Source organism: Zeugodacus cucurbitae, chromosome 4 (assembly GCF_028554725.1).
Source record: "Zeugodacus cucurbitae isolate PBARC_wt_2022May chromosome 4, idZeuCucr1.2, whole genome shotgun sequence".
Classification (NCBI taxonomy): Eukaryota; Metazoa; Arthropoda; class Insecta; order Diptera; family Tephritidae; genus Zeugodacus; species Zeugodacus cucurbitae.
Genome location: NC_071669.1, coordinates 30007742 through 30065529, shown reverse-complemented (window position 1 = coordinate 30065529; position 57788 = coordinate 30007742). Strand labels below are relative to the sequence as shown.

The 57788-nt window shown below is 40.1% G+C and overlaps 1 protein-coding gene, 2 long non-coding RNA genes and 1 other non-coding gene across 4 annotated transcripts; 2 read left to right on the top strand and 2 right to left on the bottom strand.

Moving 5' to 3' along the window:
• Positions 1-20786: 20786 nt before the first annotated feature.
• LOC105219961 (uncharacterized) lies at positions 20787-21787 on the bottom strand. The gene is made up of 2 exons (XM_011196321.2): positions 20972-21787; positions 20787-20912 (listed from the first exon to the last, which is right to left on the bottom strand). Exons 1-2 carry the CDS (start codon positions 21785-21787, stop codon positions 20787-20789), a joined length of 942 nt encoding a protein of 313 aa, XP_011194623.2.
• A 7874-nt stretch (positions 21788-29661) lies between these two features.
• On the top strand, positions 29662-30507 carry LOC105219959 (uncharacterized). The gene is made up of 3 exons (XR_852254.3): positions 29662-29954; positions 30016-30062; positions 30128-30507. It is a non-coding gene; the product is annotated as an uncharacterized LOC105219959 (long non-coding RNA).
• Positions 30241-40568, bottom strand: LOC128921389 (uncharacterized). Its single transcript, XR_008470850.1, has 2 exons — positions 40400-40568; positions 30241-30289 (listed from the first exon to the last, which is right to left on the bottom strand). It is a non-coding gene; the product is annotated as an uncharacterized LOC128921389 (long non-coding RNA).
• A 16128-nt stretch (positions 40569-56696) lies between these two features.
• LOC128921845 (small nucleolar RNA U3) lies at positions 56697-56911 on the top strand. The gene has a single exon (XR_008471152.1). It is a non-coding gene; the product is annotated as a small nucleolar RNA U3 (small nucleolar RNA).
• The last annotated feature ends 877 nt before the right edge of the window (positions 56912-57788 follow it).

Below are 57788 nucleotides of genomic sequence, written 5' to 3'. Positions count from 1 at the left end.
TAAACAGAAATGGAAAATAACTGTTACTGAGTGAGGTCTGTTCGCTTTCAGCTGAGAGTGAAGAAATATGCTGGAACCGTTATGTTCTTTGAGTATTGTCTTATTAGTAGTTGATCAGTTGGTGAAGTGACGTGAAAGCGAATAGAACTCACTATGTGTGCTTTTCTTAAGATTAATAAACTTTAATTGTTTTGCTGTAATTGATCAGTTTGAAAGTAAAAAAAATAAAAAGAACAATGACTCCTATACCAGAGAATTCAACATATATATCTATATCTAACTCTCTTAACAACTTTGTTGCGAGGGTATAAAAAAATAAATAATTTTTTGAAACTGATCTTCTTCTTGACTGGCCTAGACACCGCATACGCGGTTACAGCCGAGTCCACAACAGTGCGTCATTCGTTTCTTCTTTCGACAGTTTGGCGCCAATTGGTAACGCCAAGTGAAGCCAGGTCCTTCTCCACCTGGTCATTCCAACGGCATCGAACACTTTCAGAGACTGGTCATTGTTCCAACGTCTGCGGTATTCGCCGTTGCCAATGATTAAGGGAGCATAAATCTTCCGCAAAACCTTTCTCTCGAAAACTCCCAGTGTCGCCTAATCGGATGTTGACATCGTCCACGCTTCTGCACCATAAAGTATGTCGGAAATGATGAGGGACTTGTAGAGTTTGGTTTTTGTTCGTCGAGAGAGGACTTTACTTTTCTATTGCCTACTCAGTCCAATGTAGCACCTGTTGGGAAGAGTGGTTTTCCAGGCTGACAATGTCAGCTGTTAATATTGGTTTCCAGATAGACGAAATTATCTACAACTTCAAAGTTATGACTGTCAACAGTGATGTGGGAGCCAAGTCGTATGTTTGTTTGCGCTGACTGTTTGTTTGATGACAGGAGATATTTCGTCTTGTTCTCGTTCACCTCCAGGCCCATAAAAATCATTTCCTTATCCAATATCATCGGCGAACGCCAGTAGCTGTACACTCTTACAAAATATTGTACCTTCTCTGTTTAGCTCTGCAGCTCGAATTATTTTTCCAGCATCAGGTTAAAGAAATCACACGATAGTGAGTCACTCTGTCTGAAACACCGTTTGGTATCAAACGGTTCGGGGAGGTCCTTCCCGATTCTGACGGAGCTTATCGTGTTGCTCCACGTCCGCTTGCATAGCCGTATTAGTTTTGCAGGGATACCAAATTCAGACATCGCTGCATAAAGGCAGCTCCTTTTCGTGTTGTCGAAAGCATCTTGAAAATCGGCAAAGAGTGTGTGTCGATGCTCTTTTCAGGGGTCTTCTCCAAGATTTGGCGAATGGTGAATATCTGGTCAGCTGTTGATTTTCCAGGTCTAAATCCACACTAATGAAGTCTAATCAGTTTGTTGACGGTGGGCTTTAGTCTTTCACTCAGTACGCTCCATAGAGCCTTATAAGCGGTGATAAGCAGGTTTATCCCACGGTAGTTGGCGCATATTGTGGGATCTCCTTTTTTTGTGGATTGGGCAGAGTACACTGAGATACCAATCGTCGGGCATGTTTTCTGCCGACCATATTCCGCAAAGAAGCTGATGCATGCACCTTATCAGTTCTTCGCCGCCGTATTTGAATAGCTCGGCCGGCAATACATCGGCCTCCGCCGCCTTGTTGTTCATCAATCGGTTAATTGCTATTCTAATTTCTTCACGGTCGGGCAATGGAACATCTGTTCCATTGTCATCGATTGGAGAATCGGGTTCGCCTTCTCCTGGTGTTGTACTCTATATAGCCTGCCCAGGCATAATATCAAAACTGATACTTACTGAAAGGTACATCATGGGTGGTGACTTTAATGCAAAACACACTCATTGGGGATCCCGTTTAACTACAACCAAAGGGCGAGAAATACTGACAGCTGTACAAGTTATTGGATGCAATGTCATTTCGAAAGGGAGACCTACTTATTGGCCTGCAGATAGTAATAAATTACCAGATCCACTTGACTTTTTTGTCACCAATAAAGTGTCGAAAATCAATTTACGTATTGAAGATAGCTCAGATTTAAGCTCTGATCATTCCCCAACTAATACTAACTTTATGTGAAAAACCAGTAATTTCGTCGGGCACGTGTTCTATATCTAATAAACATACTGATTGGTATAAATTTAAGACTATACTGAATAAAGTCGTTTTTAAGCCAAAGCGCATATCGACAGATGCTGACTTAGATTGTGAAGTTGAATCTTTCACAAAAGTATTTCGAAATGCTGTGTGGAAAAGTACACCGAATTTTCGCCTGAATCTAAGTGGAAACAAATTCCCAAAATACATCTAAGATGGTATCCATAAAACACGCAAACTCCGACGAGGATGGCAACAAACTATATCGGCTGCTCTTAAAACAGAGCTTAATAGATGTACAGCGGAACTAAGAACAAAAATTATACAGTTTTAAAACTATTCTCTCAAAACGTATTTGTCCAAACTCACTGTTGATAAAACTACCAATTATTCGCTCTGGAAAGCTGCAAGGAATATTAATAAACAAATAAAACATGTCGCACCAATAAATAAACGAAAATGAATGGGCCAAAAAGAATTCACAAAAAGCTGCAGTATTTGCAAATCATTTGAGAAACACATTTACACCTAACAATGGACATGAGCTGTGAACTGTGAAAATAGTTGGTTGGATCCACTCGTCAGCACTTCTCCAGTTACTAGTAAAGAAATTAAAAGTCTTATCAGGAACGCAAGTCTCAAGGGCTTTGATTTAATAACCAGAGAGATATTACGCAATCTACCAAAGAATTGTCTAAAAAAAATTGTAAACAGTGCATTATACTTAAGATACGTTCAATCGTTTTGGAAAGTTGTTACGATACCTAAGCCGGGTAAACCACTACACATCATCTTATAGGCAAATATCGCTGCTGCCAGCTCTATCGAATGTCTTCGAGAATGTTCTCATAAAGAGGCTCAAATCAATAATAGATCGGAAACACCTTATACCAGTACATCAGTTCGGCTTTCATTCAACAATTGACCAAGTACAGCGAATCGTTAATTTCGTTGAAAATGCTATGGATAAAAAGAGCGTTTGTTAGGCGTCTTTCTTAGACGTGTCTCAGGCTTTTGATAGAGTTTGGCTTTCGGGTCTACTGCTGAAATTGATATGTATTTTACCCAAACCTTATTGCGAAATAATTGCTTCCTACCTAAAAGATAGATACTTTCGGATAAAACATACTCAAACTTGCAACCGATAGAAGCGGGTGTTCCCCAGGGAAGCGTGTTGGGGCCAGTGCTTTACTTGCTTTTCAAGTGATATCCCCACTGACTCAAGTTACGTGACAGCGACATTTGCGGATGACACAGCCCTGTTAGCAGCATGAGAGTCAACCTCAGTATCTACCCTTCGAGAACAGACAGCGGTCAATGCAATTCCTAAATGGGCTTCCAAGTGGCGCATTAAATTAAACGATTCCAAATCAATTCACGTAGACTTAGTTTAAAAAAACCATCATACCATCCCATTTATATAAATGGTACTCGTATACCACATCACAATAATGCTAAGTACCTAGCAATCACCCTAGAAGCTAAGCTTCGCTGGAAAGAGCATGTCAAGAAAAAAGGGGTGAGCTTGATTTAAAATTTGCTAAGTTTTACCATCTAGTCAGTAGGAGATCCACGCTTTTAATTTAAAACAAGCTGTTTATTATAATCAAGTACTAAAGCCAATTTGGGCCTATGAAGCCAACTATGCGGTTGCTAAAGTCAAACTGTATTGTACAAAGGTACTAAGACTAACCAAACGTGCAAACACTCACAAAATGAGGCTTATACAGCATGTAAATGAAGAGGCATCCAGACTCATCGGTACTGCTGAACAAGAAAACCGACTGAATCGTAATACGTACGTACGTATTGTACTAGCACAAAAAATGGTGGACGATTTAAGCGAAACCAAACAACAAGAACATATCATACAAGGCACACATAGACGTGCTCACAGAAACTACAAAAATAACGCACAGGAAATCTCGCTCAGATACTACTGGCCAAACATACGTGACGCTTGTAAAAAAGAAGTACAAGACAGCGAAATCTGACTCACAAACAAGTATGACCAAATAAACAACCAATAGGTTCAGCACCAATACCAAACAAAGTAGGCGAATATATGTATACACTTCGACTTATTTTTTATGAGCAATAATATGTACATTAGTTCAAACGACAAATACTCCAAATTCTGTCATTTGAACAAATACCATCAAAGAAGGACACATACAAATATGTTGGCGAGATACTGTCACAAATATACCCAAACGCAAAGTTTGTAATGACTGATATCGAATCAACATTTACTGGCATATGTGCACAACAAATATACAAACAACTACAAATAAAGCATACCAAAGCATACATTCAGCCTCAGAGAAGCGTTTAAAAGGCATAAGAAGGACCTGAAGTCAGCTATCATCTGTAGTAAGAAAAACTGCTTAGAAAGCTCTGTGAAGAAGCAAACGTAGACCCACCCTGTTCCTAAAAATGTATAATGCCTGTATAAAAGAAGGAATATCTTCCGACCCCTGGAAAGTGCAACATTTGGTACTAATCCCAAAACCAAAAAAGCCACCAGATGAACCTTCATCGTATCGACCTCTGTGTATGCTTGACACAATGGGCAAAGTGTACGAAAGCTTAATAAGAAACCGCTTGGAATTTGCAATCCAGGAAGCCGGCGGATTATCAGAGAGACAATACGGCTTCATAAAACGGAGATCCATGCTTGCTTGTATGCTTGACACAATGAGCAAAGTGTACGAAAGCTTAATAAGAAACCGCTTGGAATTTGCAATCCAGGAAGCCGGCGGATTATCAGAGACACAATACGGCTTCATAAAACGGAGATCCACTATCGACGCACTAAAGGAAGTCGTTGACACTGCAAGGAGCGCAGTAAGTGAAAAACGATGGAAAGGTGGCACAAAAAAGTACTGCGCGCTGATAACCCTGGATGTGAAGAATGCCTTTAATTCAGCGAAACGGGCAAACATAATCAAAGCCCTTTACGATAAACGAGCCCCTCAATACCTCATAAAGATCTTAATGAGTTATTTTGAAAATAGAAAGCTGATATTCGACACGAACGAAGGCACAAAAAGCCACTCTATTTCAAGTGGAGTATCACAAGAATCGGTGTTAGGTCCCCTACTATGGAACCTTATGTATGACGGGGTACTAAAAATACCTTAACATAAAACTGTCAAATTAATAGCATATGCAGACGACCTAATAGTAGTAGCAGTGGCTAAGCACCTATACGACCTCCGAATGCAATGAATGCATAAGTGATCCGCGCCCATGGTTCTCCTCCATGAGTTTGGAACTGGCTGAGCACAAAATAGAGGTATTGCTCATAAGCACTAGAATAATTGAAGAAAAAACAAGTAAGGAAAGGCTAAGTTCGGGTGCAACCGAACATTTTATACTCTCGCAATTTATTGAAGAAATTTTATTAAGATAACATGCAAATTAACCCATAAATTCGGCATAAAGTTTAATAGAATAACGAAAATCGTCATATATAGTATATGAGGGCTGAGGTAATTCCTGAACCGATTTCATTCATTTTCATCAGCAAGGTACACTATATCCAAGACGATACGCTCACTTAATTTTGCTAAGATAGCTCACATATTAACCAATACATATATGCGGAATAAAGCTCACCGTATTTTTGAAAAACCTATAATTAGGTATATGGGAGCTAGGAGAAGATAATTTTGAAAAACCTACAATGAGGTATATGGAGATGTTATGACTCGATTTTAATAATTTTTGGAAAAGAGACACACTATCAGAAGAAACAATTTCCTCTGAATTACATTAAATTATCTGAGAGATTTACCCATATTTTCGGTTAAAATTTATGATTAGGCGCAGAGTTCAACATGTTCGATATCTGGGGCATTGAAAAGTAATGATCCGTTTTCGACAATTTTTTCGCAAGTGAAGCCAGAGATGCATTATTTGTGTAAAGTTTTATTTCGCTATCTCCATTGGTTCCTTATGTTTGCATTATAAAGTGAAGGAATAAGATGGAATTAAAAATGGAGTAATAAGGAAAGTAGTCGTGGTTGTGAACCGATTTCGCCTTCTTATGGTACCAAGGAATATTTGTGCCAAGTTTCATCAAGATATCTTATTTTTTACTCAAGTTACACTCAAACAACCGTTAGGATTCCAAACTAAAAATAAAACAGCACCTATCGTACACTTTAAGTAAAGCCTTTGTTTGCTTTGTACAACTCCTTATCGAGAATGATGGGAAATAGAGGCTGCGTTCGTTCCAGTAGGAGACTGTTAATTGCAAAGGCGATGAGCTCCATAATCATGTATGCAGTGCCAATATGGATCCAGGCGCTAGACATAAAAGCGTATGCCAGGCCCATATACACTATACATAGACTCACAGCTATAAGAGTAATAAGTGCTTTCCGAACTATATCTAGCGAAGCGGCCGAAGTACTAGCTAGTAAGCCGCCCATAGACATCCAGGGAAGTGAATTTGCGCGACTGCATGAACTACCAGCGCCTCATACAAATACAGTATAGCTAGAGCAGAGAAAAGTGAGCTCCACAATGTGGCAGCAACGGTGGAAAACCTTGACCAAAGGACGGTGGACTCACAGACTGATACCTGACATCCACACGTGAATATATAGAAAGCATGGGGACCTTGATTTCGACCTGACCCAAATATTAAGTGGTCACGGGTGCTTTAGAAGTTACCTATTTAAATTCCGTCATGACGTCAGTCCATATTGTCCGATGTGTGCAGAGTCCGTAGAAAACCCTGAGCACGTATTATTCTATTGCCCTCGCTTCTTAGATATAAGGGAAAAGTTGAAAACAATCATGTTTGACTGCAGTTATGTGTCAGTCCTCCGATAATTGGAAAGCTGTTAGCGAAGCGGCAGCTTTCATTATGACAGCACTGAGACATTTGCAATAGATTAGGCGTCAGTCAGTCCGTGCTATACAGGAGACGTAAAAGTCTAACCACTCCCACGAAGTAATACTTAATCCGGTGTTTCCGTGGGAGAGTCCTGTGTTGGGAGTAGCTTAGGTTTAGCGGATTAAAGTTCGGCTTGCGATGCTTCCCCCTACTATAAAAAAAAGCATACCAAAACTCCAGCCTATCATTCGACAACAAATTGTCAAATTGAAAGGATGCCTAGCACAATTATCGAACTCGCAAAAGTTTCTGCTCATCAACACAGTTCGGCACCTGATGAACAGATATTTGAAGCAGTCCGACAATACAACAAAAAATCCATTCCGTAACCAACCACAAACCCGGGGACGTCTTTTTAATCGAATGGAATATCCTTTCGAAGCTATGGAATATGTGCTGCAAGCAAATTCAGAACTATGGATGCAAACGCTGCTACATGGAACACAAATCATTTACAGACACTTTTTTACACAAGCACGAAAATTGGAACGACATGGTTTAGGTGCTTTTGAAACCGTTTATTATCACGACGTGTGTCAACTGGGTTATGCCAATGAGCTAGAGGGCAAAGCAGTTTCAGTATTTTTGGGCTTACCGGCACTTGGCCGTGCCATTAGCAGCTAAAACACAGAAAGTAAAGGGTAAATTTAAGTAAATGTTTGTGCTCATAGAAATTTAAAAACTCTTTGTATGTTTAATTAGGAGGACTTTTTTTACAAACTATAAAAATTCAAATTTTACTTTATATTTATATTCCTCCCAGATGAATCTAGTACTAGTGAAATTAATGAAAGGACAGATCTTATAAAAACTCTTAAAGAAACCAAAAGAGTCCTCACATAATGTGCGCAGCTTACACTTCCAGCCCGCGCGGGGTATTTGACATTCGCCACTCTTCTTCCAGCCTTTGTCCGATAGCAAAAATTGTTCAACTATTCAATTCTTTATACATATGTATATAGTGTAGTACTATAATATGTATATGTATAAAGTAAATATAATAATAAACACCTAAATGGAATGATATTTTCAATAAATATGTAATATAATTAATGATTTTGTTATTAAATTCTCATTTGGGATTTTGGAGTATAGTTTCTGGGCTTTTGTGGGTCGCAGTACTGAAAGTGCAGTTTTGGTTCGCAGTTTTGGGTCTTTCATCCGTAATTGTACCAAGATCATTTACAGAATTGTGCAAGAGGTGTATATAAATTGTGAAATGATGAATGTAATGTGCAAGAAAGGGATGAACGATCACACGTACACAATAGTTTCTGGTACTTGCAGGGATGATTTTGTATGGATGAATCGATAACATGCAATATAAATGGAGATTCTTCTTCATCGCGGGTCAAAATGTGATTATAATCTTTCATTTCTGCAACATCGTTAACAACAAATAAATTTTGAAGGAATTACGAAGCTGTTTGATATTCCTCATTGACCTTCCACACAGCTGGATCTAAATCAAAGAAGTCGGTCTGAAGTTCGAAATTGATAAAAAAAAACTCGAGACAAAATCAGATAAGTCACAAGCCAACAAATCCTACAAATTTGGACATGTACGGTATTTGATTAAATTTATAGCAGGAGCCTTCGCTGTTTAAATGTTCACCATTTTTTGCTTGATTTGGAGTGAAACGCTTAGATCGAAAAATGCTAATTCTACTGTTTCGTGTGTCAAATACCATGATGATGATTACAAATAATAACTACGCGTAGAATTGTAAATAAAAATATAATAATTTAATAATAATAATAATATTTGTAAAAAGCTGTAAATAGAATCCACAGAACACTAATCAAACTTCTTACCTGATCGTTTTAATTCTAATATTTCCTCATGTTTTAATTTTCGTGCTTATTTTCCTTTTCTCAATTTTGTTCTTTCTTCTTTGTATGCTAATTTCATATCAATTCCCAACATTGAGCCAGGTCGCCTTTTTTCCAAAACTTCCTTATCTTCCTCATTCCTCATCATCATCTAACGTATACATGAAAACATCAAATTTTTGTTTCATTCCGGTTTTAATTTTCTCCACTCTCACTTTGTTGAAGTTTTTTCAATCTTCGTACAATTTAAGTAGCTTTCTCGCACATTTATGAGAATCTCGAGTTGGTATACGAGCTTGTTGACAAAATATAAAAACAGCATCAATCGTTAGTCTTGCACTTTCTTTCGAGGTTAGTTTTACAAAACGCATATTGTAGTAAAGCACTTATAAAACTTGCCTATTTGATCTCCCACAATTTGATGTGATATATGCCCAATAAAAGCAATTTGTCCTTGTTTTTCAATTTATGCGTTTTCACCGAAATTACTGACAAATCCAATGCTTTCGCCATTTTCAAAGTAAGATAACGTCAATTTCGAATGTATTATCTGTTAAACACGAAATCAGAGCATAAAAGAGATAACACCCCACCTTGTGGGGTACCTCTGCGGACCTCCTTGATCATTCTGTCATCATTCCATTCTGCTATTATACTTCTTGAAGTCAAGAGGCTTTTGACCCACCGTTGTATTGCAGTTTCAACGCCTTTTGACTCGATACAGTTCAGAATGGCTTCCATTGACACGTTAACAACTCCGGAGATGTCCAGGAAAGCTCCGAGGGAATATTCCTTATATTCCGAAGCTTTTTCGATGCTGAATACCAGTGAATGGAGTGCAGTCTCCTCGGATCTGCCTTTTTGTATAAGCATGTTGCGCTTTAGACAAGCTGACAAGAGGAAGTAAGTTAAGCTTATGGGTCTAAATTCTTTCGAGTAGGTTGGGTTGTTTTTACCCGCCTTTGGTATAAACACAACCCTGGCCTCACTTCATGAATGCGGCACATAGCCGAACTTCAAGCACCCCTGAAAATTGTTTTTAGCCACGGCACAACCAGCCATTGAGCTCTTTGCACCACGCCAGGAATAATTCCATCAGTACCGGGTGATTTAAATGCGTCGAAGGACTGGATTGCCCATTCTATCCTCCGTGTTGTGATGATATTTTCGGGTACACTTACAGCCCTTTTTCCTTCATTAATGGGACTAGCCGTGTTCTTGTAGCCCGGGAAGAGCACACTGAACAGGTCTTCTAATGAATCCTTACAGTTATCCGTCCACCCCCCGTCACCTTTGCGAATTAGACCAAGCGGGGCAGGGCTTTTGGATAGTAGCTTCCTGAGTCTCGCCTCGTTGGTCTTTTCCAAGCTGCTACAAAAGTGTATCCAGGACTGACGTTTGGTCCTGCGCACCAACTTTTTGCAGTCCCTTAAAAGATCCTTGTACTCGTTCCAACAGTCCTCACTTTTTGCTTGTTTGGCCCGGTTGAACATATCACGTACCATGCGTCTATGCAATCCGAGCTCCCTATTCCACCAAGGGGGCTTCGTTTTGCGCTTTAATCGTGACTGGATTCACGCCTGCCTCTACTTCTTCATGAGAATTGAACACGCAAGGTCTTAGTCTTTTGTGCTCTAATATTTGAACATAGAGATCCCAGTTTGTATTTCTGGGATTTCTCCTAACGTCTACCTTAATTTCAGAGAATGACGGTGTTCATAGCACTCTCCAATTCTCTACTATTGCACATCAACCGGTATACAGTGTTATGTCTAAGGCGTTTTTTGAGGTGGGTCTTATATATGTAGGCTCCTCTCCTCGGTTAGCTATCACTAGACTACTTGTTGCATCGGCTCCCACTACTAGCGCCTGCTTCGTTCTTCTGGATGCCGCTACCAGCCTATGGACCTCGTCATCATGTGGCAGGTAACAGAATGCAAAGAGTATAGGCTCACCCTTGACATCCTTTACCGTCACAACAGTCAGGTCGTCTGTGGAGAGGCTAAGATCAATATGGGAATACATATTTTTGCTCACTAATATGGCTTACCTTGTTAATAACGCTCGGGGTCTATGTGGTGAAGTTTGACTTTCTTGGACTAAAGCCACATCGTAACCGCCCTTCTCTAAGTTGAGGAAGAGCTCGGCGGAGGCGACCCTACTTTTGTGGAGGTTCTCCTGTATTACCCTCAGCTCTCGGTTCTGCATTTCCAGAGTGCTGGATAGGTGCCTTCTCCACCTCCTGTAGGACCAGTGAAGTCGCCAGGATCTCTTCTAAACCGAGATCCTTCTCCACCTTAGTTTTCTCGAGCGTGTATCCGTTGCCGTCTGCGGGGTAGCGCTTCTTGAGGCGAAAGAACACGCTTCCAACGCCCCACGCCATCTTCCCGATCCTTGCGTACAGAATGTCGCCCGCCGCCTTATTGATCTGGAGGATGTAGCTTTGGCCTCCATCAGCTCCATCAAATGTGCGCATAGGTGCGCTTGGCTCAGCATCCATCCTCGCGAAGAGGGCTTCCAATAGCTTCATTTCCACTATTTTCCACCGCTCCTGTGACATCTGCCCCAGCGGGTTACTACGGTCAATGAGTGCCACGATCAGATGTCGTTTTGCAAAGAGAGTATTGTAGTTTTGTTCACATAAAGGATGTTAGTAAGTCATAAAACTAAAGGAGTTAGATATATGGTTATATATGTATATCAAAATGATCAGCATGACGAGACGAGTTGAAATCCGGATGTTTGTCTGTCCGAGCAACCGTTAACTTAATTAAAAACAAGTAAGGACGGGCTAAGTTCGGTTGTAACCGAAAATTTTATACTCTCGCAATTTATTGAAGTAATTTTATTAAGATAACACACAAATTTACCCATAAATTCAGCATAAAGTTTAATAGAATAACGAAAATTGTCATATATAGTATATGAGGGCTGAAGTAATTCCTGAACCGAATTTCATTCATTTACCAGCAAGGTGCACTTTATCCAAGACTAAACGCTCACTTAATTTTGCTAAGAAATCTCACATATTAACCAATACGTATGTATATGCGGAATAAAGCCCACCGTATTTTTGAAAAAACCTATAATTACGTAATGGGAGTGAGGAGATGTTATGACCCGATTTTAATAATTTTTGGAACAGAGACACACTATTAGAAGAAAACAATTTCCTCTGATTTACATTAAATTATCTAAGAGATTTGCCCATATTTTCGGTTAAAATTTGCCCTTAGGCGCTGAGCTCAACATGTTTGATACCTTGTAAAGTTATTGTCCGTTTCCGACAATTTTTTCACAAATGAACCCAGATATGATATACACTATTTGTGTAAAGTTTTATTCTGCTATCTTCATTGGTTCCTTATGTATACATTATAAAGTGAAGGAATCAGATGGAATTAAAAATTGAGTTATAAAGAAAGTAGTCGTGGTTGTGAACCGATTTCGCCCATTTTTTATCCGTGTTATCAGGGTGTGAAGAAAATATTATATACCGAATTTCATTGAAATCTGTCGAATAGTTCCTGAGATATGGTTTTTGACTTACAAGTGGGCGATGCCACGCCCATTTTCCTTTTTGTAAAAAAATATGAGTGCAGCTTCCTTCTGCTATTTCTTCTGCAAAATTTAGTGTTTCTGACGTTTTTTGTATGGGAGGTGGGCGTGATTATTATCCGATTTCAACTATTTTCACGGTGTGTGGTAGGGTACGTAAGAGAATCGACTGCAGAAAGTTTGGTTTATATAGCTTCATTGGTTTGCGAGTTTTACATAAATAACCGATATTGGGGAGGGTCACGTCCACTTCCCCAAAAAAATTACGTCCAAATATGCCCCATCCTAGTGCGATCTTTTATTCCAACTTTTACTGTTATAACTTTATTTATGGCTTAGTTATGACATTTTATGTGTTTTTGGTTTCCGATTTTGCCCATTTTCGAAAGCAACCCTCTCACGGTCCTAAGGAACATGTGTTCAAAGTTTCATTAATATATCTCAATTTTTACTCAATTTATCGCTTGCATGGACAGACGGACGGACAGACATCCGGATTTCAACTCCAGATATCTTGTCGAAACTTCGAAACACAAAATTTTACAGAAAAAATGACAGATGACAGCACTCAGATTTTTTTGAAAGGAAAATGGGCGTGGCGTCGCGCACTTATGGGTCAAAAAACTATATCTCAGAAACTACTCGGCCATTTTTTGGTATTCCGTGACAATTTTGATAAAACACGTGTGGATAACAAAATAATGTAAACAGAAACATATGATTCTGCCCAATTATATTGAATTGTAATGAAAAATTTAATTGAATTATTCAATAGCGAAAGCTTTCACATGCGTTTCTATATTTATTGCAAAATATTATTGCAAAATAGTTAATAATTTAACTTCTATTTCACAATAAATCCTTTGGTCTTGGACTAGACGTTATATTTCTGGGAGTGCGCAAATATTTCATGCTCCGAATCTGGCCCTATTTTTCACTCAAAAGGCCGTTTTGGATGAGAGTTTGTTTTAACAGAACCTTCCTTATTGTTGCTTCGTTGATAAGATTGGTTTAAGATTGACCAGCCTATCTATCCGATTCTGATGTCAAGATATCGACTGACCTGATGCAAAGTATTTGGTTTGGTTTTACAACCCCATTTACTCTACATAGATGACAAGGTTATGCCGCCTTTACTCGTTAACCTCGATAACAAACAGGGAGTGCCGCGCGTATATGTTGGTTGGTTGAAAATCAGATGAATCTTTTCTTATTCTTTTTATTGAAAAATGTATTCTAATGTACGTTCTCACATGCATTTCAATATTTGTTGCAAAATAGTTAATAATTTAAATTGAATTTTAGAATAAATCCTTTGCTCTTGGTTTAGACGTGAAGTTTGTGAGAGTGAATACTTTAATTATAATTTATTTAAAAATATTTGGGATGCAATTTAGTTGGTTGTTATGTTTAGTTTCAGAAAAGTTCCTTGGGGACTACGAATTCTAAACTTTGTTCATTATTGGCAAAAATTTGCTATGCTGTAATCGCATGCAATATATAGTGTAGGGGTATAAGCTTTTTAATAACCGCGCAAATTTGCAAAAAGCGAAACGCCCAAGCGGAGTTGTAGCGACGAAGAAATAAAGGGCCGAGTAATGACACTGTAAGGTGGTCAGTTATTAGACTGAAAAAATTCTTTCCCTTAAATACTATTCTAAACAATATTTCAATACCGCTAATACATAATTCGGCTTTGTATTAATTCATATATACATAAATATGTCATGTACTTTTAACAGTTCAGTTAATGTACTAAGTACCTACTTAACGCTATTGCTTCTTCATATACATATGATTCAGTTATCAAAGGAGAAATGTAAAATGGGAATGCAGCATTGCAATAGGCTACTTACATATTAAGCTTAGTACATGTTAAATAGGACTAACAAATGTGGACAAACAAACATATGCATAATTGCGTGAGCGAAACATAGCGTTAGCATAAGTGTACACAGCAAATGCAAGCAAACACAATGCAAATACAATTATTAACTGCATTGAGGTGAATGACTTCTAATGCTTAACCTTGAATATTAGGCAAATGAGAAAAAATTGAAATAGGAAAAATGTATAAGAACATATGGTCGATTTATGCAGCGGTTCGCAAACGTTGATCCAACATCCCGGCCCCGTTGAAAGGCTTTCAAAAAGGTAGAAATGGTCGCTGAATGATTCCCTTCGTTGTTCGAATATCCACCACACGTATTTTAGAGTCCTTTCCTGGTATACATTTTATAACTCTTCCAATATGCCTTTTTTGTGGTGGTATGTTGTCTTCATGGATGACGACCAATGAGTTGTTGTTGATGTTTGGTAGTTCCGAAAACCATTTTGGTCGCACTTGTAGTTAGTTGATGTAATCATTTGACCACCTGTTCCAAATCGTCTGTTTAATGCTTGTGATTTGATTCCATTTGTGTAAGCTGCTTATTTGAGCTGACAATCTTCGCTCTGGGGTGCTCACAGTGCACTACCAATAATAAAATGTCCCGGAGTTAATGCTTCATAATCGTTTGGATCCGATGACAATGGTGTAAATGGCCGAGAATTTAATACAGCTTCTATCTCCACCAGCACTGTTGTTAGTTCTTCAGCTGTGAGTCTTGCATTTTTGATGGTACGATTAAGATGACCCTTAGCCGATTTGACTGCGGCCTCCCAAATACCGCCGAAATGAGGTGCTCTGGGAGGAATGAAATTGAAGTTTATAAATTCATTAGCACAATATTTTACAATTGATCTTTGTTTTCGGTTTTAAACAAAAATGACTTTAATTCAGCTAATTTGCTGCAAGCGCCTACAAAATTTGTTGCGTTATCACAAAAGATGTCGGGTGTCGGAGTACCCTCCCTCTTCTTCCAATCATCCGCTTCAATGATCCTAAGAATGCATCCGTGGATAGATCCGATACAAGTTCGATGTGGACCGCCTTTGTCGCTAGACAAACGAAGATCGGTATGTACGCTTTATAAGGTGTTTTGCCTCGAATACGTAAATATACGTTGACTGGTCCGCAGAAGTCAATACTGCAACGTTCAAAATGGCGAGATGGAGTCAATCGCTCGACAGGTAACTGTCCCATTACTTGGTTCATCAGTTTTGGTTTGTAACGTATACAATGTGTGCACGATCTGACGATACGTCTTGTTAAATCGCGTGCATTGACTAAACAAAACTGAACTCTTCTTAGTGCAACGAGTGCCTTTGGTCCTGCGTGGTAATGTTTCTGATGTAGGTGGCGAACGTAATGTTCAACGAATTCGCATTTGCTTGGCAACAGCAAAGTAAGGCGTGATGCAACTCTTGTGGTGAAAGTGTTGATTCATTAAGTTTTGTACTATGTCGACAATTATTGATGACGCGAAACATTTATGCTATTAATCGAAGGCTGCTAGTGTGGTTACTCCGCTGATTCACGATTTCCAAAATGTAATTGGTGCTAACGATTGAATTGAATGCTGATTTTCGTTTCTCCCTTTCGACAACTTCCATGTCGATATCATTGCAGCTGTCTTTTGGCCATTTGTCTTGGTTTTCGTATAGAAATCCTGGCCCTGTGTACCATATTGAATTAACAAGTTCCTTTACAGTACATCCTCTAGACGCAACATCCGCCGGGTTACAATGAGTTGGTACATGTCTCCAATGGGCACCTTTGGTTAAATCCTGAATTTCCGAAATTCGATTGCTTACAAAAGTCAATAGTGTTGCAGAATGCATCTTCAGCCAATGTTAGACTATTTGTGAGTCTGTCCAAAGAAAAATATTAAAAGATTTATGAGAAATTGTTGGTTTGATTTTTGCTAATAAACGAGCGTGGAGAAGAGCGCCACAAAGTTCTAATTTTGGTAATGATTGTTTTTTGATGGGTGCAACTCTGGACTTAGCAGTGAGTAAGCGAATTGCAGTAGTGTCAAATTTGTTGATAACACGAGTATATATTGCACAGCCATATGCGCGAATAGATGCGTCACAGAATCAATGTATCTGATGAGACTACATATTTGTCGAAAAACAAGACCGCGGCACCTTAATTAAAGAAAGATCCGATAAGAAATTCAGGAAGTTTTTCCAAGCCGATCCAATGTTCTGTGGCACTGATTCACCCCAATCCAACTTTATATATATATATATTTGCGTAAGAACCGCTTTAAGCGATTATAGCCGAATCCACCAGAGCGCGCCACTCATTCCTCCTTTTTGCTTTTTGGCGCCAACTGGAAACACCAAGTGAAGTCAGGTCACTTTGCACTTGGTCTTTCCACCGGAGTGGAGTTCGTCCTCTTCCGCGGCTTCCTCCAGCGGGTACTGCATCGAATACTTTCCGAGCTGGAGTGTTTTCTTCCATCCGTACAACATGACCTAGCCAGCGTAGCCGCTGTCTTTTTATTCGCTGAACTATGTCAATGTCGTCGTATAAATCGTACAGCTCATCGTTCCATCGTCTGCGGTATTCGCCGTTGCCAATGTTTAGAGGACCATAAATCTTGCGCAAAACCTTTCTCTCGAAAACCCCAAGATTCGTCTCATCGGATGTTGTCATCGTCCACGCTTCAGCGCCATACATCAGGACGGGAATAATGAGCGACTTATAGAGTTTGATTTTAGTTCGTCGAGAGAGGACTTTACTTTTCAATAGCCTACTCAGTCCAAAGTAGCACCTGTTGGCAAGAGTGATTCTGCGTTGGATTTCAAGGCTGACATTGTTGGTGTTGTTAATGCTGGTTCCCAGATAAACGAAATTATCTACAACTTCAAAGTTATGACTGTCAACAATGACGTGGGAGTCAAGACGCGATTGCGCTGACTGTTTGTTTGATGACAGGAGATATTTCGTCTTGTCCTCATTCACCACCAGACCCATAAGCTTCGCTTCTTTATCTAGTCTGGAACACGCAGAACAAACGGCGCGGTTGTTGCTTCCGATGATATCAATATCATCGGCATACACAGGAGCTGTACACTCTTGTAGAAGATTGTACCTTCTCTATTTAGCTCTGCAGCTCGTATTATTTTTTCCAGCAACAGATTGAAGAAGTCGCACGATAGTGAGTCACCCTGTCTGAAGCCTCGTTTGGTATCGAACGGCTCGGAGAGGTCCTTCCCGATCCTGACGGAGCTTTTGGTGTTGTTCAACGTCAGCTTACATAGCCGTATTAGTTTTGCAGGTATACCAAATTCAGACATAGCGGCATAAAGGCAGCTCCTTTTCGTGCAATCGAAGACAGCTTTAAAATCGATAAAAAGATGGTGAGTATCGATTCTTCTCTCTCGGGTCTTTTCCAAGATTTGGCGCATGCTGAATATCTGGTCCATTGTCGATTTTCCAGGTCTAAAGCCACACTGATAAGGTCCAATCAGTTCGTTGACGGTGGGCTTTAGTCTTTCACACAATACGCTCGACAAAACCTTATATGCGATATTGAGGAGACTTATACCATGGTAGTTGGCGCAGATTGTGGGGTCTCCCTTCTTATGGACTGGGCAGAGCACACTAAGATTCCAATCGTCAGGCACGCTTTCTTCCGACCATATTCTACAAAGAAGCTGATGCATGCACCTTATCAGTTCTTCGCCGCCGTTTTTGAATAGCTCGGCCGGTAATCCATCGGCCCCCGCCGCTTTGTTGTTCTTCAAGCGGGTATTTGCTATTCGAATTTCTTCATGGTCGGGTAATGGAACATCTATTCCATCGTCATCGATTGGGGAATCGGGTTCGCCATCTCCTACCTTCTGAAACCTTCTGTAAATCGCTTCATCTTTTCATAAAATTTTCGAGCATTACCCATGTCGGCCAGCTTTTCAAGCTATTCATACTCACGCATTTCGGCCTCTTTCTTTTTACGTCTGCAAATGCGTCTCGCTTCCCTCTTCAGTTCTCGATATCTATCCCACCCCGAACGTGTTGTGGTCGATCGCAACGTTGCGAGGTAGGCAGTCTGTTTTCTCTCCACTGCGGAACGACAATTCTCATCGTACCAACTGGTTTTGTGGCGTTGCCGGAGACCAATTGTTTCGGCTGCAGCGGTATGCAATGAGTTTGAGATGCCGTTCCGCAGCTCCCTTATATCTAGATGCTGATGAGTGCTCTCAGAGAGCGGGAGTGCAAGTCGAGTAGAAAATCGTTCGGCTGTCGGTTGTGATTGCAGCTTTTCGACGTCGAACCTTCCTTGTGTTTGTTGACGGGCGTTCTTTGCTGCACAGAGGCGAGTGCGTATCTTTGCTGCTACTAGATAATGGTCCGAGTCAATGTTTGGTCCTCGGAGCGTACGCACGTCTAAAACACTGGATACATGTCTTCCGTCTATCACAACGTGATCGATTTGATTGCGCGTGTTTCGATCAGGGGACAGCCAGGTTGCTTGATGAATTTTTTTATTATTCGGGCCCCAGCGAAGTCGATCATCCTCAGGACGTTTGGCGATGTTTCGTCATGGAGGCTGAATTTTCCGACTGTTGTACCAAAGACACCTTCTTTACCCACCCTGGCGTTAAAATCGCCAAGCACGATTTTGACATCGTGGCGGGGGCAGCGCTCATAGGTGCATTCTAGGTGCTCATAGAAAGCATCTTTGGTCACATCGTACATCTCTTCCGTTGGGGCGTGGGCGCAAATCAGCGATATGTTGTAGCCATCCAACTTTAGTAGCCATATTTCTTGCAACAAGATTTTTGATGTTATAATGTATGTATGTGTGTGATTGGTGTTGCAACCGTTTAGCCGGTTATAGCCGAATCGACGATAGTGCGCCACCTCTCTCTCTCCTTCGCAGTTCGGCGCCAGTTGAAGATCCCAAGTGTAACCAGGTCGCTCTCCACCTGGTCCCTCCAACGGAGTGGAGGCCTTCCTCTTCCTCGGCTTCCTCCGGCGGGTACTGCATCGAACACTTTCAGGGCTGGAGTGTTTTCGTCCATTCGGACAACTTGACCTAGCCAGCGTAGCCGCTGTCTTTTTATTCGCTGAACTATGTCAATGTCGTCGTATAACTCGTACAGCTCATCGTTCCATCGTCTGCGGTATTCGCCGTTGCCAATGTTCTGAGGACCATAAATCTTACGCAAAATTTTCCTCTCGAAAACTCCTAGTGTCGTCTTATCTGATGTTGACATCGTCCAAGCTTCTGCACCGTAAAGCAGGACGGGAATGATAAGCGACTTGTAGAGCTTGATTTTGGTTCGTCGAGAGAGGACTTTACTGTTCAATTGCCTACTCAGTCCAAAGTAGCGCCTGTTGGCAAGAGTTATTCTACGCTGGATTTCGAGGCTGACATTGTTCGTGTTGTTGATGCTGGTTCCCAGGTATACGAAATTATCTACGACCTCGAAGTTATGACTGTCAACAGTGACGTGGGAGCCAAGACGCCAATGCGCCGACTGTATGTTTGATGACAGGAGATATTTCGTCTTGTCCTCATTCACCTCCAGACGCATTCGCTTCGCCTCCTTATCTATGCGGGAAAAAGCAGAACAAACGGCGCGGTTGTTGCTTCCGATGATATCAATATCATCGGCGTACGCCAGGAGCTGTACACTTTTGTAGAAGATTGTACCTTCTCGGTTTAGCTCTGCAGCTCTAATAATTTTTTCCAGCATCAGGTTAAAGAAGTCGCACGATAGTGAGTCACCTTGTCTGAAACCTCGTTTGGTATCGAACGGCTCGGAGAGGTCCTTCCCAATCATGACGGAGCTTTTGGTGTTGCTCAACGTCAATTTACACAGCCGTATTAGTTTTGCGGGGATACCAAATTCAGACATCGCGGCGTAGAGGCAACTCCTTTTCGTGCTGTCGAAAGCAGCTTTAAAATCGACAAAAAGGTGGTGTGTGTCGATCCTCTTTTCACGGGTCTTCTCCAAAATTTGACCCATGGTGAATATCTGGTCAGTTGTCGATTTTCCAGGTCTAAAGCCACACTGATAAGGTCCAATCAGTTTGTTGACGGTGGGCTTTAGTCTTTCATAGGGAACCAAAATACCAAGTGGGTCGTAAAGTGACGATGCAACAGAGAGAATAGAACGCTTTGTAAGTCGAGTGAGTCCTAGTTTTGCTTCAAATGAAAAAATAAAACAATCAAGATGAGAATCCAAGTGCATTGGTAATAGATGAATCTACGTTTAGATCCTTTGCAGAGTCGTCTTCTCTGAATCGATGGTGATTGGAATGCCACTTTGTTAATTTAAACTTTCCCAATTCTAACAGTTCTGTTACCTCTTGTTTTATCTTTGAGAGTTCAGTTAGACTGTCAGCACCACAGAGTAAGTCGTCTACGTAAAATGATGATTTCACGATCTTTACGCCAATTGGGTATTATTCTGAATGCTGCTCAGCTAGGTACATAAAACTCCGTATAGCAAGATACGGTGCAGCAGCCATTCCATACGTTACAGTATTTAGTTGGTAGGTGAAAATGTCTTCAGTCGGTGAACTCCTCCACAGAATGTACTGGAACTTTTCGATAATCGTCGTGCATTAATACTTGTCGATACATCTTGACTATGTCCGCAGTGAGTGCAAACCTATTGAATCGGAAACGAAGAAGAAGAATAAAAAGTTCACATTGGATTATAGGACCAACCATCTGCATATCGTTTAGTGATTTTTGTAATGTAGTTCGACAGGAGGCGTCAAATACAACTCGAAGCTTTGTTGTTGTACTTGTTGGTATAAGCACGCAATGATGTGGTATAAAATAATGTGGTTCGTTGAGATTTGGATTCACAATGCTCTTATGACCCAGGCCCTCGTAGTCGCGCATAAATTCAACATAATGTGCTGCCAATTGTGGTGATTTGGCTAATCGACGTTCTTGTGCATTGAATTGTCGCAATGCCGTAGTATATGACTCGCCCAGACACGTCGGATCAACCTTGAAAGGCAATTTGACGACTATTCTGCCGCAAGGTCTTCTTGACACGGTGGCATTATATAAATTATCGCAAATCTTTTCTTCACGAGTCCAAGCCTCTGGGATGGTAGTAACTTCTTCCAATTTCCACAACTTTTCTAATTTGGCATCTAAAGATTCATTGGCTAAAAATAAACAAGATGGTTTAGATATGTTGTTACTGCCGGTCTTATAGCGTCCCGAAACGATCCATCCTAAGAGAGTTTTTTGCAACATAGGTAAATTAGAACCAAGTTGAATTTGACCTACGGATAGGAGACTGAAGAATGTTTCCGTACCCAGCAACATGTCGATTTTCTTTGGTATATGAAATTCATCATCAGCGAGTACAATATTGTTTGGAATATTCCATGTTGAAATGTCGATTTCAGGATCTGGTTGATAAGCGATGTGCGATGTGATACAAAAGGTTAATGGAAGTTCGAAACCGGTGACTTGCGGCTTGATGTTAGTTGAAGTTTTGAATTTAATGTTTGTTGACGACATACCGATTCTTTGAATTTCTATGTTTTGTTTGCTTCTAGGCAGCAGCAAACTTTGCGAAAAATCATCTGTTATGAAATTGACTTGCGAACAGGAATCTAGCAGTGCTGTACCCAATCTATAATTCCCCGTTGAATCACGAACGAAAATTTTTGCAGTTGCAAGGATTACATTATCCAACGATGAATTATTCAAGTGTGTATGTACGGCTGCCTCTTGTGTAGAAAATGGTTGAGTAGCTGTTTGTTGGCATCTGTGTGATGATGGACAATTGGCGACTTGATGTCCCTTCGATAGGCAATTGATGCAAAGTCTAATTTTCTTTGCATGATCGAAACGTTGAGTGATGTTTAGCGACTTAAATCGTTCACAATTAAAAATCTTGTGGTTGCTATTAAAACAAAATTGGCACAATACGCTGAAGCAGGAAAAAGTATAACCTCTTGGTTGACTCCTTGATGTCGAAATGGAGTGTTTGTTAGCACCTTGAGCTGACGAAGTACCATGCGTGTTGTCGAGTGACTCTAGATATTGGCAATGTCTTTCAAAAACTTTAATACAATCTTCCCACGACGGCAGCGTTCTGAAGCCTAGCGACTCTTTCCACTTTTTGTTGGTCTGTTCATCAGACTTCTGCAATATTAGATAAATTAGCATAGCTTTAGAAATTTGCCTGTCACTACCTAGTGATGTTAAAGAACCATAAATAGCAGAAGCTTTGTCAATCAAACTTCTTAGCTGGATGCCATTAGGTTTCACAACTGCTCGTAAATCAAATAGAGAATTTATTCCTTCCAAGAAAATTAACGTTTTGTTGTCAAACCGTATCTTCAATCGTTCTAACGCCTTTGGGTAGTTTTCATTTATCACTTGAAACGCATTTACAGTTTCTAAGGCTTGGCCTTGGAGACAATTTCGTAAATGGTTGAATTTTTCGATATTTGTTAAATTGAACTCGTGATCAATTATTTGCTTGAACGAGGTAATAAAGTTTTGATAATTCGAATACTTGCCATCAAACGTAGGAAGCTTAAGTGGTGGAAGTTTTGAACTTAATTGTACCACGCAAGTTGTATTCGAAAGTGAAATATTGTTATCTTCTGCCAGTTGCGATTGAATAATCAATTTGGTTGTAATGTAAAGTTCATCCAATCTTTCGATGTTAGTTTGAATTGAGAGAATCTGCTTGAAATAGGACTCCAAGATGCCTAGACGGCATTTATATCCAGCCACTGAAAGAACCTTTCCATCTGGTAGGAAGCTAGCATCGATGATATTTTTAATCCGCGAAATATTTTTCTTGGTGCTAGCGCGTTGTTGTTTTAATTCGTCCAGAGACATTGTAGAACAGAATATTTTATGTGCTTCATGTACAAAATTATTTTGAATAATTATAACTATAATTCTAGTGACTACTTAGGTAATAAATGATTAGTTAATTTATTGCAAGTATCAAAAAAATTAATAAGTATGAGATGCAACAAACATACGAATATCACCTGCAGGAAGTGGTACTGACGAAACGTAACGGCGGCACACAGGTATGCTGTGCTGTTTGAGCGATGCTGGCGTGTTCAATGGTAAAGATGTTCGATGATGAAGATGCAATGACGATAATGTCCAACGATGTAGTCTATTACTAACTGTGTGCGAACGATGACGATGTATTCAATGGAGAAGATCCAACGCCGATAATGTCCAACGATGCAGTCTAATACTGACTGTGTGCGAACGATGACGATGTATTCAATGGAGAAGATCCAACGACGATAATGTCCAACGATGCAATCTAATACTGACCACCAAACTCCGAAATGATGTGCAAACAACGAAACAACTTACTCGTGCCCCACGTTTGGCGCCAAATGTAGGGCTATAAGCTTTTTAACAAAGCAAACAACGCACAAGCGGAGTTGTAGCGACGAAGAAATAAAGGGCCGAGTAATGACACTGTAAGGTGGTCAGCTATTAGACTAACTTTATTGCAAAATTATTTCCCTTAAATACTATTATAAACAATATTTCAATACCGCTAATACATAATTCGGCTTTGTATTAATTCATATATACATAAATATGTCATGTACTTTTAACAGTTCAGTTAATATACTACGAACCTACTTAACGCTATTGCTTCTTCATATACATATGATTCAGTTATCAAAGGAGAAATGTAAAATGGGAATGCAGCATTGCAATAGGCTACTTACATATTAAGCTTAGTACATGTTAATAAGACTAACAAATGTGGACAAACAAACATATGCATAATTGCGTGAGCGAAACATAGCGTTAGCATAAGTGTACACAGCAAATGCAAGCAAACACAATGCAAATACAATTATTAACTGCATTGAGGTGAATGACTTCTAATGCTTAACCTTGAATATTAGGCAAATGAGAAGAAATAGAAATAGGAAAAATGTATAAGAACATATGGACGATTTATGCAGCGGTTCGCAAACGTTGATCCATCATATAGAAAACAATTTCGTCAATGTTACACTCTTTATTTTCATTTTTTTATACAAAAAAGGGAAAAATAAACTTCTTAATATTAAAATGGCTCAATAGCGCGAGCATCAACATGTTCATATTTTTCCTCTTTGTATAAAAATAACGACCCAAGTAAAATACAGTGGAAATTCTCTAACTCGAATCACCATAATCCACTAAAAACTTCGAATTAGAGAGACTTCAAGTTATAGAAATGTTCATTAAAACATTAATTTTTCAAAAAGCTGTAAAATATAGATTTGTACACAGTTTTATTTATTTACTTCGTCAAACGTTTTATTTAAATACATTAAAACATGTTTTCTGTAATTTTGTTTGTTGCACTTTGCTATTTTTTGGCTTTTGACGTCTGTATCTTATGCCTTTGTTAGACGATTTATGAAATCTATAAGTGTAATATCATATTTTTTGTTCGCATCCATACGAATACAGGGACTCCTTTAAAATTGTTCTTTGATAGAAAAATTTTAAATTTTGAATTATGTGCTGGTCAAAAAGTTCGATTTATGGAAGGGTACTGCATCGAACACTTTCAGAGCTGGAGTGTTTTCATCCATTCGTACAACATGACTTAGCCAGCGTAGCCGCTATCTTTTTATTCGCTGAACTATGTCAATGTCGTCGTATAAATCGTACTGATTCTGAGTTGGATTTCGAGGCTGACATTGTTGGTGTTGTTAATGGTTGTTCCTAAGAAGACGAAACTATCGACAACTTCAATGTTATGACTGTCAACAGTGACGTGGGAACTAAGACACGAGTCCGCTGACTGTTTGTTTGATGACAGGAGATATTTCGTCTTGTCCTCATTCACCACCAGACCCATACTCTTCGCTTCCTTATCAAGTCTGGAAAAAGCAGAACAAACGGCGCTTCCGATGGTATCAATATCATCGGCGTACGCCAGCAGCTGTAAACTTATAATACATTGTACCTTCTCTATTTAGCTCTGCAGTTCGTGTTATTTTTTCCAGCAATGGATTGAAGAAGTCGCACGATAGTGAGTCACCCTGTCTGAAGCCTCGTTTGCTATCGAACGGCTCGGAGAAGTCCTTCCCGATCATGACGGAGTTTTTTGGTGTTGGTCAATACGAGGGCTGTTATATATATTTCTGGCCTAGGCAACACTAAGTGTTGCCAGGTGCAATCTGACATTTACATTGGAAAGTTTGACATTTTTTAGCATAACATCACCCAGAACGTTTTGTCATTTAATCGTGAATTGTTTTATTTATAGGGAATTAAAAAATTCATCTTGACCAAAGAATGGAATTAACTCCTGAACATTTTCGTGCGATCATTTTTCACAACTTTCGACGTGGATTATCGCGACAAGAGTACATCGATGAACTAAAATCTTTGTATGGCTATGAAGCACCATCCTATAGCACTGTGAAAAACTGGTTCAAAACGATTCAATCGTGGCCGACGCTCGTTCAAAGACGAATTCCGTGAAGGTCGTCCAAAAACAGCCGTTGTGCCAGAAAACATCGATGCCGTACGTGAACTGATAATGCAAGACCGTCATATAAAATACCTTCAGATAGAGGCATGCCTATGCATTTCTCCCACCAGTATACATTCGATATTGCATTAACACCTGGCCGTAAAAAAGGTTTGTTCTCGTTGGATCCCGCACAATTTGACAATCGCTCAAAAAAGTGCTTCGAAAATTGGTTTGAGCGCATGCAAAAGTATATAAATCTTGATGGAGAATATTTTGAAAAACAATAAAACCATTTTCATTGATAAATATTTCTATTTTCATTATTAGGACAGAAATATATATAGCAGCCCTCGTATCAGCTTACATAGCCATATTAGTTTCGTAGGGATACCAAATACTTTACACAAATACTGTATTTAAGGTGTGACATCACTTATGAAAAAATTGCCGAGATCGGACTATAACTTTTCAGGTCCCCGATATCGAAATGAAGAACTAAGTGTCTAAGCGTAATTTTTCACCGAAAATATCACCATATCTTTCAGATATTTTAATGTAATTCAGAGGGAATCTTTTTCTTCTAATAGTGGGTTAATATTTATATATTATATAATATTTTTATTATATTTTATTATTCGTTATAATATTTTATTATTCAATTTCCAATTTTCGGTTTAACTTATTCTAATGTGAAAACAAGTTGGTGTGTTATCTTTCTTATGTCGACACAATCTGGTTTATTAATCTAATAAACTTATTTGAGTCACCGCACACACACACAGCGCACTAAAATAGGTATCCGTATCCTCATTGGAATGGACGGACGGAATTAGAATCCTTGGTTTGGGTAGTGAACTGTTGGGTTGAGATGTGACGTGATGTGAGATGTTTTTGCATTCATAAGTCATGTAAACAACCCGGCCCCCTAGACGAATTAATCGGCTACGAGCCTCTGCAGCTGTTGCAGTGTATGGACTACAGCGCTCAACCCATTTGAGCGTCGTTGTTGCTGGCGATGAGCGTGGCGTGGTGGATATGGCCGTGCACGTGCTGCAGTTAGTTTGGTACGTCGTCATCGCTTGACTCGATCTCTGCGTGGTATGATACAGGGTTGATGTGATTCGACGACGGACCGGCTTGTCTGGGAAATCGGTGAAAGAGAGTGTGGTGTGGGTTTTGGGTTTTTTGATATATTAATATTGACATGCACAGTCGGCCCAGCACTCTATAGTGACGTGATCATCTGCTAGGCAGGTCATGCAATGCCCGTGTGCTCGTGCAATCTGTTGTCGTTGAGCGGGCTTCATGCTCTGAAATATGGAGCATCGTTTAAGGGCATGTGTGCGATGGCACAGGCTGCAACGTGGAGGTCCCTGTGGCTCCAATAGCTGATCTTCCCTTATCTCCCTTACTGCTGCGGCGGATGGCGGTCGCATAGCCTTGGTCCTTGGTGCAGCAACGGGTGCACCTGACGCTTTTGGTGTAGCGATTTCGGACACCACCAACTCGGTGCCGATTTGTATGGGAATATGAATATATATAAAAAGGTGGTTTGGAACTTAATCTGAAATTATGTTATTTTGGTTATGAGGGTATATATACATATTGATACACACATATAATAGTTTTATTTTATTCGCGCTTGTTTGAGTTCGTTTTGTGTTTACGAGTTATAAACGATTTTATTTTGAATTTTACGAATTCGCGTATTGATTGAGGATTTTTAATTAATTTTGCGATTTATTTTGCGGTTTTGGTGCAAATTGTTCTTCGCTGTTTGGAAGAAAGCACAGTTTAACGACTGGCCGTGTTAATATGCCGGTTTGTGTTCTTACATCGACTACTTTTATGTAACCATCTGATCCCCGATGAACCTTTTTAATGCGGCCTAGTAGCCATTCCATTGGAGGAAGGCTTTACCTGCCGTTTTCTTCAAATGGGACTTAAAGCTTTTTACTGATGATTCCCAGAGTCCGCCTATGAGTGGAGTACAAGGGGGTATAAATTGCCAATCGATTCCTTGGGGTGCATATTTATTGACAATATCAGGGGTGACTTCTTTCATGACGTTTATAAACTCCTTCTCTGTGGCTTTTTAGGCTCCGACAAAGTTTTTTTCACTGTCGCTCACTATCTTTGAAGGAAAACCGCGTCGTCCGACAAAGCGTGCAAATGCTGCAAGAAAAGCCGCAGTAGTCAGATCTGAACATAGCTCAAGGTGTACTTCCTTTGTCGTAAAGCATACAAAAACTGCCACATACCCTTTTCTAAAAAGAAAGACCTTAACATTGGGGACTTTATCTGGAAAAGTCCAGCAAAATCAACCCAAGTGATGGGTAGAGCATAATTGCAGCTTTCAGGTGGTAAAGCTGCCATGATCTGCGTTCGCATTTAGTGCTTGTATACAGTACATTGTTTGCACATAAAAATCGTCCTTTTGATTTGTGGCTTTAGTCGCGATATATAAATTTCTTGACGGACCATTTGTTGCATCAGGCGATGCTCACCATGCAGAGATGGATTTCACTGGAATAATGATGGGATGTCGTTCGTTGTAACTAAGGCTGGAGTTCGCTAATCTTCCATTTGCCCTGATTAATCCCTTAGCGTCCAAGAATGGGTCTAAGACGAGAAGGGACTTTCCCTTTTCGGTAGGTTGCCTATCGAGCAACTTAGATTTCTCTCGATTGAGTTTGGGTGTATGTGATGATACAAACTTTGGTATGTTGCAAGTGGCTCGCAAGGGTCATTTGGTATTCCTTTCATTTTTTGTTTAAGTCTTTGGGTAAATTTGTGGATATAAGCGACTACCATTAGTTCTCTAGGAGATGATGAAAATCGGTGGATAATATCATCTTCTTCGGGAGTGATATGAAAATTTTCAATTTTCTGACTTTCCGGCGGTATTATTTTCTGAACAGGAGACTTTGCCCATAATTCTTGTGATTCTGTTAGCCACGTAGGACCACTCCACCAGAGTGTAGTGCTGGTGAGGTGAAGTGGTTTACAACCTCTAGTTCCAAGATCCGCTGGGTTATCTGCACTTGCAACATGTTGCCATTTGGGCAACTTCTGGGCCAACTAAGTCTAAAATTTGCGATATGCGATTAGATACATACATATGTAGGTCTTCCAGGTATATGGTGATTTTTCTAACCATGCTAAAACTATTTCTGAGTCTGACCAAAGATATATTTTATGATCGCTTAGTTTGAGATGTGTATGAACCATTGAAATTAAATTTGTTAACAGAAGAGCACCATTCAGTTCAAGCCGTGGCAGACAAGGTGCAACTTTGGCTTTGGCTACCAAAATATGTGAGGATGTTTTGCTGTCGTGCTGAGTGCGTACGTAGACTATTGCGCAATAACCCTTTTCAGAGGCATCAAAGAAAGCGTGTAATTCTATTATACATTGAAGCTTATCCATCGAGGAACTCGAATTTCTGATATGCTGTGTAAGTTGTTAGCGAATTGAAGCCATTTTGTTAAGCGTACGGGTTTTACCTGTTCATCCCATTCAGTGCCATCTTGTACATTTTTTTTATTATTATTATTGGCGAAAGTCATCCTGCGGGGTCGAAAAGTTTTGCGACCGAGGAAAGTATTTGACGTTGGGTTATGGCGGACATTGCAGATATTGACTCAATTGTGTATGAGAATTGATCTGTTATCGCACTCCATTGAATTCCTAGTGTTTTTGTTGTACTAGCCTTTTCAAAATTACATATTGAATTGTTATTAAGTTAGCACTGTTTTGTGATTTTAATAAAGCTAAGACTACAATTAATTTAAAACCAAAAAACAGTCATTAAAATCACAGTTAATTTTTTTTTCGGCGTCATTTTAGAATGGATCATAGTGAGGTGTTACTCATGAAAACATATGTATATACCACTTATTATAACCGATACCTGCTCTAGTTAGGCGATAAAATTGGAAGACATATATTGTCATCCCCAAATAGTCAGTTAATATTTGGTTACATTTTCAAAAGAAAGAAGAAAAATCAAAAGTACAAAAAAAATAAATTCGTGGGGTGAGAGGGAGGAAGCGCTCCTAATTAATTGAGGCAAAATAAAGTTTGTGCTCTTCTCGGGCCCAAAAAAAATAGCCACATTTTAGAAGAAATTGCAGTGAAGTTGCAACAACAAGATGTGCCATTTACAGCTGCCGAAATTAAAACTAAAATGCCGCAAAGATTTAGGTAAGTAATTAAATTTGATGAAAAATATATATTTTTAATACAAAAATATCATGTTTTACAGGAAGTAGAAAACTGCAGTCGGTTCAACTGGCGGTTCCCGTTTTTATAGTAGGAGACATGCGTTTTTTAATTCAGTATATTATTTTTATTTACATATATACATTTTTAAAAAGGTTCTACAAACTCCGAACCAATGCAAATTTCGATGGAAACGGTTGCGACACCTTCATTTGTTGATGAATCTCCATTACCATAACCGGTTTGCGGAGCTTCGCCCTCAGAGATCATGACCGAGCCTTCATCATTGCCCATGTCATCACCTGAGCCCAGTGAATCTGTAAATATAAAAAGAAATCATTCAGAGCTTAATGTTAAAAAAATTTGAAAAAATTAAAAGCAGCTTGAAAACAAATCAGGATTTCAACGAAACTAGTCAAAAAGAAAAACAAACAGAAAAATTAGTTGAAAACGACAATAAAAAAACACAAATGATAGAACAAAATGTAAAAAACACAAAACAAATTAACAAATTAGTGCTTGACTTTCTCACAAAATAATTTTTTTTATTTCAATATTTTTTGGATCTGCTTTTTAAAGCCTAACAATAAGTTATAAAATCTTAAATCTATTTAAAAACTGGACAAGTTCAGGCATATCTCTTCCTTTCATCGCATGAATGTACCAAACCATTAGACAATGGTTTTGGGTGTTCACGGAGTTTAGATATATATTTCAATCTGCTGTCCTATACTTCTCTCTTTACCATAGGGATACCAAGATCTTTATGGACATTTTCATTGCGCATGTACCTTGTACACGTGATTGTACTAAGTATTTTCGATCGGAAACTTTGTATTATATCAATATTAGCTGCACAGGTCATACCCCACAGTTGAATGCCATACATCCAAATCGGCTTTATGACCGCATCGTATAAAAGCAATTTGTTGTCTATTTAAAAGACAATTTAAATTTGCAGCTCTTATCTTCATTCAAGTTATTTTACTAGATATTTGTTTTCTCCAGGTGAGCCTTCTATCTAGGTGAATACCTAGATAAGTAACTTCGTCCGATGGGGTACTAAAATATTGTTCATTTTAACAGAATCAATTAAATCTGGTATTTTGTTACGATCACTAGGCCAATATGTCGGCATACCAGGAGATATTATGTCAAGGTTATTGTGCCTATTTATAATAGTGTGATACAGCTGTCGTCCTTTCGGATTAATTAGTCGTGAGTCCCAACATATGTTTTGCATTGTAATCTTCATCTGCTAGAAATCTATGGCCTAGCGTTCCAAAAAAAATCTTCGAATTCGCTATCCGTAATTTTAAAACGAGGTGGACTGTATATAGGTTCAGGTTTAAGTCCCCGCAACGATTTTTTATAGATATTGTTGTAGATTGTAACTGCACTGTAGCGTTTCTAACTAACATTGCAGTTCCACCATGTGCCTTTCCATCTGGGTGATTTGTAACATAGAGTTTAAATCAAGGTATTAAGATATTTTTATTCGTAAGATAAGTTTCTGACAATAGCATTACATCTATATTACTTTCATCCAGAAATCTAATAGGTTCCAATTTATATTGGTTAACTCCGTTAGCATTCCATATACATATGTTAAGTACGCTCATTTTATACTTAAAAGGTTTGCAACATTTGGTTTTGTGCTTTGATTACCTCTTGAATCATATTTTGAATAGTAGACATAAATTGTGGCATACATTGGGTAATGTTTAAAATCATTGTTTCAACGTTTGCATAGCTACCTTGTGTAGCATTATTCTTAAGAATACTTTGTTTTGAAATATGGACAGGGTTTTCAATAATTTCGTTAGAAGGAATGCTTATCATTTGATTACGGCGTGTTTGAATTCCAACAGACAATTTCGTTTTTAAATCTTTGTATTGGCAGTTGGTACATTGTACCGGACCATTTCTTTTATGTGGTACCTCGATGGTAATTCTGCGATGGAGCAGTTATTTTAAATTGTAAATTGAACTTTTGATCAACCTGTGCGTCCATCGTCCTGTGGGCGCTATATCCCTCCGTTTTTGCCACTTACTTATACTATGTCGTCTTTTTGTCTCGCGCTCGTTGGCAGTTAGAGGCCTATTGATATTTTTGCTTCTCTCGTATACTCTCTTCTACTCCAAAGCCATTATATCAGGGGCCATTATACCTGATATGACTCCAGCGGCTTCATGACGCACTGTCCGGAAAGCACTGGCAACTGTAAGAGCACTGAGCCGGAATGGGGATTTGACCGGTTTCACATATATCTTCTGCATTAATGCGTTGGCCCATACTGGCGCTGCATACATTACAATCGATTGGGTGACTTTAGCCAACAGTAATCTTCTACTCTGGCTAGGCCCACCTATGTTGGCCATTATTCGCGTTAGTGCACTGTTTACTCGTGCAGCCTTTTCACAGACTTTCTCTGTTGTTCACTGAGTTTAGATATATATTTCAATCTGCTGTCCTATACTTCTCTCTTTACCATAGGGATACCAAGATCTTTATGGACATTTTCATTGCGCATGTACCTTGTACACGTGATTGTACTAAGTATTTTCGATCGGAAACTTTGTATTATATCAATATTAGCTGCACAGGTCATACCCCACAGTTGAATGCCATACATCCAAATCGGCTTTATGACCGCATCGTATAAAAGCAATTTGTTGTCTATTTAAAAGACAATTTAAATTTGCAGCTCTTATCTTCATGCAAGTTATTTTACTAGATATTTGTTTTCTCCAGGTGAGCCTTCTATCTAGGTGAATACCTAGATAAGTAACTTCGTCCGATGGGGTACTAAAATATTGTTCATTTTAACAGAATCAATTAAATCTGGTATTTTGTTACGATCACTAGGCCAATATGTCGGCATACCAGGAGATATTATGTCAAGGTTATTGTGCCTATTTATAATAGTGTGATACAGCTGTCGTCCTTTCGGATTAATTAGTCGTGAGTCCCAACATATGTTTTGCATTGTAATCTTCATCTGCTAGAAATCTATGGCCTAGCGTTCCAAAAAAAATCTTCGAATTCGCTATCCGTAATTTTAAAACGAGGTGGACTGTATATAGGTTCAGGTTTAAGTCCCCGCAACGATTTTTTATAGATATTGTTGTAGATTGTAACTGCACTGTAGCGTTTCTAACTAACATTGCAGTTCCACCATGTGCCTTTCCATCTGGGTGATTTGTAACATAGAGTCTAAATCAAGGTATTAAGATGTTTTTATTCGTAAGACAAGTTTCTGACAATAGCATTACATCTATATTACTTTCATCCAGAAATCTAATAGGTTCCAATTTATATTGGTTAACTCCGTTAGCATTCCATATACATATGTTAAGTACGCTCATTTTATACTTAAAAGGTTTGCAACATTTGGTTTTGTGCTTTGATTACCTCTTGAATCATATTTTGAATAGTAGACATAAATTGTGGCATACATTGGGTAATGTTTAAAATCATTGTTTCAACGTTTGCATAGCTACCTTGTGTAGCATTATTCTTAAGAATACTTTGTTTTGAAATATGGACAGGGTTTTCAATAATTTCGTTAGAAGGAATGCTTATCATTTGATTACGGCGTGTTTGAATTCCAACAGACAATTTCGTTTTTAAATCTTTGTATTGGCAGTTGGTGCATTGTACCGGACCATTTCTTTTATGTGGTACCTCGATGGTAATTCTGCGATGGAGCAGTTATTTTAAATTGTAAATTGAACTTTTGATCAACCTGTGCGTCCATCGTCCTGTGGGCGCTATATCCCTCCGTTTTTGCCACTTACTTATACTATGTCGTCTTTTTGTCTCGCGCTCGTTGGCAGTTAGAGGCCTATTGATATTTTTGCTTCTCTCGTATACTCTCTTCTACTCCAAAGCCATTATATCAGGGGCCATTATACCTGATATGACTCCAGCGGCTTCATGACGCACTGTCCGGAAAGCACTGGCAACTGTAAGAGCTCTGAGCCGGAATGGGGATTTGACCGGTTTCACATATATCTTCTGCATTAATGCGTTGGCCCATACTGGCGCTGCATATATTACAATCGATTGGGTGACTTTAGCCAACAGTAATCTTCTACTCTGGCTAGGCCCACCTATGTTGACCATTATTCGCGTTAGTGCACCGTTTACTCGTGCAGCCTTTTCACAGACTTTCTCTGTATGTGTTTTATAATTTAGTCTTGCATCTATCATAACGCCTAAATATTTTAAACATGACTGCATCGTAATATTATACCCGTCAATGTTCAATGTGATGACTTCCGTTTTCTACTGGTAATTATCACTGCTTCCGTTTTCTGTCCTGCCAAATGGGTTGTTAACCACTCTTTTATCCCCAGTGCAGCAGTTTTGCATATACTGTCAATTTGGTGGAGCTCTTTTGCCACAATTGTTATTGCTATGTCGTCAGCATAACCGATTATATGCACCTCTTTCGGTATTGGGAGACGGAGAATTCCGTCATAGAGTATATTCCAAAGGAGTGCACCCAGCACTGATCCTTGTGGTACTCCACCACTCACCTCATATCTCTTTACACATTCATCCGTGTCATACAACAGTACTCTATCGGACAGATAGCTTCTTATGATACGCAAGAGATATGATGGTATATGTTTTAAGCATCTCGAGTGCTTGTATTATGTTGGTCCAACATGCAGAATCGAATGCATTTGTAACATCCAATGTAACAACTGCACAATATTTTTTGGAACCATACAACCATCTTGTGCCCTCAATTGCTTTATCTGATATTTCATTCAGTTTTCTTATTGCGTCGATGGTCGAGCGTTTCCTGCGAAACCCTTATTGTATTTCAGACAGTCCCTCTACTTCCTCCAGGTGTTTTTCTATGCGATCGCATATTAGGCATTCGAAAACTTTGCCAATAGTGTCAATCATACAGAGTGGCCTGTACGAACTTGGTTCCCTTGTTGCCTTGATTGGTTTTGCTAGCAGAACCAATCGCTGCTTTTTCCATATCTATGGAAAAATGCCAACCCTGAGACATTTATTGAAAGCTTTTGTGAACGATTCAGTTTTACGTTGTCTGGCAATTTTCAAGGCCCTACTTGGTATGCCATCCAGGCCAGGTGCTTTTGCATTTCCAAAACGTTCCACTGTTTGTACTACCTTCTTATCATTGACCGGCCGAAAATCAAAGTTCTCTATACTATCAGTTCGTAATTCTCCCTCTGAGTTCGCTTGTTGCGGAGGAAACAACGTTTCAACTACATCTTTTAGTAGTACAGGACAGGTCAGCATTTGTCCTTTATCATGTCTAACTTTAGTCATTACCGTTTTGTATGCACCACCCCATGGGTTTTCATCCGCTTTGTCGCAAAGCTCCTTAAAACATAAATATTTACTTTTTCTGATTGTTGTTTTGAGTTCTTTACGCTTTTTTTAAATGCACGTAGCCGCTCATTTTCCTCTGTATCACAAGCTCTGCTAACATGATCTACCAGTGGTTCCGCATATCTATTCGCATCATCTGAGATTTTTAAATCTTCTTCAATCATAAACCTAAAAAGGTCTTCGTCAATGATTTCATATTTCCATCCTCTACTTTTCGCTTTTATGGACCGCACTCTTCTCTCTGTGAATTTATTTTTGTTGCCAACTTCCATAATTATGGCTTGTTGGTCAGTATGTGTGTATATATCACATATAAGCCACTTCTTCATGACTGATAGCGACCTACTTACAAAATCAATGTCAATTATGGAGCCATATCCATTATTCTCAAAAGTCTTGGTTCTTGTGTTAAGAAGTACCACGTCAAGAAAGGAGAAAGCTTTGAGTAAGGAATTTCCACGTTGGTTTGTGTGTCTGCTCCCCCATTCTAGGGCCAAGGTGTTAAAGTATCTTGCTATTATATTAGGTGTTGTTGTCTGAACATCTCTAAAAAGATTGTCAAGAACTCCACCAGCGATAAACTTGGGGGCATATAACAACTATAGACGTATAGACACCTCAGATCTTTGCTCTCATATAAAGAGATTTATCAATCAGTGGTCTATCTTGCACCGCTTTGTCGCTACAGGCCCATATTGCCACTTTACCTGTTCTATCTGACGCCCATGTCCCTGCTTTTAGGCATTTATATTGCTCGCATTCTATTACATCAATTTTCAACTCGCACAGCCTTTGCTTTAGCAGTTCCTGCACTGCTTCACAGTGATTGATTTGAAGAATTTTAATTTTCCAACTTTGCATGTCGCTAAGTAAACTGGGCATATTTTACTTCCAGTTTGGTGATTAGTATTCGCATATCCGAGATTTTTTTGACGCAGGTTTTTGCAAAATGCTCGCTTTCTCCGCATTTCATACAGCACTTAGTCCGGTCTTCTGGGTTCATGCACTTACTCGCTATATGCCTATATTCCAGACATCTGTAAGATTTTTTAAGGTTTGCCATTTCACGGACTCTACATAAGGCCCAGCCTATCTTAATTTGCCGCCATACGCTTTTCTTATGCTCTTGATGGAGCTTTCACGGACATTTATTTGAGTGTGTTGTGATCGAATAGCATTCACTATATCGTCTTTTGTAGTAACCTCATCAAAATCACGAATTTCTACTATTTTCTCGTGGGTTAAAACTTTTATTTCTACCTCATTGCCAAGGACTTTGAAAATTTCATCTTTGTAAGCATAAGCATTCGTACTTCCTTTTTGTGTCCTTACTAGCTCAAGTAGAATCTCTTCCTTCGCGGTTTTTCTAATTCGTGACACGTTCTCGCCCAGTTGGTGTAACGATTCCTCTTTTTTAACTGCCTTTAGTATATCACTATACGTCATGTCGCTATTTCTTGCTATTACCAAGGTATCCGGTTTCGGAGGCCTGTGGATTTTCTTTTTTTCTTTGGGATTTTTCTCTTTATACTTGACAGTGACTCAGTTACCATCTTTTGGATTATCCTTTGTTTTGTCGAGGGAGGGGATCACATGTTCTAATTCTCTATCCCCTTTTTTGGTGGAGTTTTCCTGCTGGTTCTCTTCACGCATCGTCTTTGGGGTTGAATCTGCTGCAGATTTAGCTGGAGTAAGGTTTTGACCGGCTTTCATTGCAATAATATTTTTTCACACGTATTTATTGAGTTAAATATCTGCACCTTCACATTTAGTGGGAATACTTAAGACTGATGAATATTATGTCTACTTACAACTATTTGTACTATCGACAGATCATTCATGTTGTTCTGTTGTGTTCTTATTTTAAGCTGATAAGCTGGATAAGTTCTCCTGATAATTACAATAGATTATTATGTGTATATGTCATGATACATATTTTAATGTTTACAGCTGATAAGGAATTGTTGATATATTTAGGCGAAAGTCTTTTCTGGGGTTCACGCTAACTTAGATCTTCGTTTAAACGGGTCTACTACCGCGCTTTCATTCATGCTTGTGGCATTATCTGATACATTGGCCAAGTATGCCACCATTGTATCATTGCAGTCTTGGGATATCGACGGCCGGAAGCCTGCTTGCTTACCCCCTAAAACCGCCGGCACAGGATTTTTTACGCTCTGCACCGTAACTTTAAATCTCTCCAACGTATTCGCCATGTTTTGATTTCTGGGATCCTACCCATACCATTTCATACTTACTGGAGAGTGATTTTTCCAGCCGCTCCTAACCTGGAGTCAGACGCTGCCCAGTAAGCCGCTCAATCTAAGTCAGACGCTTCTGGGGTTTTGTTGTATTGAATTGACACTTATTTATTTATCCATCTCTGTTGCTATTGTCGGGGACTGCTTATTGAGTATTCGCAGCTAACCTACATATCTGGAGGCCGTTCAGCTATCCGCCACCTGCTGACCCCCAAAGTAGCCCAAGCTAGCCCTGTGAAATTTGATGTGATTCGTGTGTGTGTGATATCGAATATGAGATGTTGTTGCATTCGTATCGATAATCACATTTTCGATCGAATTGAACTTACTTACCGACGCGATAGAATGCTTTCCGCGGCACATAGATGTCGCTAATTTCAGAATCATTGATACCGCAATATCGAAAATTTGAATCGAAATCAATCCGTTGGTGAGTGCGTTGTGATGATGACGTACTTAATTATGTTTTGAATTGAAATTTTAGAGATAAGAGGCAAAAACACACCAACAAAACACAATTTGAAGTGTTAGTATGAAGTTACGCCACGACATAGCGAAAGGATTTTCGCAGAGAGCACCAGGCGACTTGAATAGTTTTTGGGAAGAAATATGAAATAAACTAAATGCTTTAGGTCCCCCAATCAAGGACAGAACTGGATGGAAGAAGGTATGAAAAATTATAATTTGTATACTATCGGCTATTAATCTTCAAGCGGTCGCGCGTAGTCGAATCGACTGTGATCGAATATTTGAGTTATGTTAATTAGTTTAATAATTTTTTTTAAATAATTTTAATTACTTTTTTGCCAAAATAGACTTTAAGGATAATGATAATATATCTAAGTACAAATAAATAAATAATTACCGAATAATTAGTGCTTTATTTCTTTTATTCATCTCAAACGTCTTTTCGGTTACGCGCGACTACTTACTTAACCCATGACTATGTTTGGACAGATTTCAAGTTTGCAAAGATGATATAAAATGCGAAACACATTTCTGAAACAGGGGGTGGGCCCTTCCGCCAAGTTTCTTTAAGTTCCAAGTTAAGAGGAGGTGAGTGTTATACTGTCACACAATACGTCAGTGAATGGCTTAAAAGGCATTAACAGTTTTGGATGCTCACCACACACTTCAATACAAAATATCCCTGATAAGATTCCTACAACAAGTAGAGCTAGCAACAGACCAGTTGAGTCAATTTATTCCCAGATTGACATTGAATTAGTTGAACCTTCACCACATATGACTCCTGGTCAGGCAATAGAATCTAATGTGGATGGCGATATATTCTGTACTCCACATAAAAAGAACAAAACAAACAAAATGGATCATCTTACAGCACAAATAACGATACAAAAAATGGAGAAAAATATTTCAAAACGGCAGGACACGCTTTTGAAACATCAAAAAGAATATATCAAAGAACAGTCCGACACAAATAGGTGGCTTAGAAAACTTTATGAAACTGAAAAGTATCAATTGAAAGAAATGAAGCGACATAATTCCGCCATGGAAAAAATAACAATAGATAAATTATAAACCAAAAAGAAAATTTTAGAACTAGAACTTGAACATTTAAATAAGCCATAAGTTTTATTGTTAGTTCAAAATATTTCGTTTTAATGAATTTTTATGTTTTTTAACTTAGTTCTAATGGAAATGAATTCAACATGTATATACATGAGCTTATACTAAAAAATATCTAAAAAACTATCTCTTATTCTACTTGCTTCGTCGGTGGGCATATTATCTAAATCGATGGAATATTCATTTTTAGTTGTATCCAGGTATGGCTCATTAAAAGTTTCGTTAGAATTAAAATTCAAACGAATATTATGCAATGCACAGCAGAGATTAACAATACGCGCTGCTTTAAATGGCTCGTAATATAGACCTCGTTCACTGCAAAGGCAACGAAATACTGATTTTAATAAACCTATTGTTTTCTCAACAATTATTCACATGATGCATATTAAATCTTCTTTTTCTAAGGCATGTGATTGGTTCTCTAAATGGAGTTATAAGCCACGGTTGAAGAGGGAATCCTTTGTCACCCTTAATGAATATATTTTTATTAGTTGATGGTATTTTTATCAATGGATTCTCACCTAATATTAAATTTGCATTTCCTCTCCGATAATTGGTTGCGCTAATAGATTTCATGTCACTCAAATCCCATTTATGAGAATCGTGACTACTGCCTGGATATTTAGCACAAACATAACGTATTTGCATTTTGTGGTCGCACACCTTCATATATACATTCAAAAAAGCGAATATAAGCACTTAGTTAAAAGATAATTATAAAAGCCTCACAATCATAACGTTCAAACTTGAGAATCGTTTGCGGTTATAATAAAGATGTTTATCTCTTTTTGGAGCCATTGCCTTTATGTGAGTTCCATCAACTGCCATTGTCACACCCGGAATTTTTGATTTGACAAAAAAGGTTTTTGATTCCAATTCTTCGCTGTCAGTCATGTAAATAGAAATCCACATCGAACATAGCCTGTACTCAAGACAGTTAAGATCTTCTTCCATAATCCACAGAATGTCGATTGAGCCACATTTATATTGAAGTCCTTTCCAATGCAGTGCTCATAGTTGCCGGTGACAAAGAAAAGTAGACATGCAGCTTTAAGCTTTTATTTCGGGGAAAGAGAACCTTGTCTCTTATCATTTTCACATACATTTTCGTATTCCCTTAAAATGTATATAAGCTCTTTTGTTGACGCGAAAATTTTTGATGAAACTGTAAATTCCTTTTTAGCTTAAATACTTACTTCAAATCATCCATATCCAATATGTTTTTAGAACTATTTCTTAAATTTCTGCGTTCACGACGAAATTTTGCACAATTTTCATTTCACTATCACTTAAATTTAACGCGATTGTATCCATTTCAAATATTTATATAAACGAAATAAAAATTCCAGACAAATTATTTTTTCAAACCTGTCAAACTTACAGTCGACAATGAAGTTTGACATATTTATTTTGTGATAAAGCAGTTTATTGACGGAATGAATGATTGCATAAAAATTTTCGATCGAAAATACTTATCGAATCGAAATCGAATTCGCTGCGGATTCAATGATTATGCTCAATATGGGTCAAATTGTGTTATCTTAATAAAATGTCATCAATAAATTTCGAGAGCATAAAATGTTCGATTGCACCCGACTTTAGATTTTCCTCACATGTAGTTTGTGCTTATCCAAAAATGTATAAGTAAAACATAAACTCATGACAAGGAAACACAATAAATACGATTCACCAATAGCGTGTGTACTTATGGCTTTGCGAGTGTATTCACGTTGTGTTTTTTGTGTATTGTGCTTCAGTGTTTTATGCGTTGCTTATTGGTAACATTTTCTTTTATGTTTTTATTTTACAATTGTACCTAGTATACAATGATTATATACTAACAATAAATCAATTGTAAAAAGTTAAAAAAATAATTAAAAGCTAAATGTTAGAGAATTTCATTTCAACTACAGCTGCCTTGCTAAATCTGAATATAGGTTGATTCCTAGGTACTTAGCATTATTGTGATGTGGTATAGGAGTACCATTTATATAAATGTAGGATAGCCCTTCAAATTAAACGCACTTGGTTCAACTTTATACTTAAAGTACACTTTTTATTTGAAATAAATGTTAAATGTTCATATACGAATTAAATGTCTGAAGTCCGTCCGTTTGACCGTCCTGTATGTACGATGACTGTTTAACGACTGTGTTCTTGTCCTGTTTGTTATGTTGGTCGTGCCCTATCAGTTCTGCCTATTGTCATAGGTCAGTGTTGCCCTTTGGAAGTGAGGTGAGTATGCGTACGTATTAATAGGTGTGTCCACTACGTGTTGTCCTGTCATCGCTTCCAACAATCGGCCATCCTGCACTTTCATTCGACCCGAATGAAGGATCGAATTTTTTCATGAATTCCGCGACGGTAGTAGAACGTCCGGGTCCTTCGTGATCTCCAACTTTCACAACTTCGTATCTGATATGTTTCAACTGCTTAATGATCTTTTACGGTCCAAGATATTTTGGCTTCAGCTTCAGCCCAGATCAATACTGTGTACGTTTGATTGCTACCAGTTCATTAATTTTGTACTCAACTTCAGCTTTACGACGAACATTATAGGTCTTGCGATTTTCTTCTTGTAAACGAACTATGTTCTCTTTCGCTTGAAGACGGCTTTTCTTACGCTCTGAGTCGATTTCTTCTGTTGCGAAGTTTTCTAAAAGCTCTTCCAGATTCGGCATTTCAGCCACTCGTATTTCTAATCCAGTTAATATCTTTAACAGCGATATTTTTGTACTACGAGGTGGAGTGTTGTTTATAGTCTGTTGTACGCGTTCTACATGTTTGTACCACTCACCAGAACTTTCGTGGCATAATTTCGATATCATAGGTATCACGATTTTGTGTATTCGCTCAACCTGTCCGTTCCCCCTTGGAACACCCGTGGCAATTGTTAGATGCTGAATACCTTCTTTCATACAGTACTCTTTGAAAAGAGTTGACGTAAATGCGGAGCCTCTGTCGCTCATTATGCCCTTTGGATTTCCAAATACCGACGACTGCTTTCTAAGTCTGTCAACTACTGCCTCTGCTCCCGTGTTTTTTGTTGGATAAAGCCAAACAAATTTGGAAAATGCGTCGACAACCACAAGCAAATAATTATAAGATTTCTTCGACATTTCCACAGGTCCAACGTGGTCGACGTGGTATGTACCTAAAGGACAGTCCTCCTTGTTAATTGGATTAAGCCAGCCTTCCTTTTTCCCTACTTTATTTTCGTTTACCAAACATTCGATACAGCTTTCTACAACGCGAGATGCTTTCGCTTTCAACTGTGGAATATAATGTGTTTTCTCCACTATGTCTTGGGTTTTCTTACTGGAGAAGTGACCTTGTTTATTTGCAATCCTTATCACTTCCTCCTCCATGAGTGAAGGTACTACTATCAACTCTTTGATGGGGTCCTTGTGTAATATGCCGTATTTCATATAGTAATCCTCGTATTCGTCCTTTTCTAAAATCTTCCGCACAGCTCTAACCCAATTGTCCTCTTCTTGAGCTTGCTTTAACCGGTGACGCAATGAATATTCCATGAGTAGACAGGAAACTCTGCTCAACGCGTCTACGTGCCTCATTTTAGTGCCACTCCGATGCTGTATTTCGTAATCAAAATCTTATAAATACATTGCCCAGCGCGAAACTCTTAAGGGCACGTCTCGTTTCTTTATCGTCATGGCGAACGCATTACAATCGGTTACTATTCGAAATTTAATACCTATCAGATATACACGCCATTTCTTGAGTGCTTCGATGACGGCTAAGACTTCGAGTTCGTACGAATGGTAAAACTCCTCACACGGTTTCGTCTTCCGACTCATATACTGGACTGGATGAAAGTTCTGATCATCTCTATTCCTCTGCAATAGTTCTGCCCCATATCCGAACTTCGATGCGTCGGTATGTACCTCGGTTACTGCTCGCGGATCATATAACGTTAAAACTGGCGCATTGATTAGTGCCGCTTTTAGTTGCTGAAATGCTGTTAGTTGCTCATCACCTAGTTCATATCGTACATCTTGTTTCAACATTTCTGACAATGGTCTCGCAATTGTTGCGTAACCTTCGATGAATCGCCTAAAGTACGAGGTTAGTCCAAGGAATCGTTGCAAAGCTTTTTTATCACGTGGCAGCGGGAACTGTTTGATGCCGTTCGTCTTCGCCTCGGAAGGTTTTATGCAACTATTCTTGATAATATAACCCAGGAACTCTACTTTCCTCACCAGAAACTGACACTTGCTCCAATTGATTCGCAATCTGCTAGCTGCAGCTGTCTTCAGCACAACTTCCAAGATATTGATGCCCTCGAATTCGTCTTTGGAAGGAATTATAAGGTCATCCATGTACGCAATCACGATCCCATCTTTTATCAAATCTCTGAATACGGCTAGAATGAATCTCGCAAACACTGCTGGCGAATTACAAATTCCAAATGGTACATACAAAAACTCATACTGTCCGGTACCCGTAACAAATGACGTATATTTTGTGGATTCGGCGCTTACGGGCACGTGAAAAAATCCATTTACCAAATCAAGTGTCGTATATATGTATCTGGGCACCTTGCAAACACTCGACTACTTCATCCATCAATGGCATCGGGAAATTGTCCCTTAGTATTTTCGCATTCAATTTCCTATAATCGCAACATATCCTTTTTTCACCGTTCTTTTTGGGTACCAGAACAATTGGTGATGCATACTCCGATGTGCTGGGTTTAATGACCCCTTCTTCGAACCATCGTCCAACTTGTTCATCGACCCAAATCTTATCTGCGTAGGATACTCGCCTCGGCCTCTCGTCTACCGGCTCTTCGTCTTTCATTTCAATTTTCATCTCGACAGGCGACTTCACGTTCTTCGCTGGTCGATACTCGGTTATCAAGTTATCTATCATCACCGCATGTGTGTGACTGAGATGCTGTAGATCGATATGTGATGCTACACTCATATCAGAAGCCAAAAAAAATTTTCTCCAAACTCTCCAATCAATTCATCAATCCGATTTTCATCTTGTCCATACTGTTCCCCTTCACTGCGCATATATCGGCACTTCCGTATAAAGACGTTGATGCCTCGCCACGCTTCATACTATCAGCTCCTTGGGCTCGCTTATTAGTAGTTGACTCTGCAACTAAGCGCTCTTTTACGCTTACGCTGTACTTTTCCATTGTTCCACTCGACCCTCGTCCATGTTTGCGAAGTCAACTATCTTCTTCCACGTGCTTCTTTGACTCTGATTCTCCTCCGTACCTCTTGATGGCACCATCCGACCCCTTGCTGTGTCCACGCAGTTCGCTGACTGTCCTCACGTACTCTCCAGTATCACCATTCTCGGTTATGTCGTGCCTTCTATCGCACATCACGTGTTCCTTTGAAACACCCTTCGATACCTCACAGCGTCCACGCATTTCATCAACCACGTCCACGTGCCCCTTGGCACCAACTTCTTCTCCACACGCCTCAGATAAAACTTCTTCGATACAAACACTTCTGCCGGTCTTCTGCTGCACTCCCTTTATCTGCTTCGACCCTTTCTTGCAAAATTTAAAGTCTTCCTCAGTCACGATCAAATCTACTTGCTTCAGGATATCATTCCCTATCACGGCATAATAACTTAAATCACGCTCATTTGCGACATGAAACTTAACATCCAAAGGTATATTGTCTATAACCATTGACATCGTAAAACTGCCCATGGTTGCCAATTCGCTGTTGCCAATGCCAACTAAATACGTAGCATCAACAATGCATCATTCCGAATTAGACACAAATCGGAACCAGTATCAATAAATGCAGACATCGTTTGGGGCATCCTATTAGGTGCCGTAAAAATCAAATCTTTGAATAATAAATTGCTGTTCCTGCATATCTTCCTCATTGTATTCATACTCCCTTTCTCGCTTGTTGACTCTGACGAAAGTTTTACATTCGGATGCTTTATGTCCTTCTCTTCCGCAACTGTAGCAGATGAATCTGCCCCGTGGACAATCTCTGGCCATGTGTGAACTTTCTCCGCATCTAAAACACTTCCTATCCCCCGGATTGAAATTCGATGTTACTCTGTTTGACGACGATGATTTGAACGGATTTGCAAATTGGAATGGAGGCTTTCCAGCGTTGATTCGTTCGTAAATTTTGTTCTGTTCCTTGAGATCACCGATAGACCTTATATATATATTTGGCGTAGGAACCGCTTTAAGCGATTATAGCCGAATCCACCAGAGCGCGCCACTCATTCCTCCTTTTTGCTTTTTGGCGCCAACTGGAAACACCAAGTGAAGCCAGGTCACTTTGCACTTGGTCTTTCCACCGGAGTGGAGGTCGTCCTCTTCCGCGGCTACTGCATCGAATACTTTCAGAGCTGGAGTGTTTTCTTCCATCCGTACAACATGACCTAGCCAGCGTAGCCGCTGTCGTTTTATTAGCTGAACTATGTCAATGTCGTCGTATAAATCGTACAGCTCATCGTTCCATCGTCTGCGGTATTCGCCGTTGCCAATGTTTAGAGGACCATAAATCTTGCACAAAACCTTTCTCTCGAAAACCCCAAGAGTCGTCTCATCGGATGTTGTCATCGTCCACGCTTCAGCGCCATACATCAGGACGGGAATAATGAGCGACTTATAGAGTTTGATTTTGGTTCGTCGAGAGAGGACTTTACTTTTCAATTGCCTACTCAGTCCAAAGTAGCACCTGTTGGCAAGAGTGATTCTGCGTTGGATTTCAAGGCTGACATTGTTGGTGTTGTTAATGCTGGTTCCCAGATAAACGAAATTATCTACAACTTCAAAGTTATGACTGTCAACAGTGACGTGGGAGCCAAGACGCGAGTGCGCTGACTGTTTGTTTGATGACAGGAGATATTTCGTCTTGTCCTCATTCACCACCAGACCCATACGCTTCGCTTCTTTATCTAGTCTGGAAAACGCAGAACAAACGGCGCGGTTGTTGCTTCCGATGATATCAATATCATCGGCATACGCCAGGAGCTGTACACTCTTGTAGAAGATTGTACCCTCTCTATTTAGTTCTGCAGCTCGTATTATTTTTTCCAGCAATAGATTGAAGAAGTCGCACGATAGTGAGTCACCCTGTCTGAAGCCTCGTTTGGTATCGAACGGCTCGGAGAGGTCCTTCCCGATCCTGACGGAGCTTTTGGTGTTGCTCAACGTCAGCTTACATAGCCGTATTAGTTTTGCAGGGATACCAAATTCAGACATCGCGGAATAAAGGCAGCTCCTTTTCGTGCTATCGAAGGCAGCTTTAAAATCGATAAAAATATGGTGAGTATCGATTCTTCTCTCTCGGGTCTTTTCCAAGATTTGGCGCATGGTGAATATCTGGTCCATTGTGGATTTTCCAGGCCTAAAGCCACACTGATAAGGTCCAATCAGTTCGTTGACGGTGGGCTTTAGTCTTTCACACAATACGCTCGACAAAACCTTATATGCGATATTGAGGAGTCTTATACCACGGTAGTTGGCGCAGATTGTGGGGACTCGCTTCTTATGGATTGGGCAGAGCACACTAAGATTCCAATCGCCAGGCATGCTTTCTTCCGACCATATTCTACAAAGAAGCTGATGCATGCACCTTATCAGTTCTTCGCCGCCGTATTTGAATAGCTCGGCCGGTAATCCATCGGCCCCCGCCGCTTTGTTGTTCTTCAAGCGGGTAATTGCTATTCGAATTTCTTCATGGTCGGGTAATGGAACATCTATTCCATCGTCATCGATTGGGGAATCGGGTTCGCCATCTCCTGGTGTTGTACTTTCACTGCCATTGAGCAGGTCGGAGAAGTGTTCCCTCCATAATCCCAGTGTGCTCTGGACATCCGTTACCAGATTACCTTCTCGGTCCCTACATGATAATGCTCCGGTCTTGAAACCTTCTGTTAATCGCCTCATCTTTTCATAAAATTTTCGAGCATTACCCATGTCGGCCAGCTTTTCAAGCTTTTCATACTCACGCATTTCGGCCTCTTTCTTTTTACGTCTGCAAATGCGTCTCGCTTCCCTCTTCAGTTCTCGATATCTATCCCACCCCGAACGTGTTGTGGTCGATCGCAACGTTGCGAGGTAGGCAGTCTGTTTTCTCTCCACTGCGGAACGACAATTCTCATCGTACCAACTGTTTTTTTGGCGTTGCCGGAGACCAATTGTTTCGGCTGCAGCGGTATGCAATGAATTTGAGATGCCGTTCCACAGCTCCCTTATATCGAGATGCTGATGAGTGCTCTCAGAGAGCAGGAGTGCAAGTCGAGTAGAAAATCGTTCGGCTGTCGGTTGTGATTGCAGCTTTTCGACATCGAACCTTCCTTGTGTTTGTTGACGGGCGTTCTTTGCTGCACAGAGGCGGGTGCGTATCTTTGCTGCTACTAGATAATGGTCCGAGTCAATGTTTGGTCCTCGGAGCGTACGCACGTCTAAAACACTGGAGACATGTCTTCCGTCTATCACAACGTGATCGATTTGATTGCGCGTGTTTCGATCAGGGGACAGCCACGTTGCTTGATGAATTTTTTTATGCTGGAATCTGGTACTACAGACAACCATATTTCGGGCCCCAGCGAAGTCGATCAGCCTTAGGCCGTTTGGCGATGTTTCGTCATGGAGGCTGAATTTTCCGACTGTTGTGCCAAAGACACCTTCTTTACCCACCCTGGCGTTAAAATCGCCAAGCACGATTTTGACATCGTGGCGGGGGCAGCGCTCATAGGTGCGTTCTAGGCGCTCATAGAAAGCATCTTTGGTCACATCGTCCTTCTCTTCCGTTGGGGCGTGGGCGCAAATCAGCGATATGTTGAAGAACCTCGCTTTGATGCGGATTGTGGCAAGACGTTCATCCACCGGGGTGAATGCCAGGACTCGGCGACGTAGTCTCTCTCCCACCACAAATCCAACACCGAATTTGCGCTCCTTTATATGGCCGCTGTAGTAGATGTCACAAGGACCCACCTTCTTCCGTCCTTGTCCCGTCCATCGCACTTCTTGGACGGCGGTGATGTCAGCCTTGAGTTGTATGAGGACATCAACCAGCTGGGCAGAGGCACCTTCCCAATTAAGAGTCCGGACATTCCAGGTGCATGCCCTCAAATCATGATCCTTAGTACGTTTGCAGGGGTCGTCATCAAAAGGGGGGTTTCTCATCCGAGGCTCGGTGTTTGTTTTCATTGGGGAGATTTTTTTTATGTGGTGGGTCCCAAGCCCTACGCACAACCGCAGAAGCGGGCTTCGCCTTCTCACTTTAGCTCGCCTCCAAACGGATGTCTGTTAGCTACCCAGGGGATACTTGGTCTAAAACCGGAAGTCGTGAGCTGCTTGAGTCATATGCAAAAGAATCGTTCCTGGCCACTCCCAAGTGAATGGCAATCAGAAACTTTCCTCACTTGCGTGAACTTCTACATATGACCCCATCCCCAGCGATAGACCTTGCTTGGTATAAATTGGATTTGTTTACTTTAGAATCCGGAATGCCATCGACGAAGTACTCTATAAGGCAGTGGTCATCTAAGTTTATAGGTTTCCCGATTTCCATCACGCATATCTTCGTTCTGTCGTTTACGTCGGTTCCTCAATGTGCGATGTACATCAATTGCTGATACGGTGGTACCAAACTCGCTCTTCAATGCTGATTTCAACGAACTCCAACTACAAATACCAGCTTGACGACGTACGAACATCTATGCAGCTCCCTTCAGTAATTGTTTGGCATATATATATTTCTGTAGCTCACTCCACTGTACTGCTTCCGCATTATCTTCGAAGTCTTGTAGCCATTGTTCAAAATTAGGCTGTCCTGAACCGCTAAATGGAGTCATGGAATCTTCCACATCACGAAGTGTAAACATCGATCGCTCTACGATCGGTGTATTCACGCTACGTCTACTACTGGCGTCATCGTCCTCATCCTCGCTTGCATTCAGGCCGAAGTGTTCCAGCAATCTGTCCTGCAGTACGGTTTTCCGTCCACTAGCTACTAATCCCAACCTTTCCAAGTTTTCCCTAAGTCCGTCCACAGTCAATGCTAAAATCTGTTCGCGGTCCATTGTCTTACAATGCTCTTAAAAATTCAATTACAAAATCAATATCAATACAAATTAAGGAAGAAGTGAAATATTACAAATTTAAATTTTATATACATACGTATTAAAAATATAAAATTCCGCAAATTCTTAAATTTACATTATGTTACAAAATGAATATGGTTACAAAGTTTATTAAAATTATTTTGAATAATAATATTGGAATAATGTTTGTAAAATGAAATTGAATTACAAAATTTATCAAATTGAATTTAAATATAATATTAAAAAATGTATGTAAAATTATATGGCCTTACTTTATTCGCCTCAACTGTACTTGCTTTAATTGTTTTACAGTTGTCCTCTTTTGGTTACCGCTACTGTATTTGTTCACTTCTCTGCTTCTATACCGCTACCAATGCTTTGCTGCTGCCTTCTCTGCTTCTACACCGCTACGAACGTTTTGCTGTTCGCTTCCCTGCTACTATACCGCTACGGATGCCTTGTAGCTGCCTTCTCTGCTTCTACACCGCTACGAACGCCTTGTTGCTGACTTGATGGTCTCGCACAAAAAAAATTACGATGCTTTTAATCACTGCATTCACCGCTACATTCTAAGCTTTTACAATAGGCGTAAGTATGTATATTTTGGTCCCTTAAGAATTGGCAACTTCGAATACCGCAGACGATGGAACGATGAGCTGTATGTGTTATTCGACGACATAGACATAGTCCAGCGAATAAAAAACAGCGGCTACGCTGGCTAGGTCATGTTGTTCGAATGGATGAAAGTGCTCCAGCTCTGAAAGTATTCGATGCAGTACCCGCTGGTGGAAGCCGAGGAAGAGGGCGACCTCCACTCCGATGGAAGGACCAGGTGGAGAGGGACCTGGCTTCGCTTGGAATAACCAATTGGCGCCAAACTGCCAGAAGGAGGGATACGTGGCGCGCTGTTTTGGACTCGGCTATAACCGCGTAAGCGGTGTCTACGCCAGTCAAGAAGAAGAAGATGTATATTTTGCAAAAGGACAGTTCTTTTTGCACGTTTTATACTTTTAATAAAAAGTTAAAATTTACACATTGACGGAAACGTTTTTATTTATTTCATAACCTGTGAAGTGCACGTAACATTTGAAATTGAAAATGTACTTAAAAGTTTTTTTGCGGGGCTACCATCTCACTCTGACACCATATTTGTAGGATAGCCCTTCAAATTAAACGCACTTGGTTCAACTTTATACTTAAAGTACACGTTTTATTTGAAATAAATGTTAAATGTTCATATACGAATTAAATGTTTGAAGTCCGTCCGTTTGACCGTCCTGTATGTACGACTTTAACGACTGTGTTCTTGTCCTGTTTGTTAAGTTGGTCGTGCCCTATCAGTTCTGCCTATTGTCATAGGTCAGTGTTGCCCTTTGGAAGTGAGGTGAGTATGCGTACGTATTAATAGGTGTGTCCACTACGTGTTGTCCTGTCATCGCTTCCCACAATCGGCCATCCTGCACTTTCATTCGACCCGAATGAAGGATAGAATTTTTTCATGAATTCCGCGACGGTAGTAGTACGTCCGGGTCCTTCGTGATCTCCAACTTTCACAACTTCGTATCTGATATGTTTCAACTGCTTAATGATCTTGTACGGTCCAAGATATTTTGGCTTCAGCTTCAGCCCAGATCAATACTGTGTACGTTTGATTGCTACCAGTTCATTAATCTTGTACTCAACTTCAGCTTTACGACGAACATTATAGGTCTTGCGATTTTCTTCTTGTAAACGAACTATGTTCTCTTTCGCTTGAAAACGGCTTTTCTCACGCTCTGAGTCGATTTCTTCTGTTGCGAAGTTTTCTAAAAGCTCTTCCAGATTCGGCATTTCAGCCACTCGCATTTCTAATCCAGTTAGTATCTTAAACGGCGATATTTTTGTACTACGAGGTGGAGTGTTGCTTATAGTCTGTTGTACGCGTTCTACATGTTTGTACCACTCACCAGAACTTTCGTGGCATAATTTCGATATCATAGGTATCACGATTTTGTGTATTCGCTCAACCTGTCCGTTCCCCCTTGGAACACCCGTGGCAATTGTTAGATGCTGAATACCTTCTTTCATACAGTACTCTTTGAAAAGAGTTGACGTAAATGCGGAGCCTCTGTCGCTCATTATGCGCTTTGGATTTCCAAATACCGACGACTGCTTCCTAAGTCTGTCAACTACTGCCTCTGCTCCCGTGTTTTTTGTTGAATAAAGCCAAACAAATTTGGAAAATGCGTCGACAACCACAAGCAAATAATTATAAGATTTCTTCGACATTTCCACAGGTCCAACGTGGTCGACGTGGTATGTACCTAAAGGACAGTCCTCCTTGTTAATTGGGTTAAGCCAGCCTTCCTTCTTCCCTACTTTATTTTCGTTTACCAAACATTCGATACAGCTTTCTACAACGCGAGATGCTTTCGCTTTCAACTGTGGAATATAATGTGTTTTCTCCACTATGTCTTGGGTTTTCTTACTGGAGAAGTGACCTTGTTTATGTGCAATCCTTATCACTTCCTCCTCCATGAGTGAAGGTACTACTATCAACTCTTTGATGGGGTCCTTGTGTAATATGCCGTATTTCATATAGTAATCCTCGTATTCGTCCTTTTCTAAAATCTTCCGCACAGCTCTAACCCAATTGTCCTCTTCTTGAGCTTGCTTTAACCGGTGACGCAATGAATCTTCCATGAGTAGACAGGAAACTCTGCTCAACGCGTCTACGTGCCTCATTTTAGTGCCACTCCGATGCTGTATTTCGTAATCAAAATCTTGTAAATACATTGCCCAGCGCGAAACTCTTAAGGGCACGTCTCGTTTCTTTATCGTCATGGCGAACGCATTACAATCGGTTACTATTCGAAATTTAATACCTATCAGATATACACGCCATTTCTTGAGTGCTTCGATGACGGCTAAGACTTCGAGTTCGTACGAATGGTAAAACTCCTCACACGGTTTCGTCTTCCGACTCATATACTGGACTGGATGAAAGTTCTGATCATCTCTATTCCTCTGCAATAGTACTGCCCCATATCCGACTTCGATGCGTCGGTATGTACCTCGGTTACTGCTCGCGGATCATATAACGTTAAAACTGGCGCATTGATTAGTGCCGCTTTTAGTTGCTGAAATGCTGTTAGTTGCTCATCACCTAGTTCATATCGTACATCTTGTTTCAACATTTCTGACAATGGTCTCGCAATTGTTGCGTAACCTTCGATGAATCGCCTAAAGTACGAGGTTAGTCCAAGGAATCGTTGCAAAGCTTTTTTATCACGTGGCAGCGGGAACTGTTTGATGCCGTTCGTCTTCGCCTCGGAAGGTTTTATGCAACTATTCTTGATAATATAACCCAGGAACTCAACTTTCCTCACCAGAAACTGACACTTGCTCCAATTGATTCGCAATCTGCTAGCTGCAGCTGTCTTCAGCACAACTTCCAAGATATTGATGCCCTCGAATTCGTCTTTGGAAGGAATTATAAGGTCATCCATGTACGCAATCACGATCCCATCTTTTATCAAATCTCTGAATACGGCTAGAATGAATCTCGCAAACACTGCTGGCGAATTACAAATTCCAAATGGTACATACAAAAACTCATACTGTCCGGTACCCGTAACAAATGACGTATATTTTGTGGATTCGGCGCTTACGGGCACGTGAAAAAATCCATTTACCAAATCAAGTGTCGTATATATGTATCTGGGCACCTTGCAAACACTCGACTACTTCATCCATCAATGGCATCGGGAAATTGTCCCTTAGTATTTTCGCATTCAATCTCCTATAATCGCAACATATCCTTTTTTCACCGTTCTTTTAGGGTACCAGAACAATTGGTGATGCATATTCCGATGTGCTGGGTTTAATGACCCCTTCTTCGAACCATCGCCCAACTTGTTCATCGACCCAAATCTTATCTGCGTAGGATACTCGCCTCGGCCTCTCGTATACCGGCTCTTTGTCTTTCATTACAATTTTCATCTCGACAGGCGACGTTCTTCGCTGGTCGATACTCGGTTATCAACTTATCTATCATCACCGCATGTGTGTGACTGAGATGCCGTAGATCGATATGTGATGCTACACTCATATCAGAAGCCAAAAAAAAATTTCTCCAAACTCGCCAATCAATTCATCAATCCGATTTTCATCTTGTTCCATACTGTTCCCCTTCACTGCGCATATATCGGCACTTCCGTATAAAGACGTTGATGCCTCGCCACGCTTCATACTATCAGCTCCTTGGGCTCGCTTATTAGTAGTTGACTCTGCAACTAAGCGCTCTTTTACGCTTACGCTGTACTTTTCCATTGTTCCACTCGACCCTCGTCCATGTTTGCGAAGTCAACTATCTTCTTCCACGTGCTTCTTTGACTCTGATTCTCCTCCGTACCTCTTGATGGCACCATCCGACCCCTTGCTGTGTCCACGCAGTTCGCTGACTGTCCTCACGTACTCTCCAGTATCACCATTTTCGGTTATGTCGTGCCTTCTATCGCACATCACGTGTTCCTTTGAAACACCCTTCGACACCTCACAGCGTCCACGCATTTCATCAACCACGTCCACGTGCCCCTTGGCACCAACTTCTTCTCCACACGCCTCAGATAAAACTTCTTCGATACAAACACTTCTGCCGGTCTTCTGCTGCACTCCCTTTATCTGCTTCGACCCTTTCTTGCAAAATTTAACGTCTTCCTCAGTCACGATCAAATCTACTTGCTTCAGGATATCATTCCCTATCACGGCATAATAACTTAAATCACGCTCATTTGCGACATGAAACTTAACATCCAAAGGTATATTGTCTATAACCATTGACATCGTAAAACTGCCCATGGTTGCCAATTCGCTGTTGCCAATGCCAACTAAATACGTAGCATCAACAATGCATCATTCCGAATTAGACACAAATCGGAACCAGTATCAATAAATGCAGACATCGTTTGGGGCATCCTATTAGGTGCCGTAAAAATCAAATCTTTGAATAATAAATTGCTGTTCCTGCATATCTTCCTCATTGTATTCATACTCCCTTTCTCGCTTGTTGACTCTGACGAAAGTTTTACATTCGGATGCTTTATGTCCTTCTCTTCCGCAACTGTAGCAGATGAATCTGCCCCGTGGACAATCTCTGGCCATGTGTGAACTTTCTCCGCATCTAAAACACTTCCTATCCCCCGGATTGAAATTCGATGTTACTCTGTTTGACGACGATGATTTGAACGGATTTGCAAATTGGAATGGAGGCTTTCCAGCGTTGATTCGTTCGTAAATTTTGTTCTGTTCCTTGAGATCACCGATAGACCTTATATATATATTTGGCGTAGGAACCGCTTTAAGCGATTATAGCCGAATCCACCAGAGCGCGCCACTCATTCCTCCTTTTTGCTTTTTGGCGCCAACTGGAAACACCAAGTGAAGCCAGGTCACTTTGCACTTGGTCTTTCCACCGGAGTGGAGGTCGTCCTCTTCCGCGGCTTCCTCCAGCGGGTACTGCATCGAATACTTTCAGAGCTGGAGTGTTTTCTTCCATCCGTACAACATGACCTAGCCAGCGTAGCCGCTGTCTTTTTATCCGCTGAACTATGTCAATGTCGTCGTATAAATCGTACAGCTCATCGTTCCATCGTCTGCGGTATTCGCCGTTGCCAATGTTTAGAGGACCATAAATCTTGCACAAAACCTTTCTCTCGAAAACCCCAAGAGTCGTCTCATCGGATGTTGTCATCGTCCACGCTTCAGCGCCATACATCAGGACGGGAATAATGAGCGACTTATAGAGTTTGATTTTGGTTCGTCGAGAGAGGACTTTACTTTTCAATTGCCTACTCAGTCCAAAGTAGCACCTGTTGGCAAGAGTGATTCTGCGTTGGATTTCAAGGCTGACATTGTTGGTGTTGTTAATGCTGGTTCCCAGATAAACGAAATTATCTACAACTTCAAAGTTATGACTGTCAACAGTGACGTGGGAGCCAAGACGCGAGTGCGCTGACTGTTTGTTTGATGACAGGAGATATTTCGTCTTGTCCTCATTCACCACCAGACCCATACGCTTCGCTTCTTTATCTAGTCTGGAAAACGCAGAACAAACGGCGCGGTTGTTGCTTCCGATGATATCAATATCATCGGCATACGCCAGGAGCTGTACACTCTTGTAGAAGATTGTACCCTCTCTATTTAGTTCTGCAGCTCGTATTATTTTTTCCAGCAATAGATTGAAGAAGTCGCACGATAGTGAGTCACCCTGTCTGAAGCCTCGTTTGGTATCGAACGGCTCGGAGAGGTCCTTCCCGATCCTGACGGAGCTTTTGGTGTTGCTCAACGTCAGCTTACATAGCCGTATTAGTTTTGCAGGGATACCAAATTCAGACATCACGGAATAAAGGCAGCTCCTTTTCGTGCTATCGAAGGCAGCTTTAAAATCGATAAAAATATGGTGAGTATCGATTCTTCTCTCTCGGGTCTTTTCCAAGATTTGGCGCATGGTGAATATCTGGTCCATTGTGGATTTTCCAGGTCTAAAGCCACACTGATAAGGTCCAATCAGTTCGTTGACGGTGGGCTTTAGTCTTTCACACAATACAACCTTAGTAGTTGCCCCACATAAATACCACTTTTGTGTTGATGTTGTTCCAGTTAAAGCATTGCACACCTTCCCATCAATCATTGTCAAAATTAATTTGTGATCCACATATATAACTTTGTCATTAACTAGTATAGTTGTACAAATTAAATTCTTAATCGCCACAGATTTGGTTTCCTTCACAAATTCAATTTTTAGGGGCCTACAAAATCTAGTTGATGATGGTCGAGGATTTTTCCAAATTTCTTGTTCAGCCAACATAAGTTTGAGAGGCACAATTGTGGTTAAAAATACGGAGGAATCGATACCATCACATATATGAAAAGCTTGCTTGTACGAACTGTGATCAGAGCTTCCATCAAATCCCCATTTAGTATACAGTTGGAGTTTTTGTTTAATTAACGAGTCAATACGGTTTTCATGAATTTGTATTAATCGTTCTGCTGTGTGGTTTAATAGTGCTTGTAAACTTACTTCAGCGGAAGTTTCTCTTATTGTAATGCACTGATATTCTGGATCGCCCTTTTTGAAGTTATACTTTTTATACGACTTCGGAAAAGGTTGCGATAATTGTTGGTTGCGCAACCTATAGCGTTAAACAAGCGAGAGAGAGAGAGTGAATGAGAGTAAAGCAGAGAACTTAAAGCACTTGCTTGTGCTATTTGAGTAAATCTTGTTTTTGTAGAACAATGTTTAAATTTTTGGTTGGTGACATATTCACATGTGTACGTATAAACATATTCACATGAGTTTTTTTCGTTTCTGTTTCATTTCTGCGAATTCTCAACTAGTTTATGAGACTTTTGGTTGAAATACTCTGCGTTGGCCGTTAAAAAGTTAAGACTATACTTCACAGGATCATTTCTGTAGTCAATCTTCATTTACTTTCTTTGCAAATCGAAAGTATTAGCACCCGCGATGAGGAGGTATATCGTTTTATCTGACAGCGTGAGGTTTATGAACTTCATTTCTAATTTTGTCTTGTGGAATATTAGAAATGAGGTTTCTTCGATGATCGCTCGGTTACAATGGATAAAACGACTTCTGGAGTGGTGATTTTAACGAATAAATATCAAGGTTTTATACAAATAATTATATATAATAATGCAGTCAATAAGTACAGTAGGGCAATTCACAATCTGATGCAAATGGTGTTGCATATTTGCAATTGCAACTTCACTGTACATTTTGTTAGTGTAAAAGAACAATATGCCTCTCTTATTTGCAATTGCAAATTGCAAATTGCGATCGCGTCTTGGCTCCCACGTCACTGTTGACAGTCATAACTTTGAAGTTGTAGATAATTTCGTTTATCTGGGAACCAGCATTAACAACACCAACAATGTCAGCCTTGAAATCCAACGCAGAATCACTCTTGCCAACAGGTGCTACTTTGGACTGAGTAGGCAATTGAAAAGTAAAGTCCTCTCTCGACGAACCAAAATCAAACTCTATAAGTCGCTCATTATTCCCGTCCTGATGTATGGCGCTGAAGCGTGGACGATGACAACATCCGATGAGACGACTCTTGGGGTTTTCGAGAGAAAGGTTTTGCGCAAGATTTATGGTCCTCTAAACATTGGCAACGACCTCCACTCCGGTGGAAAGACCAAGTGCAAAGTGACCTGGCTTCACTTGGTGTTTCCAGTTGGCGCCAAAAAGCAAAAAGGAGGAATGAGTGGCGCGCTCTGGTGGATTCGGCTATAATCGCTTAAAGCGGTTCCCACGCCAAATATATATATATATATATGTTTTCTCCGCGTAAGCCTTCTATCTAGGTGAATACCAAGATAGGTAACTTTATTCGCTTGAGGCGAACATTATTAGCTGTTGGAAGATCAGCAGTATATATGATGTACAGAGTTGGGCCTAAAATACTGCCCTGTGGTACTCCAGCCCTTGTCTGTCGTTCATCAGATATGAAGTATCCT

Excerpts from the sequence above, each read along its gene's own strand:
- LOC105219961 (XM_011196321.2), bottom strand. The coding sequence starts at position 21,787 with ATGTCGTCAACAAACATTAAATTCAAAACTTCAACTAACATCAAGCCG. Across the intron at positions 20,913-20,971 it reads CACTAAACGATATGCAGATG|GTTTGCACTCACTGCGGACA; the intron begins GTTGGTCCTATA and ends CCGATTCAATAG.